The sequence below is a fragment of the Amblyomma americanum genome, chromosome 3, assembly GCF_052857255.1.
Source record: "Amblyomma americanum isolate KBUSLIRL-KWMA chromosome 3, ASM5285725v1, whole genome shotgun sequence".
NCBI lineage: Eukaryota > Metazoa > Arthropoda > Arachnida > Ixodida > Ixodidae > Amblyomma > Amblyomma americanum.
Window position 1 is genome coordinate 63,229,877 of NC_135499.1, and position 72,089 is coordinate 63,301,965.

Below are 72,089 nucleotides of genomic sequence, written 5' to 3' on the forward strand. Positions count from 1 at the left end.
CTTCAACGCGAAGCGTTCCAGGAACTTGAGTGCTGCTTGCAGTCTCCTCCAATTTTTGAACACTTCGACGAAAACACCGAAACCAAAATTGATACTGACGCGAGCAGGACCAATCCTGCCATCTCGCTGGATGGAAGTTACGAGTCCAACAGTTTGCCGTCATCATCATTTACATGTCCAGACGCACGTACTGTAACGCCGACCGCCTGTCACGAGCCCCTGCAGATGAACCGCTTTTAGGACGACGATGAGGATGCCTTTCCTGGGACCTATCAGCTCCAGCACTTTTGTACGGCAGCAACGCTCGGACCCCGACCACGAGCACCTCATTGAGTACTAGGAAACCAAGACTTTTTAGCTCCCAACCTCTTTCAAGCGGTGATTACCTTTCTTCTGCGTGCAGGTTGATGTTTTCGTGAAGAAGTACTTCGCATCGAACAAAACAGACAACCTTTTTGTTGTACCAGTAAGTCTGCGCGAAGAAATTGTTCAAGCTTCACACGACGAGCCGAAGGCTGGACACCTCGGATTTTCTCGCACCTTCCTCCGAATTCAAGACAAGTATTTCTGACCCCGACTCTGCCCATGTCGAACGGTATTTGAAAGCCTGCCGCGAATGTGAGCGACGAACTACCTCTCCCACCCGACCAGCAGGATTTCTGAACCCCATTGAACCCCCTGAATGCCCTTTCAGCAGGTCAGCATGGGCCCGCTTGGCCCTTTCCCAAAGTCAACATCTGAAAATAAGTGGACCATCATAGCAACCGAATACCTGACCCGCTACGCCGACTCAAAAGCCCTCCCGAGCGAAACAGCAGAGTCTCCAAAATTTTCATGGAGTGCATACTTCAGCGACAGGGCGCCCCCAATTTGCTCATCAAGGACAGAGGAACAGCGTTTACGACGGGACTGACGCAAACCATCCTTCGCTGCAGTCAAACAAGTCACCGGAATGTAACTGTTTACCATCACCAGAACAACGGCCTCCCTCAGCGCCTGAACACAACCACAGAAACCTACCTACAGCGCGCGGAAGAGGCACGGCGCCTGGCCCACCCGCGCATTAAAAACCTACAGCGCACCGATGCCTGACGCTACAACCCACGCCGATGCCACGCTGAATGCAAGTCGGGTGACCGTGTATGGATGCGGATGCCATTCACAGCCGCGGACTGAGTGAAAGGCTGTCGTGCCGCTCCTTCGGCCCCTACAATATCGTTCATCGACTTCGAAAGTCTGACTAGAAAGTAGGCTCCGACGGAGCGACAGCTTCTCAGCGGCGCCGTGCGCGCATACAAGTTATACACTTTTTCCGCCTAAGGACTTATTAAGCAGTCTGATGGTCACTGTGCTTGCATTGTAAGTGATTTTTTTGCGCTTTCAGTATATATTTTTGCCCAGGTTTTTTTTCCTTGTAAAGCATCGAATATGTGGTTATTTAAGGGGGGGGGGGGAGGCGGGTATTGGCACTGACACAAAGGTTTTCTATTCTTTAAAGCAGCCGGCATGCGAATTTATCACTTTGTAATGCATGACCTACTTTACGTCGATTTGTCGCACACAGACAAAGCGAATTTTACGCTGCTCCAGAATGTTGTGATTACTTTGCTCGCCGTATCTCGAACACCTTTGTCAGCTTTAAACTGAGCCCGGCCGAAAGCGGCGGGTATTTTGTTCGACGACCGCCGATCAAGCTTGTTGCTCTCGCCGCCGACGAGTCAATCATTTATTCCTGGGTACCATTCAGCAGAATAATGAGTGTTCAAAAAGTTTTTTCGCTCCCTTCCAGGCTGTCAGATTGACGGAATAATAAGCGCACAGGACAACACACACAAGAGCGGAGGAAGACACGGACTGGCGCTAACACGGACTGGCTGTGAGACTGCCGTAAACACTACGTGACAATAGGAAATGATGCACTGCAGATCTTGGGTTTATTGAGAACTGTTATTTGTTATATATACGAGTATATTGTACGTATAATGGTAGAAGAAACGGAACACAAGTAAATGCACAATTAACTCAAAACATTCAACAAGGCATATTTCTCTGTGTTTCATTTAAATAACCATTGCTAAAGAACCCGGCGGGGCTTGTTCAACGAATTAGGCGTTCGAAAGTTGATTCCAAGGTTGTGGGATCGATATCCAGCCATGGCGACCGTATCTCGAGGGAGCTGAAATGCAAAAGCCACCGCGTTCTGTACTCTGTCAGAGAACTTTGAAACACACTGTGTGGTCTAAATTAATCCATTGCGCTCCATTACGGCGTCGCTCATAGTCCATGAGGATAATAGGGACGTTAAAGCACTCAATTTCAAATTTTTTTTCGTAATGGGTTCTATACACTACAGTTAATAAAGTACTGCAACTCATCTGTTGACCATAGTTGTTGCGCACACAAGGAATATTCCAGTTTTTAATGTTGCGTAAGAAAATAGAATGCAAGCGCGTGGTCAGCAAGCTTACAGAGATAAAATGGCTGCAGCTGGCACAGGACCGGGTTAAGCGGAAAGATAAAGGAGAAGTCCTTGGCCGGCAGTGGCCGTGGTCTGGCCACTGCTGCTTCTGATGATGACTGCCGCATTGAGGTTTCTCCTCTAGTTAAGTGCTTGAATTTTTGGACACAGCATAATGTCACGTTACGAAATCTTAATACAAGCGGATTAAACAGGAAGTTAGCTGTCCTCTAGCACACTCCAGAACAGTGGGGTAGATTTCAATCGATAGAAATACGGAACACTTAGGGAAATGCAAAATGAAACAAACTCCTTCTTCAAAACATTGTGCTCTAGCAGTTACAAAGAATTTATCCAACATTTCAATCTCCCAGACTTCCTCACCTCAACGCCTCCAATGGCGCGTTTAAAAGCCTCATCCCATATAGTAGTTTGGTGGTAGCGTGCAGACGTCAATCAAAAATCGACACTTACCAATGTAAAGTAATTACGAAAGTTGATGATGATGATGATTCGGCTTTCTCAGCATCGAAAAAATGGATACTATGCGGACTAATCTCCTCCAGAAGATGCATTGCAAAGCCCAAATTAGTTCCCGCTGTCTGTGTCAAACGATGGCAAGGCGCACCGACTTTTGGCTGTTTCTATTCAGAATACCTGCATAACATTCTTTTTTTTTTACCGCGGGCCAATTCAGCAGTATTTGGCAACGACAAAGTATGACGGGGATGGCTCTACTCGGAAAAGTTCACCTGTACAGAAGTTATGCTCTCATCTAAACCATGGAACATTACACCAATGCCACTAACTTCTCGCTGTTGCAGAGCGAGACGCGTGCAGTCGAGGCCATCACGCCGCAACGATTACTGCGTAAATGAAAAAAAAAAAACAAGAAGCCCCTCGTCATGGCCGCCCGTGACAAAATCACGTTACGGAGAGAAAGAGAAAGCAGCTCGCCTCCTCCTTCACGAGGAACATGATGAGTTGCGTACGGTCAGCTGGCACGTATAAAAGCTGGACGCTGAATGGTAGGCACCGCATCGGCCGCTGCCCCTCCGCTGAGCAGACGTTTGCGGTTATACCTCTTGTGGATATGATATCCAAGATAAGAAATTAATTGGTCCTGTGCTGGCATTTGATCGTCCTCTGGTTAATGTTGCTGCTGTATAAAATTTATCTTTACACTATTTTAATTATAAAGCTGCGATAGCTAAATCTAGTTAGAAATGCTTGGAATAAGCCTTAGTAGATATGTGTTGGAACAACCAAAATTGCTTGGAGGCGCTTTTCAGCACCAATGTTATAATTTGGCGATATCAGTGCTTTTGAAGCCAGAGTAAGCATCGCTGGATATGTCATCGTTTTATGTTTCTATAGCCCTTTTATGATTGCATTTTAAAACGGACGGCTTGTTTAAAGACAACGTTAAAGTGTTCGCTCCTCGACACTTCAAGCACGACATTTCAAGGAGATTAGAAAACAAGGCATTCATACTTGTGCGCTGAAAAAAACATCTGTTATCGACGCTGTGATTCCTTGCTGTGACATCCTACACAATAAAGCTGGCAATTTGTCCACTAGAACGGCAATGCATGCTTCTTAAATGGTGGTCTATAAAAACACCATTCGGCGGACGACATTTGGCTGCAGGAGATATTTGCATCATGGGTAAAAATTCTGCTACCTTTTCGGTAGCGTAATGATCACTACTCTTTAGTTATTTTTATTTAAATTCTATTGTTTTATTCCTCTGAGCGCAAGGAGCATACAGACCTCTCGAAAATATTTTTCTGCTAAAGGGCATGCTGTTAATTAGTAGATCAATGCATTGTCTTTACAAACACAGTTTGTTTACAGGTCTTACTCTTCTCGCTAGATCTTTACGAACATTGTGGCGCTTATAACTAGAACTCTTTGCACGCGAAATACCAAGAGGTCCAGAGAGTCATTCGCCACATTTCCTTTGTTGTCACTCCTCCTCCTCCTACAGTCTGCCTTGCTCTTCTCACTGGTCGCAGTTGTGAGTGCGGGGAATGTGTTCGGCGGAGGAGGCCACCACTACGGATTCCGAGACTCAGGTTTCCAGGGCCCCATCTTTGCGTCGGCGGCTACTCCTGGCTTCTCCGCTGCTGGTGCCTCCTATGTGCGTAAACCCTAATCAAGAAACTGCAATTTGAATCTTTGTTACGATGCCACATTATTTTTCTTTAGATTTTTAGCAAACGAGTGAAGAACAACGACAATACTGGTAAAACCATATGTTCGGTTACAGTGTTCGATAAAGAAATTGAATATGATGTTGAGCTGGAGGCGCCGTTCTCTCCAACATCGCCAGATTGCCCGCCTTTCCTTATACGACTAGTCTATGTGATCTGCCAGCCTGAAGCCTGTGAAATAGAAATAGGCAAAGCCAAATACAAAGTATATACCGTCGGGCTAACTGGCAGAGATTCTGCTCACAACTGTCGGAGTGGTAGCAACACGAACACATATATCCCCAAATATTAACGAGGAATGCGGAATGATAAAAGCCCTTGTGCAGCTAATTTCCATAGTCTTAACCTTCAGGAATCACATGCGTTGTTATCTTGGCGCCGTTCCTGCATTTTTATTTGAACAGCAAAGTCACGCAGTTGCACGTACTGCCCGATCTGTACTCATACGTAAAAGACTCCGAGTATTTCGCAGAAGAATCTGAGAGAAAGCGCGCTACACCGGTGTAGTACTCTCGTCAGAAAGTTTGGTTTCTCGCTAAGTCTATCATGAATGTATGTAAATATATTCTGAACTCCTGACGCGACCTTCAACACGGAAGAACCAAGACCGGCAAAGTACTAGATCAGCGTGTTGGCCTCCCTGTGAACATTCTACAAGTGTTGTGGACGCGGACACTTGAGCATCCAGTGGTACACCTTGTTGGTTCTCCCCCCATAGCTTGATGAGACCGATTGCAATGGCGCGAGAAAAGCCCCATAATTTACGCTATTAAATAAATAACAATAATAATTGGTTTGGGGGGAAATGAAATGGCGCAGTATCTGTCTCATATATCATTGGACACCTGAACCGCGCCGTAAGGGAAGGGATAAAGGAGGGAATGAAAGAAGAAAGGAAGAGAGAGGGGCCGTAGTGGAGGGCTCCGGAATAATTTAGAGTACCTGGGGATTTTTAACGTGCACTGACATCGCACAGCACACGGGCGCCTCAGCGTTTTTCCTCCATAAAAACGCAGCCGCCGCGGTTGGGTTCGAACCCGGAACTCCGGATCAGTAGCCGAGCGCCCTAAGCACTGAGCCATCACGGTTGGGTTGTAATAAATATCGAACAAATATAGTGCGCGTTATGTTATGTCACAAGGTAGGAAGAGCGTGAGGTGCTAGTATATCTCAGCGCAGTCGCCATTGCCCAGAACTTGAATTTCATGTCCCTGCTTACTTGAACGAGCGGTCACGGTGAGTAAACGGCAGAAAAGTCTGTACACTCGGAGATCCCGATGCCGTTTTGCAGGTTCCTGAGGAGTGAGTGCGTTCACGCGCGCAGCAACCTATTGAATAAAACGTCTGTAGCGCTTCTGAAATGTGTTTAATGTGGCCATCTGAGCACTGTTTCTGGACAAGAGAAGGTACACCTATAGGTACACATATACCTATAAGTGTACCTATAAGGTACAGGTATAGGTACATATATCAGCTGTTCAGAGCAAAATATTTTTGAGATAATAGGAAGCGAGGATGCTGATCTATTTACACTCCTATTGCTGGCAAGATGTGGTCAACAGAACTTGGTAGGGAAGTTTTCGTTCACGCAGCTGCAAAATGTGTCAACTCCTCCTTCTCAAAACTGCAGGAAAACAAATTCAAAAGATCAGCCGCATCGCAGTTTATCCTTTATCTTCTTAACAATCAGGTCTGCTCACAGGGGTGGTAATCAGACAAGATTGGCTCCGTTGTCATGCGAAGTACCTAAATCACCCTTCCTCCCAAAGGGACTCTTTTCTGAGGGTATACCTGATCGGGCAAGTTGTCGGTTCATTATGAAGATTGCACCGCTTGGAAACAGGGACAACACGAAGGTGACGTGTGGCGTCTGCTTCGTGTTTTCCGTGTTTTCGAGCGCTCCGGTTTTCAGAATAGTCTCTTTGCGAATCCCGTACGAAGCCACAGCCTTACGAAAGTGAGCAGGGGACAAAAGGCTTCCAGTCAGTGGACAACCTTCGGAATTTCTAATGGCTAGAGAACGAAAAGGGAACTCCTATTTCGCAGCCCATTGAATTTTTTCGATTGACACTCTTGTCCCCGTGCTCTGATCTCTTGTTTTAAGAATTTTCTCTTTTCATTTCTACAGCCTCCCCAGCCGTACAGCTTCGGCTACGACACCACTGACGAGTTCGGGACGCGGCTGTTCCAGAAGGAGCAGGGAGACGCCAGCAACGCCAAGACCGGCTGGTACGGATACCGGGACGCCAACGGACTGTTCCGCACAGTGAGCTACGTGGCCGACGTCGGCGGATTCCGTGCCACAGTGGACACCAACGAGCCGGGCACCGCCGCGGGCACCAGTGCCGACGCAGTGTTCAACGCCAATCCCGTAGCTGCACCAGCCGTAGCCCCGGTTGCGGGCAGATACACAGCCGGTCGCTACGGGGGAGCCGGACCCTGGGCGTCCGCCTCAGGAACCACTGTGGGAAGATACGGAGCCGGTGGACTGTGGGCTGGATAGGAGAACTTGCTTTTGTACTGGGCTTCTCTCCTGTGCAGTGTTGTTTCCCAAAATCTATGCAAGACAACAGTAGTGCGCAAAAAAGGGGCTACTTCATGGTAATAAAACAAGTTTTGTTTTGTTTTCGGTACAAGAGAGTATTGCGCTTATGGAAAACATTCAGTTAGGGAATGAGCGTATAACCGATCTCGTATTACCATCTGGGTGAGGAGTCCTTGTACACCTGACTCATTTAGCGCTGCATACGCAGTGGAAAGCTAATGACCAGGCGAGCAATTAGCTACTGGTTGCTAATAGCATGCTCGTGCTTCCCGTTGTGTTCATCCCGAAGCACTGTAATCGCGCAGAACTGAAGAAAAAAGCTAACTACGTGGTTTGGCGCACCGGTCTTGACTATTCTGGCACATGATCTAATTCTACGGTTGGGCGAATTGCTTCGGTATCATCTTCCTATCGGGCTAGTCGCTGAAGCCAACTGCCAAGCAAACTTGGGTACCGAATTCGCTATTTCCTATTTGAATGAGGCATAGAAGCCAATAGCACACTCCATGATGTAATATTTGGCTTGAAACATCTAGTACATTAAGGTGGGCGATATTCACATATTCTCAGCTATTTGTGCGAATGCTCAGTCCTAATTGTTACGTTAAGTATTTCGCACTTTTTTCTGAACTTTTACTCTGAAGGAGACGCCGCGCTCGTCGACGGCGTCAAATTATCTATGCTGGAGCGCATAAAAGCCAATGTAAATAGACAGACGAGAAGCAGCCGCCAGTACCACTATCCCAAATATGAATAAGCTCTGATGAATGTGACCACCCTGTTTACCACAGTGGCTGGCGCCAACTGCCGGCTACATATATGATCTCAGTAAAGACGCCATATTTTAATGTTTCCATCAAATCTAAAATGCCTGCGACCAGCTATCTGCAGTCAAGAATAATCTCTCAATGCCGAACTCCATTGAAAATCACAAAATTCTTCTGAAGCACCTGCTTTATTGCGAAAGTCATTCCTGTCTCATGAGTGGGGTGTACAGGACCTGTCGGCAAAGTGCGTCGGCAGAGCGTGTCCACACGAAAATGACCATTCGAAAAAAGAAATTGGCCGGTATTGCGATTTGACTGCAGGCCGTCAGTGTACCAGGCGGGCACACAACGCATATGCCACGAAAGGTCCTTTTTTGTCAATATGGTATTTACTACGTGAGCTTACGTATGTAGTTAAAGGGGATATATATATATATATATATATATATATATATATATATATATATATATATATATATATATATATATATATATAATTTTTGCCAAGCACGCAGCTAGTGACTGCACTGCACTAGCTTCACAAAAAACAACTCAGCTTAAAAGGCGGGAAAGCTAGACACCGCCTCGAAAGCGCAAAACCAGTCCGGTAGAAAGTGTCTTTCGTCATAAGTGGCCCTAAGTGGGAGGTAATTCGAATGAAATGGTTTGTTCATGAAACAAGAGCTTCATGGTTGCGGTCTAACATGCGCGTTTTTCACAGGCTATGAAGTAAACTGAGGAAAAACATGTCATATTGTTCGCACTGAGGTTTAATAGCCACAAGGTAAAGAACACTGTTGGAATTTAAAACACATTCTTTCTTTAGCGTCCTCTGTAACACAACCCGAAAGAAAATGGCGTCCTTTTAGATAAGTTATGGTGCATTGCATATCCAGCAGTTAAAAGACTGGTAGTTGAATCAAGTGTGTCAGAGGGGCACGAAGTGAAAGCGTTGTGGTGTGTACGATGGTCAAGTGTGTTGGGGATGTGTACTGACATCATCTTCCTGAAAACTTGCTGACGTCATCTAAGGTTCACCGGATAAGTGTCCGTGACAACAATTACTTGCAAAAAAGTTGCGATGTCATCCAAAGATCATGTGACAATGATGACTTGCAAAAAAAGAAGTTGCTGACGTTAAAAGGCAAATGCATTTCTCCAATGCAGCAGACTGCAGTGCTCTCCAACATTTTTCTAAACCCAAGGCAAAAAGGGCTGCAGTGCAGAAGTCTCGTTTTAGCGTCCGAGAAAAGGGAATTTGGAGTAGAGCATTCCGAACGTTGGTAAATTCGTTCTTGGGGAAAGGAAATGGTGCAGTATCCGTCTCGCATATCGGCGGAGACCTGAGCCGCGCCGTAAGGAAAGGCATAAAAGAGGGAGTGAAAGAAGAAAGGAAGAAAGAAGTGCCGTAGTGGAGGGCCTCGGAATCATTTCGACCATCTGGGGATCTTTAACGTGCACTGACATTGCACAGCACACGGGCGTCTTAGCGTTTCGCCTCCGTCGAAACGCAGCCGCCGGCGAACATTTCCGGAAAATCAATTTTTATGTTTTTCACTATACGGCGGACAGCACTCACCAGAAACGCAAAGACAGTTAGCTCAGCACATGCTTTTGTCGGTGCCTTTGGGCACTGTGTTGGTGGCCTTCCCAGCGGACAGAAATCAGGCACTTATCAGTGCTCCATGAGTCGTGATAATGAAAAATTAAAAGACTGGCACATACAACTAGGACGCAGACATAGAAGAAGACAGGACGAGCGCTAAACATCACTGAGGTTTTATTGCTTCAGAAAGCTACATAAATGCACTTCAGTGGTGCGTGGGCACATGTATTCTTCCAGTTATGTGTCCTAATTATATTCGCTAGTCTTTTAATTATTGATAACACACCAACTGGCCCAGCTTTCCGCCTCGATCGTAATAATGAGAGTAGTTTATGTAGTTTCTGTAAAAATTTTAGCTCTAGTTACCCAAGGACGCTGTGCGCGACTTTTGCTTATGCGACTTTTGCGACTTTTGCTTATGTGGATATCTGATATTTACAAAGGAAGAAGAGGAATTAAACGGTGAAATCAGGAAGGCGAAGACAAAGAAAGCTGCAGAAAAACAATAGAGCCGCTACGAGAAAAAATAAGGCACAAAGGTAGGGTGCATTAACGAAAAAAACATACACCGTGCAGCAAGGATCACTGGTACCAAAACTTTGGCAGTGTTGTGGTGTGAATTGCGATATGTTCAAAACAGTAGTTCTCACTTCAGACAACGATCGGTAAACTTTTCAGCGCGTAGAACTGCACCAAAGTTTATTATTGGAGATATCCGGGGACATGTCACGCGCGTCTTAAGTAAAAGAATCCAAATACATACGAAATGGGCAAGCACTGAAGTATTGCCCTTGCCTTGCGCACCTTCGGGTGCCAATGTCATCATCCCCTGTCCTCGTTACTCTTTGCCGAAGGACGAAGCAAGTTGTATATGCCGGCACGGCAACCTTATGCGACAAAAACGAAGATCAGAAAAGCAGAGTCCGGGTGCTTAAGTGCACAGGAATGATTAAAAAACCTGGCAGCTGGTGTTAAGCGCGTACATGCGGCTACAGAATTTATACATGCTCAAGACGCCACGTGACTTCTTTAGAACATTGCATTACCCTGTTCTAGAGACGAGAGTGGGAACCAGAAAATGATATAGAACTATGACCAGGTTGGCGCTTTATCTACTGAATAAATTCTTCTGTCACCCTTATTGCAGAAGTTCTAAGTGCGCCGAACATGTTTCTTCAAACAAAAATGAAGGGCGCCTTTGCTCGCCAAAGCCAGAACACGAAAAGTCACCGTATTTGTTGCCACGTTATAGAACAGAGCCGCCTGAGACTTCTAGATGAAATAAAAGAAAAGTCCCGTATTTGACGAAGGAAATTTATATATTTTAAAAATTTTACACAAATCTGAAGAAAGCAGGAAGTGCACTGTTTTCTGCGCGCCAGGTACGCACCCATCAGTATGCTACAGCGTGCCGGCATCTCGCTTCACAGCTTCAAGATGTTCTATGTTTCTGTGGGGCTGCGCCGCTCATTTGGCTGAGTGACACGGAACTGTCTTTTCATTTCTGAAAATATTTCATGTTGTAAGACACGATTCTAGAATCTGTTTTCCAGCTCTTGCTTTCTGGTAAGCTTCCAAAAACAGAATCCCTATGGAGGCGACTATAATCCAGATACAGCTGCGTCGCCAACATGAAAGTGGTCCAGAAGGGTGCAGAACAGTCTGTACATGATTACACGCTATAAAACCAGCGGAAAGAAATATACGAGCGCATCATCATGGAACTTCATGAATACAACGACGATGTGCTTACGACCGAATGTGTTTCGCAGGCCTTAGCACATAAAAAGTTCAGCAATGCTTCTGCATATATATGCACTTTTAGGATGACGGAACATGATGGAACACAGTATACAGACGCCCATCACATCGTGAGAACCACTTTTGGACGACGTTCGTAATCGTTTAGAAATCGCAATTCTTTGTCCAGGAGGGTCACAGATGTGTGGCACTTATGTATGCGCCTCGCTCCTTCATAAGAAGGTGTGCCTCTAGGATTTCGCTGTGGTCCTTTGTTCTCCAAAGCCCAACGATGACGGTGTTGCTAAAGAGTGGAGTGCGCCCTCATGCCTTGCATTTCCAAGGCAAATGCACTCCGTCCTGTGAAGTGAGGTATGCACGATGCTTCCGCCGCCGGACGGAATACATCGAGCCGTCCACCCGGCTGAAACTTTTGAGCAGGATGGATGAATACAATGTACAATTACGCCACGTATGAGTGCAAACACGGGAACATTTGTCCGGCTTCACAGACAGCGCTGCCTAGCGTGCGCTCTGAGTGACGCCAAGTGTGGTGTTCGTGCTTCCATGACTGGCGAGCGGATGCTTCACAGCGAGCGCACGCACGCACGGCGATAAATGATAACAAAGATGCGGACACCGAAGGTATGGCCAGTCACTGTGACATGCATGTCCATAGCGATTGTCTGATAGCTCTTCTGAGCATCCAAGGCAGCCAGTTTTCATTTACGACCAGCGTTGGCGGGTTTTGAGGTGCGCACATTTGTCGCAGGCAGGAACGTCGATTTTTCTGCACGCCAAAGGGTTTAAGAACTCACATGTGACAAGAAACTAAAAAAAAAAACTCTTGCGAAAAGAAGTAGAGAAGAATTTTTTATTGGTTTAGAAGTGATAGCGGACCGTGTGTAATGGCAATGGAAGAGGTGCGGACGCGCAAATTGGCGAACTTTAAATTTTCAGACCATCAATTATTTCTCGCTTGTATAATGCACGATTCTTTGTGGCCACTGCTGCTTCGGTGTGCTCGCCATGCTCGGTACTTCGGTTTTTTGTAACCGGCACAAAGTGGTTCCGCCGAAGGCAGCGGCTTAGTGCGGATTTATCAGGCCTTCCGTTCGAAATAGCAGAACAAGTTGCAGGATTCTACGCTGCGATTGGGAAGTTTAAGCATGCCTTTACCCAGACTTTGCTTGTAGTCTATACATAGTAGTCTAGTCTATACAGTGTAGTTTAAGTCTATACCACCCAGAGGTGTGCAAGTGCCCAAGGCGGCCAGTCAAATGTTTGAGGCTAGACAACCAGCATAACGCGTGATGATCCGTGACGAGCGTGAAGTGGCGGCCGTAAAGGTAGGCGCGAAAGACATTCCTTGCTCAGTGATAGCGTTTGTTACGTTCCGCAGGTGTCATAGTGCGGCTGGCGAACGCAATAACGCTTTCGTGAGAAGTGCTATCGCGCTGCAGAAGTACAGCACGAAAGCTATGGCCGCTAGCGTCTGTGTGTAGAATAGTAGGAGCAGCATCGTCGAAGTGGCCAAGAACAGGGACGGAGGTGAGAGTTTGCTTCAAGGTTTGAAAAGCACTTCAGCATTGCTGAGTCCAAACGAAAGCACTGTGAGCAGTGATGAGCTGATGCAGTGGCGCGGCAATGGTAGCAAAATTTCGTATGAAGCGCTGAAAAATAAGACGACAGACCGAGGAAACTACGCAGTTCTGTACTTTGCTGGGGACAGCAAAGTTCAGGACAGCGGCAAGCTTGTCAGAGTCGGGTTGAATGACGTCCCGGCGGACGAGGTGGCCCAGAATCACGATTTCGTTCCTGGCGAAATGGCACTTTTTCGTATTGAGTTGAAGGGCAGCAGAAGCACGGCAAGAGAGCACTTCACCGAGACGGCGTAAGTGATCACAAAAAGTTGAAGAGAAAAAAAAAACAATGTCGTCCAGATAGCATAAGCAGGTTTTCCATTTCAGGCCACGAAGGACTGTATGAATCATGCGTTGAAAAGTAGTAGGAGCGTTACGCAGTCCAATTGGCATAAAATTACATTTTTAAAGGCCGTCAGGAGTAGCAAACGCAGTCTTTTTTTCTCTGTTTCATGCATGAGAATCTGCCAGTAACCAGAACGAAGATCTAGGCTTGAAAAGTATTCAGCTCTCGAGAGAGAGTCGAGGGACCCATCAATCCGCGACATGGAGTAATTTTGTTGAGTGCATGCTAATCAACCCAAAATCGAACCGACTCATCCTTCTTCACCAAAACCACCGGGGAAGACCAGGGACTGGCGCACGGGCGAATAATGTCTCGGCAGAGCGTATCACTCACATTGCCCTCGATGACTTTGCGTTCAGATAAAGAAACGCGGTACGGGCGGCGGCGAACAACGTAGGTACCTTCGGTAACGATCATGCGGTGCTCGGCAGCAGAAGTCTTGCCCAGGGTAGCGGAAGTATGATTAAAAGAGCCTTGGTGCTTGCGAAGCAGGTCCAGGAACGCTTGCCGTTGCGATATCGGGAGATCTGGATTGATGGTGGCTGAGAGGAGGAGAGAGAAACGTCCGCTGAAGGGGAGGAGGGAGGAGGGCGCTGTAAGCACGACGAGGAAAACCGGGCGCATGTCCAACGTGTACGAAAAAGAAGTGCCTTAGGGTAACACAATAGGTTCACGGGAAGTGGTCAAGGAAGCGACGACGCCAGATTCATTTTCAAACCGAACCAGGCAAGGCGGCAAGGCAGGGCCCCTGATCAGCTGTGGATCAGAAGGCGCGATGAGGACATCCCTTTGAACGATGGTATCAGCCTGACAAGATCTTGACTCCCAGCGGTCAAAACCAAATCTGCAGCGGCAATTAGACGATGACAGGGCTTGGGGACTTCAGATGATGGGTCGCTCTCGGTCATGTGCACGATGCGGTCGCGGCAAGAAAGAAAGCACTTGCGGAAGACAAGAAATCCCAACCAAAAATCATAAGGTAAGCGCAAGGAGAAAGCACAGCAAATTGTACATGGCGACGGACACCGTCAATAGAAACCCGGGCAGTGCACTTAGCGGATGGGCGAATGATTACGTCGTTAGCTCAAAGCAAGGGACGCCCATCGTACGGCGTTTTCACCTTCCGCAAGCGAGTACATAAGTCTGCTTGAATAACAGGAATTGCAGCGCCCGTGTAAATCAAAGCCTCTAGCTGTAAACCTTCAACCCACACTAAAACCATACTAGGCGGGTGCTCCGGAGGTATTTGTCGCTGTCCGAAGCATGCAACTTTCCCTCCAAAGACTGCACTACCTAGTTTTCCGAGCGAAGGTCAGGCTCCGGAGAAGCCGACCAGAGTGGAGAGGAAGAGCGGCGGTATGGCGAAGGGGATTGAGCTCTTGTGGGTCGATAATCATGAGGCTTAGCAGTGCTGTGGGAAGGTGAAGAAGAACGTCCGGAAGAGTCAGTGAAGAAACGGCGTTGATCAGAGGGACCATAGGAGTGTAGGCCGTTTCGAAGGCTTCATACCCGCGACATTTATCTTGAAGGCGCCAACAGCAGAAGCGAGAAACATGGCCTCGGAATCCGCAATAATAACAAATCGGGCGGCTGGGATGCCAGGGCGAGTAGAACGGCGGCGTTGAGGTTGGAGGTGCCAAAGCTGTGACATGGTCGCGTGGTGGCGCTGGTGGTGGAGGCAGACAAACGACAGGTGGCAGGGCAGCGACCTGAGCGTACGTGGGTGTAGGGCGAAGAGCAGGGGTGTCTGGTGCCTTAGAGCACGTGATCGCAGCCAACTCTTCTTTAATGACGCTGCGAAGGCCAGCACCAGCAGAAGATAGAGCAGGAGGCGCCGGTGCGGTAAGGCACAAATAACCGAGTGCAAGAAGCTCCTCACGAATGAGCGCAAGAATTAGGGCACGCCGGTCGGAGTCGGCGGGCAAAAGGGAGGCAGCCGGGTCAGGTTGCAAACGGATGGATTGCAGCTGATCGAGGCGTTGGCAGGTCGCGATGATGGCATCAACGGCCTTAGGGATTTGGAAGGCAACCGCATTGAACGCAAGAGCGCCGATACCCTTCAGGACGTGGCAAACACGGTCAGCCTCGGTCATGGTGGCATTGACACGCCGGCAGAGAGCAAGTACGTCCTCTGTATAAGAAGTATACGACTCGGCACGGCGCTGGATGCCGTCAGCGAGCTTCTTTTTGGCTACTTCAGACCGAACACCCGGAGAACCAAAAATCTGTCGCAACTGCTGCTTGAAACTTGTGCAGTCTGGAATATCCGTCTCAAGATTTAAGAACCATGTGCGTGCGACGTCAGTAAAATAGAAGGACACATTCAGGAGTTTGTCGCGAATTGGTAGCGCGTCCCCGACTTTCGAAGGCGAACGCTATCGCGTGCAGATTCGGACAAGAGAACAAAAAGATCAAAGAAAACGAAGCCGTATTTATAAATTAAAGGAAACGAGCCAATACGAAACGAAAACAAGAAAAGCACCCACTCAACACGTGTACAGCACTACACAAATAAAAGAAAGAGTTCACCAGTTACTGAGTGTCCCAGGTGAAGCGGGGATGCCTTGCAGACAGGACGGAACGTGGGTCGACGAACTGCGACGTGTCGCTGGCCTTGCGTCGACGGAAGCGGCGAAAGAGAGCCTGGCGGTATTAGGAGCAGAGAGGAACACAAAGAGACGCGGGGGTCTCCCGTCATCAGCCCGAAGAACTTGGCAGCAGCAGGAGAATCGTAGCCAGATCCCGTCTACGGCGGCCCAAAACGCCAGAGGTTTAAGCAGGCTACCAATGGTGACTTTAGGCAGCACAGACCCTCAGTCCATCGGCTGCCACCTCCACGCTTACAATGAACGCAACAGACTTACGTCGGAAATCTAAGGGAGGTCCACGGCAGCACGGACCGAACGTCCAACGGCTGCCACCTCCACGCTTGAATAACACGACCTCCGCTGCGCTGTCTTCCTTTACACCTCGGTTTTCTTACACGTCAGCTATCCGCCCCTCGTACTCGCCACGCGGCCTGTCGCCGTCGCCTCGCGCATACCCTTCACACCTGCACACGCGCAACGCTGGGCTGGCGCGCGCAGCGCTCATCTGTCCGACGCTCCACTGTCGACGCACCGCGTTCAAAAATCCTCCGAAGATTTTTTGTGCACCTCACACAGTTTAAGGGACTCGTCCCACTGGTTTAACGAACGCACGCGGTCGTAGTGGTCAAGCCAGTCATCGTCGTCGTCACCGCGGAGGCCAGCCAACATCTGAGGGTCTCGTTGACAGCTGCTCACGGTCCAATTTGCGATGGCAGCAGTGGGCGAGCGGGAGGAGCCCGGGCCGTCGGCGTTCTCCTCTTGGAACACAAACGGCAACCGGAACTCAGCTCTAGGGAGAAGCGGGGAAAGAGGATACAGGGGATCCAAGGCGCACCTCCACCACGTGTAAAGAAAGACTCAACGGGAGACATTTATTCTCACCCGTTGCTACAGATGTGCTCTCAGTGAACAGCCCCAATCGATGACGATGGGAATTTACAGGTGAAAGAGAATGAAGTCGCAGCCAGAGAGGCGACGACGATGAGGGCGCATAAGGTGCTCACAATCAGGTGCTCACAAGTGAAAGGAACACCAATGGGAGCATCCGTCTCTGTCGTCATGGCCAATTTAACCGTGGAACACATCGAACAAAGAGCCCTCAACTCATTTCACCAGACACCAAAGATTTTCCTCAGGTATGTCGACGACTGCTTCGCCGTCAACAAAAGATCTAAAGACTCAAAATTTCCTTCGTCATTTAAACTCCGTAGAACCTGACATTCAGATCACGCTAGAGGTGGAACAAGAAAACTCCCTGCAGTTTTTGGATGTCCTCGTGTCCCGAAACCACAATACCCTTCAATTCTCCGTATACCGCAAACCAACCCACTCAGGCCAGTATCTCCACTTCTCTTCGAACCACCCGACAGTCCATAAAGCACCAGGGTGAATATGCTTTTCAGAAGAGTTGAGACACACTGCAGCACAGAACTTGACAGAAGAAAAGAACAACGCGCGATATTCAAAGAACTCATCATAAACGGCTACCCAAAAGACTTTGTCCAAAAACCATTGGACGTCAAAATCAAAACATTCGTCACGAAACCAACGCAAAAAGACCAACGCCACCACCAAAATACGTCACTTTACCATATGTCGGAGGTGTCAGCGAGACCATCGCCCGAATCCTCAAAAAATCGGTTCTCCAGGTTGCGCACAAGCCCAAAAACACTGTTGCGCTTTGCCTACCCGTTCCCAAAGACCGGCCGCCGAGAGAAAGAGCCCAAGGCATTTTCTACAAAATTCCATTCGCCGACTGCGACGCAAGCTACATCGGCGAAACCAAAAATTTCAAATAAAGAATTCAGCAACATAAAAGCGACGTCCGCAAATTCGCAAGAGAACGCAATCCAGTAGCCGAACATTCCGAGGACTCCGACCATAGAATCAACTTCGAAGAAACACTCATCCTCGGAACTGAAACAAATTACCACAAATAGCTCCTTCTGGAATCCTGGCATATCCAAACCACCCCAAACAATATCAACCGCACAAAAGGCAACCTGCCCCTAGTATATTCCCAGGGACTTGGCTCTTCAACTTAACGAAAGAAAGTCGCCATTCACCACCTACCTGCCGTGTGCCAGCGTGACTAACAGCCTAAAACCCCTCCATCTCCCCCACCCCCCGCCTTTCGCGTCACAGCTGTCGTTCCTTTGACCCCTCTCCTCCCCTCCATACTTAAAGACGCTTAGCTACTGCCCTCCGTCACCCCAGATGAAGGAGCCGAGTCGGCTTCGAAACGTTGGGTTAAAGTTAAATTTTTTGGTTGGAGTTGTGCAGTTTATTATAAATATTTATAAAACAATGCATTTTGTGAGGGGAACAACAAAACAATGCAGCAGCGTTTACCACGACAGTTACAATAAGCGCTAAGCACAGAATAGACTCAGAACAAGGAAAGTTTGCAAGTCGTTTAATAAAAATTACCCCATCACATTGCGATAGCACTGAGTCTTCTGCGTTTCACTGCTTCTAATCTCCCTCCATTCCGTGCGGTTTGCTGCTTCCTCGCCTGATTACACTTCCACTGACAAGGATGGAAGATTATGGAGACCACGTTTTCAAGCTACAGCGTGGGAGACAGGCAGATCTTAAGGCGTGAACGCAAGTACGTTAAGGAGACGACGGGATTATAAGACAGCTTGAGAGCTTGGCAGTTCGTACTTTTATTTATTTATTACCTCAAAGACCCCAGATATGGGGCATTACATGAGGGATGGGCATGACAGACTACAAAATGATAGCCTCAAGCTTCTTCTTGAATTTGATGGGGTTAGTAAGATCCATGACTTCTGGCGGCAGATCGTTCCAGTCCCTAGATGTTAGACAAGAAAAGATCGGAAATGAGATGTAGTTCTTGCAAGCGGAGGTTACATGGTCTTGCTGCGGCGAATGCGGCTGCAGAGACGATGTGCTGCTGATATGATTGATGCTCCTAAAGATGAATGGCAAAACTTATGGAACAGGCAAAATCGAGATATTTTTCTTCTTGTTTCTAGACTAGACAATGAGGCTCACTAGTATAATATGAATAATCGCAGTAAATGAACCGGATAGCAGGATTTTGTATTTTTTCAAGCGTTAGTGAGAGGTTTGACTGATGGGGGTCCCATACTGCTGAAGCGAATTCTAATTTATATCGGATGACAGTTTGGCAAGCTACTATTTTGAGGGAAGGGGTAAAAAAACGAAGATTCCGACGTAGGAATCCAAGGAAGCCGTTAGCCTCATTAGCCATGTTCGTTATATGTAAAGATCATGTTAGGGTATGAGTTAAAGTAATGGCCAAATACTTACTGGTAAGAGCTCAACACACTTCAGAAACAAAAACAACATATTTAGAGGGAGTGCGGGCTTGCCTGCGATGAACAGAAATCATACATGTTTCAGCAATATTAAGAGACATTAGTCAATGCTTGCACCAAGTTTCAATTCGGGTTAGATTTTGTTGAAGTGTGTCGGCGTCAGTGATTGTAGAAATCGGGCGGTAAATTGAGCAATCATCGCTAAATAGTCGGATGTTAGAGGTAACGTTGGAAGGAAGATCGTTGGCATTTCGGCAGCAGTGCACCATCGCTTCACATGTGCTAACTCAACTGCTTTTGCAGCCCACTGTGCCGCCCACGTCGTTTTTTGGACGCTATTGCCTGGACGCCATTGCCTGGACGCCATATCACCAGGAGCAACACTCCGCCTGTAACCGCCACAGGGCTGCAAGCGTCATCCGCCTTGTTAAAAGCGCCTGCGGAGCCACCGACGACCGCATTTCGGCAGCAGTGCACCATCGCTTCACATGTGCTAACTGAACTGCTTTTGCAGGTAAGAAAATTTGAAACTGCGCTTTCCTCCTAAGAGCTGTGCACTGCTGCCGAACGGTACTGGCTATTGTTCTGGTTTTTTGCATCTTGTGATCTGTGAAACATTCGCCTGAATGCACGATGCCGGGAGAGGGGCGTGAAACTGCCAAAGCAATTGAAGACCTTCGACGGTAACTAAGGGCAGAACTTAGATGTATACAAGACGGCCTGAATGATGTGACGGAGCTGAAAGATAACATTTAGGAGCTGATAAAAGAAAATCGTGAGCTGAAAGTGAAAACGCAAAGCTGTCGCTTAAGATGCAAGTTAGAGCAGTACCAGCGCTCGAACAATATTGAAATCAAAGGTCTACCTTTTGATGGTGAGCCGATAACTTTGGTTAAGAAAATTGGTGAGATAATTGAAGAAGAGGTGACAGTTGCTGACATCGACATCTGCCACACGGTTCCCACTGCTCGGCAGAACGAACCCAACATAATCGTCCGGTTTGTACGTAGGGCGAAGAGGAAAGCCGTGCTAAGCAAGGTCAGAAAAGTTAGGATGAACGCTAAGCAACTTGGTTTCGAGGTGTCGGATACTGGCTATGTTAACGAGCGCCTTACTAGACACGGCAAACAACTACTTGGTGCGGCCATAGCAAAAAATAAAGGAAACCAATGGAAGTTTCTTTGGACAAATGGTGGCAAGATCTTCGCAAAACAAGAAGAGCAGTCAACGGTCCTCAATATCACTTACAAAGATGATCTCAACAAAATGACTGTCGCAGGAGATGGAATTGCTGAAACAAAGGCTAAAACCCAGATACCCTAAACGCGAAAATATTTGCTCACAAGGGATGCAACTGCCATGACACCTGCAGTTTTAACAAATTAGCTAAGTAGGCCCACAAGCAGTTCGCCATATTTCACACGAACGCGCGTAGTATACGAAACAAGCGAGATGATATAAAATACTTATTCGAATCATTGTAAATTAGGCTTCACATTCTGCTATTCATGGAAACATGGCTCTCAAAAGAAGATAATCATCCTTATTTTGAGAATTATGTGTGCAACGGGTTAGTGCAGTCTTGTGGCCGAGGAGGCGGTGTGGCTGTCTACGTTAAGCAGCCAGCAAAGTATGAAGTAATTCAGGAATTCTCCATAATAAATAGCCATTTCAAAAGTATAATGGTTTGTCTAGATGCAGTTTTTGTCATTGCTATTTATAGGCCTCCAACAGGTAACAAACTGGATTTCTTTGACTTCCTGGACGACATGCTCTCTTACCTAAGCAGTTCAGGTTCAGGTTTACCGTTTGTGGTAATGGGTAACGTCAACATCAACATGTTATCTGATGACGTTCCATACAAAAAACTTAATGAGCTCGTGGCTTCACTTGCATGTGGAAATGTGATAACGAAACCTAAAAGGTTAACAGCGCAAACTGCAACACTGCTTGATATTTGTGTCACGAATATGCCTGACAGTATCGCTGGACTGCTATCGCTAGAGATAAGCGATCGTCTTCCGGCTTTCTGCTTGATCCTACACACACACAGAAACCGTAAACCGCAAGCGAAACGTTGTTACCACGCTATCAGAGACCGAGCGCTACAGAAGTTTCGTTCCCTTGTTGAGGCCAGGGCCTGGAGTCCTGCACTTCACGAATGCAACCCAAACAGCGCGTACAACTTGTTTTTTTGATAAATTTATCCTATGTTATGATGAAGCATTTCCGCGACAGAAAATAGATCTGGGAACAAAAAAATTTGTAAAGCATGGATTACTTCTTCCCTGCTAAAAAAGATAACAAAAAAAACAATATGTATCACGCTTTTGTAAAATCTCGGGACTCTAGTATGTTCGCTGCTTTCAAGGAATACAGAAATGAAGTTAACAGCGAGGTTAGGAAAGCAAGACTAACCTATTATGGAAAACTGTTCGCAAGAGTAAGAAACGATCCCGGAAAGATTTGGGCTGAGGTTAAAACTTTAGTCGTGGAAATACAAGTCCAATTATAAGCGTTATAACGCCGTCAGGTTTGGTAAACGGGAAGGAAGCCGCATCTGCACTGAACGATTATTTTCTGAATAACTGTGAGAACATCAGCAGGAATGAAGATCACGCGGAGGAACTTGTGCTACTGGAGCCTGGTGTTGTAAATTCTATAAGCTTAATCCCAGCTACTCCAGTTGAAGTTGAACGATTGATAAGCAAGATAAAAAACGATGTTGCTGCTTGTTTCAAAGAAATAAAACCTGGACTTATAAAATATGTCTCAGATATAATATCTCCAATTTTATCCCATATTATCAACATAATGTTTCAAGTTTGAGTTTTTCCTGAATATTTAAACATAGCACGCGTTTGTTCGATTTTTAAAGGTGGAAATGAATAAGCAGTCAATAACTACAGACCTATATCTGTATCGCCCGAGATTTCCAAAGGGTTTGAAAGTGCTTTGAACAATAGGCTGTAAAACTTTTTCATTAAATATAATGTGATAAATGACATGCAATACGTGTTTCGAAAGAAACGATCGTCGTAACTAGCATTACTAGACATCAAACATGACAGTCAATAATTTCTAGCGTAGACTTTATACACTTAGCTTATTTCTTGACTTGAAGAAAGCATTCAATTCTGTGTCTCACATCATTATCTTATCTAAACTAAATACGTCTGGGGCGCGCAATCGCTCTAGATTTAATGCACAGCTACTTATCCAACCGGTATCAATACGTCAGCGTTAATCAAAAATCTTCTTCATATGCCAATGTAAAGAATGGCGTTCCCCAGCGGGTCCATTCTCAGACCACTGTTGTTTTTAATCTATGTAAATAATCTTTGCAACATACCAAACTCCCCGAAAATTATTATGTGCGCAGACGATACTAACATTTTTTCGTGAGTGATTCACTTATTCAACTTCAATATGATGTTAATTGATGCTTCAAACTCCTTTCGGGCTGACTTAACAAGAATAACTTGCAGCTGAATACAAGCAAGACAAAATATATTATATTCTCCCCCATATATAAACCAATCACTACTAATATTAAAATTATTTTTCATGGTGTCAGTCTTGAGCGGGTTAAGGTGTACAAAACTTTTTGGGTGTGTGGTTTCAGGACACCTTGTCATGGAATATTCACGCGTCGAAACTGGCGGCCGAGTTGTGTACAGCAGTAGGTTGTCTTTAAAAACTAGCCAATTTGTGCCACAGTAGCTTAGAACCTCGCTATATCTTGCGCTTTTCTACTCCATAATGTCTTATTGCTCGCCGGGCAATTTTCATAAGCTGATTACTCTACAGAAACGAGTCCTGCGCATATTTGAAAACTACCACGCGCAACCACAATATTTACCGACAGATCAATTATTCAGAAAGTATTCCCTGATAAAGGCTAACCAATTATACTGTTTTATGCTCTTGCAACATGTTCAGAACCAGAAACTTTACAGCGCAGATAACCCCGCTGCAGAGTACTGCTTCCGCACACCTAGCAGAAAAATGCATATAGTCAGGACAAACTACGGTAGGCAACACGTACAGTTCCGAATACCGTCTCCACTAAATCGCACTGAAAAACTACTTGATTTCAGCAAACCAATTCCCGAAAAGTTCTTAAAGAATGTAATATTGCAAGAAAACATTCACTTCATCTCCGGCTTCTGTAAATCAGGATGAAACATAAAAACTGAAAAAAGGAAGGGTCCTAGCGCTGTGCCTTGGTTAACACCTGAAGTAACCAAATAACAAGGGGATGACGATTTGTTAGCGTAGACGAATTGCTCTCTGTTAGTAAAAAAATTTTGAAGCCAATTCATCACTAAATAATTAAGCTTTAGACGCGAGAGTTTTAGTAGTAATCTAATACAGGCAGTAATAAAGGCAGGATGTTAAGATTTCTCCCAACTGACTGTTCATTCGAAGGAAGTCTATGAACCGACATACTTTAAACCGGAGTGGCAGTCCCTCTTGGTGGTACGCTCAGCCTTACCTCGCGTCCATGGCTCTGTTGTTCTGTCTTTTTGCGATGTGTTTCTCGCATTTCCTAAATGCTTTTTAAATAATTTAGTTACTGTAAATACAACATATTTTCAATGTAATAAATACCATACTTAGAACAGAAAAGTTTAGGCGATGGCGTAGTGGTCTGAAGCAGCTGCCAGCGGAGCTGATTTTTTAGCGCCCCCGCTGGGTTCGGATCCTGCTTCCCCACCTATGAAGATTTTTATTTATTGTGTGTCTTCCCGCAGTGCGATACCGGCTATCTGCTGCAGTTAGGTTCTTATGCTGTCGCTTAAAATAAAACATTATTCGGGTCATTTCAAAATAAAAGTGGTTGCCAAAATGTAGCATTTTGGCTGAATAATGGTAATCACTAACTCCCTGAATCTGGAGTGATCGATTCGTGTGGTTGCCATTTTAGTGCCCTAGCGCTTCCACTCAACCGAAAAGCGGTTGTCTGTCTGTCCGAAGCTTGCTTCTAGCACGTGGGCCACCTTGGTCGCGTGACGTTGTGGCGTCATTGCAAGCTGCCCACGCGATTGTGAGCAAACTGCCCACCCTGGCAGTTCAATTAATGATTAGTGGCGAGAGATTTCTCAGGAACTATATGGGTCTCACAAGCCCCACCGATGGCAGCAGTTGCCATCTCAGGGCACTGGCGCGTGGCTTAACCACTGCACCTCTACGCCAGGAGCGAAAACAGGACTTTCAGAGATCTGTGAATGTACACATTAATTATTCCTACACAGTACGAGTCTGAAATGTAATATCACGAAAGCTTACATCATATAATATACCAACCAAAGTAAGTCAGTTGAAGCCAAGCAAATTAATAGAAAGTCAAAATAAACCATGCAAAGCAATGCTAATGGTGCTAGAGCACGATAATTTGCAGTTAACCCCAAGCTAAACCATCCGTGATCTTTTTGCTTCCACCTCTACGCATTACCCAAACACAGTGTCAGTTCCCTACCATGCCTGCAAGAAATTTGGTTCATAGAACAATGCTAGTTATTACGTGGCCTACGGTCTCATCAGGGACAGAAATAAACCCAGTGATATTCCTGCTATTTGGAGAGCACTACGACTTTATTTTTTTTTTATCACATCGTACTGCAAGGCAGAGCGAGCGATGATTCATATAAATGTGGTGTAAGCTTCTGCCTTATTTCAATGAAAAGACTACAGTGGTTGGTAGCGTGCACCACACTGCGGCACCTCTTTCCTATATTGCAATTCCAGCAGGAAGAGAAAATATAAAGAATATACGACTATATTGTACTACTTACAGTATGAATTAAAAAAAAACTCCACACCAACGCCGCCAACAGGCTTTAATTTGACAGTGTAATTTCGTAGAAGCATCTTTTGCGCCGCAGCCTGTTCTTTGAAACCTCACTGAGCTGAAATCGGACTTCCTTCCGGGAACAAAGTTTAGAAGTTAAGAATTCAACAGCGTTACTGGGTATAATTTCTACATGTTTCACGGTACACTCTGAACCTGTGACAGACCACCGGCTGTTAATGAAAATGTTGACTGTGGTGCTGCGGTTTCCGTTAGACCGGCGGCCACCCGCACAACCCGGCTAGTGCCCCCTCGTCAGCGCGCTATACAGGGTGTTTCACCTAGGACTTTACTTAATATTTAAAAATAGGCTTTTTAGTTAGAATAGCGCTTTTTTCGGCTCAGCATTGTCAGCGGTTTAGTACATCACGACGACAGAGAAGGCGTGCGGCTCCCCGCCTATCTCATTCACCTCGTTCTCCTTCAGAAACAATGTCTTCCCCGGGAACCTTCACCTTAAGAACTAGCACTTCAAGATGGGAATTCATAACACTCTGCACAAACAAAAAACGTTAGCATTGAGTACGATTCAGGCCTCCACCATCACCCTCACACAATGCATCTCGTCCTTCCTCACCTCATCATATCTTCCTTCCCTCGCCCTCACCTCATCATGTCCTCTTTCCTTCGGCCTCAGCTCACCATGTCTTCTCTCCCCTACGCTCGCCCTAACGCTCACCTTCCCTAACAGTCGTTTTAAAACTAGTTGTTTTTTGTAGTCAGAAACTTTTGCCGATGTCACGGAGTAGTAGACATATAAGACAAGCAGTCAAGGCAGAATTGGACGAGAAACTAGATGCTTATATTGTTCTGTGTGCGTGTACGTGTGTGTGTGCGTTGTTTAAGCTAATACATGAGACAAAAAATGGGACAGCTACGAGTTGAGCTCCAAAAATTCGACTCTGCCTTTATCTCTAGTAGGCACTGCATGCACACATGTACCCTGCACTTCCAAAATTTCATTGTTATCTACATGCACTGCTAAAATGAGTAAGCGCGCTGTTGTGTCTGTGTACAAAAACTAATGTACTCTAAGAACATTTTCAAAACAATGCAGTAGCGTTCACCACGACAGTTACAATAAGTTCTAAACCCACAATAGACTCAGAAAAAGGAAAATTTGTATGTCGCTTAAATATCATTACCTGATGCCATTGCGATAGCACTGCGTCTCCTGAATTTCACTGCTTCTAATCTACCGTCATTTCCTGTGGTTTGCTGCATGAAAGTCTGATGATGTTTCCATCCACGCGCGCGGATGGAAGATAATGAAGACCACGCTTTCAAACTGCAGCGTGAGAGGCTTCATACGAGCAGGATTTTAATATTTCTCCCAACTGATTGTTCATCTGAAGGAAATGTATGAACCGACCGAATTTATATCTTAGTGGCGCTCCCTGTTGGTGATGTGCTCAGCCTTACCTCGCGTCTAGTGCTCTGTTGCTGTCTTTTTCCGATGTGTTTCGTGGCGTTTCCCAAACGCTTTTGTAACGGATTTAGTTAATGTAAATGGAATATACTTTAATGCAGTAAATATCATGCGTAAAAAAGAAAAGCTATGGCGATGGCGTAGTCGTCAGAAGCAGCGGCCAGCGGAACTGATTTTTTAGCGCCGCCGCTGGGTTCGGATCCTACCTCCCCAGCTATGAAGATTTTTTTTTATTAATTTAGTGTCTTCCCCCGTGCGACGCTGCTATCTGCTGCAGTTAGGTTCTTATGCTGTAGCTTAAAATAAAACATTATTCAGGCCGTTTTAAAATAAATCTGGTTGCTATAAAATAGTATTTGAACTTAATAATGGTAATCATTAACTCCACGAGTCTGTAGTGAACGATTCTTGTGGTTGCCATTTTAGTGCCCTAGCGCTTCCACTCCGCCAAAAATCGGTTGTCTGTCTGTCCGAAGCCTGCTTCTAGCACGTGGGCCACCTTGGTCACGTGACGTTTTGACGTCCCTACAAGCCGCCCACCGGTTTGTGAGTAAACTGCCTACCGTGGCCGTTGAATTAATGATTACTGGCGAGAGATTTCCCAGGAACAATATGGGTCTCACTAACCCCTCCGATGGCAACAGTTGCCATCTCAGGGCACTGGCGCGTAGCTTAACCGCTGAACCTCTACACCAGGAGCGAAATCAGGATTTTCAGAGATCTGTGAATGTAGAGATTAATTATTCCAACCACCGTACAAGTCTGAATTGATGCAATATCACGCAAACTTACATCATGTGATATACCAAACAAAGTAAGCCTGTTCAGGCCAAGCAAATAATAGAAAGTCAAGATAAACCAGGCAAAACCAGGGTTATTGGTGCTGGAGCACGATAATTCTTGGTTAACCCCAAGCTAAGGCGCTCGTGATCTATTTGCTTCCACGTCTACGCATTATACAAACACAGTGTTAATTACATACAATGCTTGGGAGAAATATGGGTCATAAAATAAGGCGCGCGATTGCATGGCCACAGGTCTTACCAGTGAGAGAAATAAACCAAGAGGTGTTCCTGTTATTTGGGGAGCAGTAAAATTTCTTTTTTAGCACATCGCACAATGCAAGGCGGAGCGAGCGATGATTAAGGCCAAGATGGTTAAGCTGCTGCTTTATTTCCGTGGTAAGACTACAATGGTTGGCCTTAATTACCACATTGCAGCATCGCGTTCCCATACCTGAATTACAACAAAAAAAGAAAGGTATGACTGCGATGTACTTACTCCTCACAATATAAATGAATAAAATTCCACACCAACCCGACAACAGGCTTTAATCTTGCAAAGAAATTGCCTAGTATTTTTGGCGCCACAGCCAATTCTTTGCAACCTCACTGAGGTGAAATCGGACTTTGTTCCCGGAAGCAAGACTTATAACTTAGGAATTCAACAGCGTTACTAGGTATAACTTCTACATGCTTAACTCGACCCTCTGATGATCTGACAGACTTGGGGCTGATAATTAAAATACTGACTGTGGTACCGCGGTTCTCGTTGGACCAGTGGCCACCCACACGGCCCATCTAGTACATCCTTGTTAGCACACTATACAGCGTTTTTCACATAAAACCTTACACTATTTTCAAAATTAGGCTTTCCAGCTGGAATAGCGTTTTTTCGGCATAGAAAGAATCAAATCTTACATCGACGCAGGTAACTTTACTGGTGCATTATTTAGTGGCCTTTCCAAAGCTTTTCATTTCTCTCAACCATGTTATTATATTCAATAAGCTTGACGCTGTCGGCATAACTGGGCCTGCACTTTCGCTAATCAGAAGCTATTTATTCAATAGAAAACAAGCGGTGTACATCTCAGAAACGTACTCAAAGTTCAAGACTACTAACGTTGGAGTTCCGCAAGGTTCCCTTCTAGGCCATCTTCTATTTTTATTATATATCAATGACCTCACTATGTGTCTTTATAATTCCAACTGTTTTCTTTATGCTGACGACACAACAATCTTAACCTCAGATTCACATATAAATAAAGTGGTCGATAAACTTAACATTAATGCACAGAATGCATTCTATCGGTGCAGAAATAATTTGCTGTTCATTAATGCATCCAAATCGAGCTTTGTAGTAAAATCTTTGCGAAAACCCGTCTGTTATCGTAAGCTCGAACTCAATCCTTTCAGCTGATCACGTATCCTTTCTAGGCATAGTACTGGACAAACATCTTAAATTTCAGACCCCTCATCTCATCCATTTCCCGAAAAATGGCGTATGGTATTAGAGTATTAATTAAAGTTCGCCCATATTCCCATGTTCCCATTCTCATTTCCGTCTATTACTCGTTCATCCACTCCCATATTCAGTATTGCATTTCATCTTCTTGGGGAAACACGTATCATTCGCATTTATCTTCTCTGCAAACTATTCAAAATCAAGCAATTCAAATTATCATTTATAGTCACTACTCTGCAAATGCCCCTCGTCTACTCCTGTCATAAAATATTTTATCGGTGCCCAAAATAATCGACTACAAATTATGTACCCTTATGTACAAATCTGTTAGAAATCTACTTCCTTTTTCGTTAACTAGCAGTGACCAAATCCGCGTCGCAACGACACGCTTTTTTCTAATAACAGTAACTTTTTACTCCCTAAACCTAACACTAATTATGGAAAACAAACAGTTCGTTTCACTGCCACTACATTATCGAACTCATTACCAGTTAGCATTAAGCAATCATCTAATATCTGTGCCTTCTAATCTGCTCTCCGTCAGTTTTTACAGTCCCCCTAATAGTATTTTACTTGGTATATGGTACTAGTTTTGTCATTCATAACATTCAATGATTTGTGTTTAGTATGCTGTATGTATGCTATTAGGTGTGTAATCACTTTTCATTCAAATAAGGGTTTGCATTATTTCTCCTATTTCACTCACTGCTCATTTATGATGCCACAAACTTTACTTTTTTTGCATCTGCGGCCTGTAATTCTTATTTACAATTGTTCTTACAGAAGGCCCCGTCCACAGTCTCTGACTCTGGGCCTCCTCCTGTATTGCAGTATTTTTCTAACCTTGTACCATAAACATGTAATAAACGAACCTTGAACCTTAAGAGGTGTAGTATATCATGGTGACGGAGAAGGCGTCGGCTCCCCACCTTTCGGGTTCGCCTCGTGTACCTCCAGAGTGCAGAAACTACGCCTTCCCCGGGAACCTTCACCCTAACAACTGGCGCTTTAAAACGGGAATTCACAACGGACTGCACAGGAAAAATCGTTAGCTTGCAGTACGGTTCCGGTCATCAAACTCACCCTCCGACAGTGCATCTTGCCCTCCCTCGCCCTCACTTCACCATTTCTTCCCTCCCTCGCCCTCACCTCATCGTGTCTTTACTCCCTCAGGCCCATCCTCACGGATTTTCATGCGCAAATCCTTCCTCACCGTCACCTCCCCGAATGAATTCCTCATAAGGTGAGGGTGAAGACGCCCTCATGAGGGCTCGCCCCCGTGAGGATGACCATCTCTGAGCCAGACCAACAGGCATCGACAGGACGAACGCAGAAACATAGGAGCGCTTCTGTGAGTCGTTTCCTGGAGCAGTTTTTAAGTTTGAAATCAGGCCGTACTAAGTAGCTCTTCATCACTCGGTCCTTGCTTACCAACAAAATGCGATGCTTACCAACAAAAGTGCCAAATGAGCGCGTCAGTGCCGTGCCAATAGCTGAAGAAACAAAGCTAGATGTTATAAAACTGCCTCCTTATGGCGCATCTCGAACTGTGGTGAGGAAGATGAGAATCTAAATTACATCCCCATTGGGCCATCCCATCGCTTGTGGTAAAACAAGAAATCTCCGTTTGCAATGTCGTCATAATGCGGCCAGGTTAGGCGCTCTACGTTAGGGTTGTAGGTGTATACTTGTAACAGCACAAATAGTGCTAATGAGTTTTAAACCTTTGGGTACTTCAAATGACAATAAAACTGAAATTAGGTCCCAAAGAAGAAGAAGCTATATGTATAGAGAAAGTGGAAATGTCGAATGAAAGGAAGATCGGTTGACAAAAAAGTGCGAAGCTGAGAAGTAAGCATGCTTGAAGAAGTGTAGAGTGCAGTAACTAGTCCAGAAAAAATTAGCACTGTCTATCACTCTGGCTCAACTCAGATTGAAGTCATTCACTGAAATTACAAAGAGCACTACCAGCAAAACTGACCCATGAGGAACATCAGCTTTTAGCGTCAACTTGCATCCGCAAACGCCCTAATCTTCGGTAGCTACCACTTCAAATCTACCACTTGAATAATAAAAATATTATTACCTTCATTGCTGCTATAGTTATTTACAATATTCATCAGACCCTTCTAGCTATCTGCGGCAAGTGGGACTACTTGGCCCGGCAAGTTGGCGCGACAACACAAATTTTTTCTTGTTTTCAGAATACAGTAAACTAAAACAAATTGCAACAAAAAGGTCACCTGTTCCAGGCAGGTGAAGTGACAACCGTGGCACACGTCAGTGAAATCACTCAATGAAATATTCAAATCAAATGAAGCAGATTCTTCAGCACAGTAATAGAAGGAGCAGAAAAAATTTCATCCGGCTAGTTATTGAAAACCATTAGGCAAATACAGCACCGCCTTGCCTCGCCGTATCTGGTGTTTTATCGACGGAACAAGAAACGGAATGAAGCGTGCGTTGAGGAACATATTCAGTTTTGAAATGGGAGAACCAGAAACGTTGTAGTGTCGGTGTGTGGGTTCGAACACACCGTTGGAAAATTGCAGGATGCACTCTTAAGGATACTTTCCAAGACCGAAATAACATGGTTACGCATAAGACGTGGACAAATAGCAAATATTGTAACCCCATAATGCAGTATACCACTAGCAAGTGCATGGAAAACGATTTTCTTCCGAGGAAAGGGAACTGTGCCTTTACAAAGACAAAGCGACCAAGCAACACTTCAACGCCGATTACAAACTTGAACGAATTGCGTTTTCCAAAACATACTCGATTCAAACAACACTCAAAAGGGGGGGGGGGGTTAAAAAACAATGTGAAGAATGATTGTTCTGGAGAAAAATTGCGGATTCAATCACTGTTCTCTTCGGAGGATTTCGCAAGCAAATCAGTTAAATTTTTGAAGGATATATTTTGAGTGAATTCATTGTAACGCACTTCATTGCTTTTTATACATCATTTGCAGCATGAAGATTGCTGTAATACAACGTAATTTATTATAAAGCAGTACAACGTCGTCCCCGTACTGGACCACCATTAAAATAAATAAAGGAGAAGCAAGGTAATTAACGAAAGTGCTGAAAAGCAACGCCGACAAAACTGAACTGCGATGAACACAAGTGTATACAGACAATCTGGTACTAGAGTATTCCTAGTGTAAAGCCACTATTGTGATATAACCAGAAAGAGAGTTTCTTAGCAGATCACAAACTGAAACACGAATTCCTAAACAATATATTTTATTTAATAGAATATCATGGCTAACGGTGTCAACTGGTTTACTAGGGTCAAGAAACAAAGCTACGCTGACCAGGTTATTTTATAACGCAGTATACAAAACATCTCCAAATCATAATGACTAGGAAACAGAATGATAACTTGTTTCTGCAAGGAACCTCTGATTATTTTAGATTACGGCAGAATTGAAATTAACCTGCAGTTCTGCATTAGATCCGTCTGTCCTGCCTCGTGTGCTGTGTGCTGTGTCAGCTGACAGAACTCGCTTTGATTATCAAACCACGCCTAATAAAACTGAAACAGGCTGGTGCTGATTCAAATAAGAGTGATGGTTTTCACCACGGCCTACGTCCCCCGAAGAAGCCATCAATGAGAGAGGCAAATGATTGGAAAACTAAATAAATCTTGACAAAATGCGGCACCCGCGATCCGAAAGCTGACGTCATAAGACTGGCCAAGGCATGTAGAGGAAAGCCGATCTATTATTTGTAGTTTTATGGAGCAAAATGGCCAGATAGAAAGCCAAAGCTCTTGCGACTCGTGTTGATGGAAGTGATGCACGTCAATGTCAAGGAAGTAATGCAGGAGCGAATTTAAAGGGCAACAGGGGAAAAGAATTTTAGACCGAAGGAGCAACAGTTGAGTCAGAGCGAGGGGACAGAGATGCCTTGCACGCGCAGACTGAGATACAATTTAGCCCTGCTGGCTGATCTATTCGAAGTTCTCGTTGTAACGAAGGCGGTCAGGTGGTTTTGTCGCGCTCATGGGCCGCCGTGGCAGCTGGGGAAACGGGGTGGTCGCTATGCTAGGAAGAACTGAGTCCCCCGCGTCGTTGGGAATGTCGCTGTCTCCGAAAAATGCTACTTTGTCGACGCCATATTCTAATTTTGCTAGACTGAATGTCAGACCTCCAGCCTCAGCCGCTGTTAGTGGCCACCACCGACGTTTATTGTGCATTTCTGTGGTCATGCGTCGAACGAGAGAGAACGCCACGCACGCACACGCGTACCCCTGGCTTATAGTAGGACACATCAATGAGTGCGTTTTCAAATACCTCGTTGGCGTATGCTATCCCGTAAGTAATCCGGAGTTGCAGTACCAGCCGAATGGCGTTGCGAGCGTGCAATTTTTCGAGGAATGCCCATCAAGCGAGATCTGATGGAAGCGCCATGTGCTTTTAGACGAATGAACTTCCCGCCGGCTAACTCCACACCTTAGCAGCGCATTTGGTAGCGCTCTCTTCAGGTTGTTAATTTTTACGGGATCCAGTCAAATCTTTATTTTGCCGTCTTTGCTACGAGAAGTGACTTAGGGCTTATGTAGTCGGTCGGGTCGCTGACTTTCCAGATGATTCCTTCCCGCCCCATTGATTACAGTTCGACGCGCAAAGGCTCCTGCAAGGCAATGGGCGTCCTCGACCAGCTTGACAGATTGGCACGTCATCTCTGCGAAGGCACAGCCTTTACCCGTGTTGCAAGCGCCCAGACTCCTGAAAGAGGCGAGCATTTCCTTAGCCACACCTTATTAAGTGGCCCCCTGATGATATCCACTGTGCACCGGAGTAGGGCGAAGTTGCTCGCTGGCTTGCAGCCCCAAGATGCTCTGGTGGTTTTTCTTGACCACGAAAAAATTCTCTGCCAACACTGCCTCAGTGTTCGCCTTAAGACCTTTAGCTACGGGAGCTTCAAGTGTTTACATCGGTGTGCTCGGCAAACACGGAGACGACCAAATCCAAACATCCGCGGACGTTTCCTTTACGGAAACATTCCTTTAAAACACAAGCAGCCCTATCTACCTGATTGATTTTCTATTACGGTAGCGATTTACAGCCAACTTCGATGTATACGGTATATTTCCTCGTCTTGTCAGTAGATAAATTTTATAAACGCGTGCACCACAACACGACGAATTGTTTCCCACTATCCGGAACCTCCTGCGACAAACGGTTCGGCCGTAATGGCCTCCTGAAGGTCCTCAGAAGGCACGGTTTGAGGGAGGAAAGGCACACATATTTTGGGCTTCATCTCAATTATTAATTTTATCCTCATGAACATGCGAAGTCATTTTGCACCACTTCGGACATTCTGCGTCAAACAGGTGGCCCCCAAATTTTATGCAAATAGTGGTCCCCGGGGGTGGGAAGGGGGGCACTTCGATGGCCGCTGTAGTGGATTAAATATAACGAATCGAAAGGGTAGATATGAATTCAGACTCTACGCACCCACTGTTTCTATGGGATGAAGCATGGTCGCGTGGTAACTCTTTTGGTAAATTCGACCTTCCTTACAGACAGACGCGTTCTTGACAAACATTAGTAAGAGATACCGCTCTTAAAATTCAGTGAAAATTGTTCCGCTGGCCTACTTGCATCAGCACTGAACATGTGCCACAGTGTTTGATGATACGAGATCAGTAAGACAGCAGAACGGCACCGCTGGGCTTCAGTGCGCCTGCGTTTAACTTTCGAAAGAGCGACATAGGTATAAGATTCGCCTAGGTGACGTGTCGACCTTGAATGTCACCTTCATCCCGCCTACTTTGCCCTTCACGCTGCTGCTGATGGCTACGTCTAGTGTACAGCGGTGAGCAGATCTGTCTAGAGCACGTCGACGGTGCTCTGCGGAGCAAGTCAGTGCCATCTAACGTTAGGCTCTGGGTTTGAGTTATGCGTCCCGTGCGCATGCGCGCCAAAAACAGAGGGATGCCTGCTCATCGCTTCCTTGTCCAGCCCGCACCTTGCGAGTCCGTTTTGTGCCGCCAGGGACTCGCTGCCTGCATTAGTGACGCTGTGACAGTGGCCAGGGCGTGGCCATGCCGCCGTGTTCCACGAGTGTAACGAGACGGCCACGAAAACAAGCGCGAGTGATAGCGGATGGTCGCTAGTTTCTGCGTCCAAGTCCCTAGATCTGTACGGATGCCAAATGCAGTAACACCGCGCAAAGACACGCAATCAAACAACACACCTGCAACGCATGGTCCGTGGTGGTAACGCGCTAACCTTGTACGGACAAAACAAAAACGGACAGCAAACAAGTAAGCCCCATTCTCGCACTGTTAGCCTGGTGCGTGTTTGAAATGCGCTATCATCCGCTCCCACTTGCTTTTGAAACGCGCATCACAAGATATCCCTTGCACTTGCTTGCCTAGGCCGCCTTGCTATTCACGCGAAACGCGTTGGTTTTCCGGCCGCTATTACATAATATTGGTAGTGGTGACGGCAGTCGAAGCAGCGATGAAGACGGACGAAAGGGTCTTCTAAAAGAAAACTGTTTATTGGGCTGACTTGCACCCAAAATGGACTGAATCACTCGGCGGTGGCGAAGCGACAAGCGTGCTCGGCGGTCGTCGAAGAGAATGCCCGCCGCTATCGGCCGTGCTCAATTTAAAGCTGATAGTGAACTTTCGAGATAAAGAGCGCAAAGTTACTAGAATATTCCGGAACAACGTAGAATCAGCTCTGCCTGGCTGCGATGAATCTAGATAAATCTAGTCGCGTCTTGCGTCGCAAACAAAGCAATGAAGTGGTGTGGCGGCAGATTTGAAAAACGAACAAACACTGCAAATATTCGCAGCATTACTCCCCTCTCAAAAAAGCATCGACCCGATGCATTAAAACAAATAATGCGACTAGTCAGGGAAAAAATACGCATCTTGCGAAAATAAAGCATGGAAATGCAGCGGCCTTTAGCGCGCATAATACGGCTTCAGACGGACTAAATGGAAAACTTTTGGTCGTACGCGGCGTCGCTGGGATGCAGTCATTGCGTCAGGGATGACTTCATAATCCAGTTCACCCAGCCGACGAAGAACCTTGTACGGGCCGAAATAGCGGCGCAAAAGCTTTTCACTCAATCCACAGCGCCGAATGGGCGTCCACACCCAGACCTGGTCTGGGTGTGGGTTGTATTCCGCGTTGGGTCTTCGTAGGTTGTAGCGCCTTGCGTCGGACCGCTGCTGATCCTTGATCCGTAATCGGGCAAGCCTTCGAGCTTCTTCTGCGCGTTGAAGGTAGGCGGCAACGTCGACGTTCTCTTCTGTAACGTTGGGCAGCATGGCGTCTAGCGTGGTCGTGGCCTCCCTGCCATGGACGAGCCTAAAAGGCGTCATCTGGGTGGTCTCCTGCACTGCGGTGTTGTATGCGAAGATGACGTAAGGCAGGATGACATCCCAGGTTTTGTGTTCGGCATCGACATACATAGCGAGCGTATCGGCGATGGTTTTGTTCAGGCGTTCGGTCAGTCCGTTGGTCTGCGGATGGTATGCAGTTGTCCTACGGTGGCTGGTTTGGCTGTAGCGCAGGATGGCTTGCATTAGTTCCGCCGTGAATGCTGTTCATCTGTCCGTGATGAGCACATAGGGGGCGCCGTGTCGAAGAAGAATGCACTCCATGAAAAATTTGGCGACTTCTGCTGCTGTTCCGTTCGGTAGGGCATTCGCCTCGGCGTAGTGGGTCAGGTAGTCGGTCGCTAAGATGATCCACTTATTTCCAGATGTTGACGTTGGAAAAGGGTCAAGCAAGTCCATGCCAATCTGCTGAAAAGGCCTTGAGGGAGGTTCAATGGGGCTCACAAGTCCTGCTGGCCGTGTGGGAGGAATCTTTCGTCGCTGACAGTCTCGGCAGGTTTTCACATAGTGTGCGACATCGGCAGAGAGTCGGGGCCAGTAATACTTGTCTTGAATGCGGCGGAGGGTGCGAGTAAACCCGAGATGTCCAGCTGTCGGATCCTCGTGTGAATCCGGTAGAACTTCGCGGAGACAAGTAGGTACAACTAGGAGGTAGGCTGTGTTGTTCGCTTTAAAGTTCTTCTTCACAAGGACCTCATTGTGCCCACAGAAAGAAGACAGTCCCCGCTTGAATGAAGCGGGGGGTAAAGAAACCTTGCCTTCCAGGTACTCGATGAGGCCTTTTAGGTCGGGGTCCGAGCGTTGCTGCTAAGCAAAACAGCTGGGGCTGATGGGTCCCAGGAAGGCGTCCTCATCGTCGTCCGGCGGCGGTGAATAAGCAGGGGCTCGTGAGAGGCAATCGGCGTCAGAGTGCTTGCGTCCGGACTGGGCAAACGACGGTGACGTCAAACTCCTGGAGACGCAGACTCCATCGAGCGAGTCGGCCAGAGGGGTCCTTCAAATTGGCAAGCCAGCAGAGCTCCTGGTGGTCGCTGACCACTTTGAACGGCCGTCCGTAGAGGTAGGTGCGGAATTTCGACGTAGCCCAGATGATGGCAAGGCACTCCTTCTCACTTGTCGAATAGTTAGCCTCGGCCTTGGAAAAGAAACGGCTAGCGTATGCGTTGACTTTCTCCAGCCTGTCGCTTTTTTGAACGAGGACGGCGCCTAGTCCCTCGCTGCTTGCGTCGGTATGAACTTCAGTATCGGCGTTTTCAGCAAAATGCGCAAGGATCGGTGGGGACTGTAAACGACGCTGAAGTTACTTGAGGGCTTCTGCTTGCGGCGCTTCCCATTAAAACGGCACGTCTGCCTTCGTCAGTGGGTCAGGGGCTCGGCGATGCGCGAAAAGTTTTCCACAAATCGTCGGTATTATGCGCACAGTCCGAAAAATCTGCGCACTGCTTTCTTATCGGCCGGCTGTGGAAACTGTTCAATAGCAGCTGTTTTCTGCGGGTTTGGGCGTACTCCTTCCTTGCTAACGATGTGGCCTAGAAACAGCAGCTCTTCGCAGGCAATGTGGCATTTCTCTGCTTTCAAGGTTAGGCCAGACGACTTCATTGCGTCTAGTACTGTTCGAAGTCTTTTGAGGTGCTCTTCAAAGCTCGAGGCGAAGACAACGACGTCATCTAAATATACCAGACAAATTTGCCACTTCAGGCCTGCCAGAACTGTATCCATTACTCGCTGAAACGTCGCTGGTGTGGAACAGAGACCAAATGGCATCACCTTGCACTCAAACAGCCCATCCGGAGTTATGAATGCTGTCTTCTCGCGATCTCTTTCGTCGACCTCAATTTGCCAGTAGCCGCTCTTGAGGTCCATCGATGTGAAATATTTGGCGTTGCAGAGGTGGTCCAGTGTGTCATCGATGCGCGGGAGGGGGTAGACGTCCTTCTTTGTTATGTTGTTCGAGCAGCGGTAATCCACGCAGAATCGAAGTGCGCCGTCTTTTGTTCTTACTAGAACAACCGGTGCCTCCCATGGGCTGTTTGAAGGCTGGATGACGTTGTCGCGAAGCATTTCTTCGACTTGGTCCCGGATGGCTTGCCGTTCTCGCGGTGACACACGGTAGGGGCTTTGACGGAGAGGTCGGACGTGTTGATCCGTTATAATGCGATGCTTGGAATTGGCGTCTGTCGCACCTTCGGCGATGTCGAAAAACACTCACTGTAGCTTTGAAGCAGATTGCGGATCTGGTCTTGTCTGTTCCGGTGCAGGGCTGGGTTGATGTCGAAAGTGGGCGAGTTCTCTTGGTCAGGCGAATCTTCTGCGGAGGAGTCGGAGAGGGCTAAGCAGTCTACGTCAGATATTTCGTCGAAGAAAGCAATTGTCGTTCCTCTGTGAATGTGCCGGTATTCTTCACTGAAGTTAGTCAGCAGTACTTCGGCCTGGCCATTGCGGAAATTTGCGATGCCTCTTGCGATGCTGATTCCTCGGCCTAGAAACAACTGCAGGTTCCCCTCGATGATGGCTTCAGCGTTAATGGCTTTCGTGGCGCCTACGGTCACGATAACGCTTGATCGGGGTGGGACGCTGACTTCTTCCTCCAGGACACTCAGGGCAACGTGATTTTCTCCAGTTCTCATCGAAGCGATGGCTTTGTCCGTCGAAAGCGTGATCTGCTTGGACCGGAGGTCGATGTTCGCCTGTTGCTCATTAAGGAAACTCATACCCAAGATCACTTCGCGGGAGCATTGCGGTAGCACAACAAAGGTGGCAGGATAGATATGTCCTTTGACAGTCACTCGCGCTGTGCATCGTCCTGATGGCGTAATGAGGTGGTAATTCAGTTGCGCAGATATTTCGTAGTGTGATGGCTAATGAGAAAAGAAGGGTGAGGGGAGAGTGATGTGTTGTGATGTTCTTTAGAGAGTTCTGTTTTTAGGATGAAGTAGTTGGTGCATAGAATGATTATCGCAACATTGATTTCTAGGGAAGAAAGAACGAAGTCAGCGGTGATTTACATGGCGGCTTCTAAATCTGAATTTAGGAGGAAAGCTGTAGAGCGCTAGGTGTTAGCCTTGATTTACAAGCATCCTACGAATGAAAAGTGGGAACTCTAATGCCATTGCAAACTTGCTGCCATTCCTTAGGCACAACCAAAGCTAATACACTCATGTTTAGAGCGGCAGGCATACACGAGTAGAATTCATCAAGGCATAAGAGACTAATATAGCTTTAATGTATATCATGGTGGGATGAGGAATGCTCTTAAAACTAGTCAGTTGTGAGTTTATATTCGTAACACGAAATTTCAAGTCTACTGGCTAGTTTTAAGTTTTAATGACCTGACGTCTACGTGCATAACACGATCAAACTCCCTATCTTAATAGGGTGGAACTTTGGGCTTGTTGGTGCATCACTTTAGAGTAAGACATAGCGCATGAAGACAGGACAGTGCTGTCGTCCTGTGTTGTCTTTGCACTGTCCTGTCTTCATGCGCTGTGTCTTACTCAAACTCCCTATCGCAACGACAGCGCTCACTGGAAACCCCACATCAGCTCTTCCTACCTCGATCAACCGCAATGCAGGTCGATTTCTCTTGGAAGTCCACACCGACCGAAAAATGCAGGACTTCTGCTTCTGGCATACAGAGCAGGGGACGCATTTGCCTGAGAAATTCTCCAATTGAGAAGTTACGCTATTATGGGAACCAGGGATATTACCGGAATACCACTAAGTCTGCCCCTAAGTTCTCAGTGTCAGATTGCGAGAAGCCTGGCTCGCAGTGGAGGCCATCACGGCGATACAGTAACATCGTAACTGGCACAAAAGCAAGAAGCACCTCGTCACGATTGCCTCCCCTATCACGAGGAGCACTAAGCGTTGCATACGGTCAGGTAATGTGCATTAAAGCTTGACGGTGGCTTGGTCGGCGCCACGTGTGCCGCCGCGCGTACCGAGCACAGCGGTTTGTGGCGTTATTTCTTATGGATATACCTAACCGAGCTGACCGCCTCACTCTGGTGTTGATTCCCCATCTTGGGCTAGTTAGAACCAGTTAAGGTTTGCGCCATTGAAAGATACATTGAAACGAAGATTCTTTTTTTATACTTAAACAGAAGCATGTTGGAATGCTGTAGATATTATTGGGATCAAATTCTGTGGGTTGCAGCGTCGTTTTGCAGTACAGTATTTGTTGGAGGAAAGTTAAAACAAATATGGTCATATCTCTCGTTTTTTTAAGCATTCTTAAACACTTATGATCCTCCATTTCTTTATTATAAGGTATAGAGATGAAGTACAATGGAAACTCCGCTCACAACAAAGGCCACTTCTCCCATTCTTAGTACGTCGAGTGGCTCTAAAATGGAGTCAAGATCACTGCTGTAGACTGAGATAAGTACTTGTTTTTATATGGATGTAGTGGTTCAAGATCTTAGGCTTTAACGCCCACGCTAGCAAACTATGCGAAGTAGAATGTCACAATCTTTGTTTTGTTGTTTGAAGTGCAACAAGGTGACAAATGCTTTCAGCATTGCCTACCGTTTTGTGGGATGTTGTGATGAGTTTCGCTTATTGGTTTAATTTGTTCCCTAGTATGTTGGTGCATGGTTTTGTCCTGGCCTGTTATAACCAAACACGAGAAACAAGGTTGCTTATGCACTACCTATAGGACTGATTTTCTGGCAGGCGTCCTCCATATTGAAAATGTTCTCTGAAACCCAATGCTGAATTCTTTTCATCCCACATAAAAAGCAACAAGTTTGTAAAACGGTTCGCATGAATGACTCATTGCCAGATATTAAGCCACTGTTTTTAACAGTAAAATGCAATTTGATTGCAGCGCTCAGAATTCTCGCCATACGCCCATTTTTTCAAAGCGTTTCAAAGCGCCATATCTTGACGGATTATCTGGACTTTAATTTTAAAAATGGCTATCTAAGCTCTATATCCGGCAGCTCCAAAAATGCTGTTTAAGTGTTTTAGAGTAGGTGTTTTTCGTGACTTTGAAGGGGCTTTTCCCGAAATTGAAGTTTTTTCTAGAAATTACAGTAACTTAAGGAAAGTTAACATCAAAAGGAATGCTGACTGTTATCGACTGGCATGCCCTCCCCACCAATATCGCTGCCATCACGAACCCATGCGTATTTTCAGAAGCTGTAAGCCCTTATATTTCAAAGCAATTACTTGTACTGGTTGATGGATATATTAACTCACCACTTACGTAATACACCCTGAAGGGGGCCTTTAAGGTGAACACCAAAATGAAGGGAAGAATTTTGCAGCAACTTTTCTTATTTATAATGGCGCGCATATCTTTGCTATACCTACACAGCCATTCCTACACAGCCAGATGTGGGATACGATTCTGTCGAAGGACGAATTGCAACATAAAACGTAACAGCTGTTTATTATCGACGGCAGCAGACGAACATACCCACGCTACGCTCGTCCGGGTAGCGGAACGAAAACAGCCGCTCTTCCCAGCCGGGCAGCCTGTTTTTGTAGCCGCCGTTGGTGACGCGTGCCTCGGGTGACGCCGCGATGGCGCTTTGCTTTATCGCTAACGCGATCCAGCGTGTGGCCTTGTTACGATTGGCTGGATGATAACAAAGTGGAGGCTGCGCGGAAATGTGCGCAGAGTGTGTCGCCAAACCTAAACCGCCTCGCGCTGTTCGCCTGTGCGCTGTAGTTCAAAATTTATTCGCTCTTCGCAGGCCTAGGTAGTCGCCTCAATCAACAAAGTGCTTGCTATGACATCAAAACTTAGCCTAGTTGTTGTCAGGTATGAAATAAACTGAAACATAAACGCTTGTTCTTAGTTTTAATTCACTGCAACACTGAAGCTAGCCAGCTCCACGAACCGGAATGATGTTTATGAGGCAGCTGAAACATCACTGTTCTTGCATTCCTCACATGACCTAGGCTATATTCTGACGTCATACCAATGATTCGACTGGCGATAAAAAATTATTCAAGATGAATGAACGAATTAATTTATTCACTATTCACAGTACACAGGTGAATTCACCGTGACAGTTACTATGTTTTATCACGGCCGGTCTCGAGGGGAGCGCGCGCTTCTCTTACGGCCTTCGCAATGGGGTCTGCTTCCGCCTCCCGCCGGACCTCGGCGGGGTCGCCACTGCCCCACCGCTCCGCCGCTGCGACTGCCGTTCACGCAGCAAGAGAATAACGCGCGCTCGCTCCCACCTCGGCCTGCGTCAGTGGTAACCGTCAAGACTTTATATTTTACCTATTTACGCAAAGGCCGCGCAGTCAGCCCCTTTGCCATGGGAGAAATTTGAAACAACGGATTAACGATTGCGCGCTCTCTCCTTTAGCCCGACTGTGTATGGTCGAACGTATTGCTTCGAGCACAGACGTCAACACGTTGTACCCTTAAATTTGGCTAAAAAGCAAGGCTATCAGCTTACATAGTTCGTCTTCCGGCAGGTTCTTTATGAGTGTGTAGAATGATATGCGGCATGTAATACTTGGATGGCAAGTTTCAAAGAGTAAAAGATTCTACAGCGTACATATAGCTCCTGAAATTTCAAGCGCAGCTGCTTTAATTTTGCACAACAGCGGCATTAGCAAGAATTCATGTGCTCCCCAGGAAAACGCATCATGTCATTCGCGAAAGGAACAGGTATACACGGAGCCCAACCCTGCAGCCGCAGGAGCAGAGCACGCTGCACGCACGCGACGTCCAAGATCTCCTCTTGGAACAGCATTTTGAAGTTTGGCGCAAAAGTTAAGTCAGTAGTTGACAGTAACTGCAAGCATGAACTAACTGCCAGCAAAGCAAAATTAGTTCAGAACTGCGTTCTGTCAACAAAATCGGCCTTTACGAGCGAACAGACTTATCTGAGAGGCGATGAATATAAAAGCTTTGCATATTCTCCGGCATTTCTGTAGCCTCGTCATCGCTTTCGATAAAACTCCCGAGGGCACGAACTTACCTCACGTCACTCAGGAAACAAAGTAGCACCCGAAAAAGAAGATTTCAGCTACCTAACGGAGCTCCACTAAAACATACAGCAATGCGCGTTATACCAGCTGGCTTAGCTTACAATACAAGGAAATAAAAATTAACATTTGCGACCCTTACATCTTAATAAAAGTCCCCGAATTTAAGAGAATAAAGCGCACTGGGAATTCAACTGCATAATCTGAGATCTTTCGCAAAGATATTTAAACCAATTTTTTTTAAGCAGCTTCAGGACACGCCGCAGGTTGATTATACGTGGACAACAAAAAACGGCGCTCTTTATGGTAGCTGAAGTCAATCACTGAACATACATACTCTCTGAAATTGCAATACTCAGTACGCGTCAATATCTGTGGCAGCATACGCAGCTTGTACTGGTTGCTTCTGTTACGTTCTGGTAGCGTTAGTCAGGCCAGAATGACGACAAAGAAGCTTGTGTCGAAGTCGAAAATTGTTTAATGGGCGAACTCGTGTCCTCAAACAGGCGGCGCAGCGACAAAACAGAATTTAAAGGTAACAAGGCACTTGAAACATTAGACGGCTAATACGCTTATAACAATTTTGAACATGAAGAGAGACTTGTGCGCGGCTACAGTCATTCCAGAGAAATCTGGTGGCCTCTCGTTTCAAAATAAAAGCCGAAAGGCCGCGTGCCATTGGCTTCGAGCAGAGAAAAATGCATTACAGTTTTTCTTGACACATGCTCGCACATTAGTAATTAGCATTGTTTTGCACTATCGATACAGGCCTATCGTTCAAGGAAGTTGTGATCTATATGAGGGTGAAAATAAGTAGATTCAGGACGTGCGAAAAGCAATATCGGCGAAATCGAGTACTATATACATCTCCCAGCAATCAGTTTTTTTGACAGTTCAACGTTGGTGTACATGAGTCTGACTTTCAACTTTACAAGTATCGTCTCAAGCCACCAGCTACGGCGCTCTCGGATTAACGGCTCACGCGTCGTAGAGAATATTTTCCTCGATATAGTACATTTTTATGGGATGAGTGCGACACTTTCGTTCTCCAAGATTTCATTCTTTTCCTCTTAGCATTAACTTGTCATTTAATCACAGACCATGAGACATACGCGAGGAAGTGATCAGAGTATTTCCTTCTGTATTTAAATCCACAAATGCTCGACATAGTTCTGAGAAATGTGAGAGTGATTGCTTATTTTAAATGTTTTCATCGAGCATAGTTTGTGACGAAGAATCTGTGCACAAGTGGATTGTGTTTAAGATACGCAGTTTAAGCATCTGCATTTTGCTTTCTTTGATTTTGGTGCTGCGCTCACCATGAACCAACGGGCTACAGCGCGAAACCAGGCAAAAGCCATTCGCCGCCGCAGATGCAGGCGTGGAGCCAGCGGTAGGGCCGTCGCGCCTCTAGCAGCGGCAGGCGGTGTAACTCTCGGAGAAAAAGTCGTATTGCTTCCGCGGCGAATGCTAAGGCCGTATGAAAGAGCGCGCACGCCTACCTCGAGACCGGCCGTGGTTTTATTGCCTAGATCGTCTTACGGTGAGTGTACTCACAACGAAATTCTCTTGAGGATTCTCTTTTAACGGAGCCAAGCACTTCTTTGTATGATTGCTGATAGGTGTGAAATCATAAACACCGAGAACTAATCGTGATATTATCTCTGTTCCTCCTCCTCCTTCAGGTTGTCTTCCTTATCTCCTTAGTCACCTTTGTGAGCGCGTGAGCGCGAGTAATGTGTTCGGCGGTGGCCACCACCACGGTTTCCGAGGCGCAGGTTTCTGGGGCCCAATCTTTGTGGCGGCGGCTACACCTGGCTTCTCCGTTGCTGGCTCCTCCTATGTACGTACGCGTGTTCATGTTCGTATTCCGTTGTGTCCCGTGTGTAGCTTTTCTTGGTGCGCCGTCTTTTGGCTGGGGATTCATAATTTACGCTCAGCAACTCGCCAAGTACAGGCCGACAAAGCAAAGGCCAAGTAAAGGCCTTTGTGGTACTTCTTGCTCTCAGCGCCAGGGCTGTAAAAGGGGTTCCGTTGAGTGGGCATCTTGTTGTGCATTAATTTTTTGACTAATGGGGCGTAAAGTGATGAGCACATATTATCGAATAAACAAATAGACATTTTAGGCTCCCTGAAGCTGAAAGGTAGCGCCTCATGCAACCCTAATCTTACTCGACACGGATCTCAAAAAAGTACTTTGGAAAGTAAATTTTCACCCCACCTTATGTAAAAAATGCAGTCCCGCCTCCCCTATTTCACAACATCGAGACGATTATAGTACCTCTTCACATCAAGGTCTGCACCTTAACTTTATTCATTTCAAAATACATACAAAATAGCTAATCATACTAATGACTTTCGTTATTCTCCAGGAATATTCATATTTCTAAGTTCATCAAAACACCCATATTTTTGGCAGAACCTAAAGCGTAAGCAAATCGTCGCGTGCAGTGACATTTAGCTTATTGTGGAACCCAGAGAAGTTTTGGGGAATTAAAGAGAAAACCAATTGCGACGTTTTCACAGCCTGTCGACATTCTTCAATGATGCTGTCGTCAGCATGCATTGATCACAGCTGTTAAGAATTATCCCCTTGAATTCCTCCAGCCTCCCCAGCCGTACAGCTTCGGCTACGACACCACTGACGAGTTCGAGACGCGGCTGTTCCACAAGGAACAGGGAGATGCCAGCAACGCTAATAACGGCTCGTACGGCTACCGGGACGCCAACGGACTGTTGCGGACCGTGAGCTACGTCGCGGATGCCAATGGCTTCCGTGCTAAGGCGGACACCCACGAGCCGGGCACCAGACCCGGCGCCAGCGCTGATGCCGTGTTAAACGCGAACCCGTCGCGGCGCCGGCCGTGGGTCCGGGTGCGGGTAGATACGCACCCGGCCGATACGGGGGGTGGGACCCTGCGCCTCCACTCCCGGCGTCACTGCAGGCGGGTACAGAGCCTATGGTGCCTGGGAGGAATAGGCGAACTTCTCATCATGCAGAGCGGACATTCAGTCCGGGTGCGTAATGAAGGACTGTAGTGAGGAGAATGGGTGAAAATTCGTAATAATAAAAACAATGTATTTAAATGGCCATCACAAGCATTTTCTTGGTAAATGTCCAACATGCTGTATGTCCTGAAAGGATTTATTGTAAACCTTACTGTAACACTTTTACAGCTCTCTCTCCGTAAATATTAAATTGAGTATACAGGGTGTTTCACAGACTTACGCTTATGGATTGCTAAAAAAAAGAAAAATAGCAGTGTTGGTGCCGGATGTGCGCTCTTACGCAAAATAAGCTTGGTCATTCTAAGCCAGCATCTGCTTGAAGAAGCTACCACAGGGGTCACTTGCATTTTAATAAAATTTTCCGACGGTCTCCGCTAAGTTGCCTGCTGAGGAGTGGCGAAATTTCCTAAGGTCTTTTCTCAATTCTCACTTTCTTTTCACAATTTCTGAAATTTCTCACCCGCTCGTTGGGCCAAAATACAAGTGGAGAATCGTGTCGGCTGAGGCGGAAAATTGTTGGCTCAATACTGACTTATATTAAGGGCGTCGCCATTCTCGGCGGCCAGAGCTCATAACAAGCTCTTTCATCAGATTACATCGTAAATGGCTATTTACAAGGCAATGAGAATAGAGCTATGGGAGCTCCATTGTCTTATTGCTTCGGCGGCCACCATGCTGGCCCGACAACACGTTTTCCTGCTGCGGAAAGGTAATTGTACATGTTTGCAAGTACATCTTTATTGTGCTGCTAACAATGTGCAAAAAATTCTGGTGCATGGAGGTTACGTTTTAAACGAATACTTTATGTGAAAGAAAAAAACATTCTGTAAACACAGTACTGCCCGTGCACTGAGGTGCCTGAAACATCACATTGTGTGCCTTGTGACGAATAGTCTCGTGAATTGACACTTCCCTAAAGTTGAGCGTTCGCGAGTATTCTAGCTGACTTCAATTGCTAAATGAATGGAGTCGAATACACTAAACCTCAGAAGTCATGGCGATGCTGTCAGCACGAAACTATGATTTCATGGCACCTTTTGAGCGGAGCCCGCGTATTTCATGGCACCTTTTGAGCGGAGCCCGCGTTTTATTTTTTCATTGCAATGCCTTATCTGCACTTCACCCTCCAACCACCTCGCCGTACACTAGATTCCAAACGCCCTCTGGTCTGGCGGCAACTGCAGCAAATGACTATATCTCACTTTCTCTCCTTCATCCTAACCACCCTACTACCCTCCCATTTTGCTCAACATGTTGGGCGGCCATGGCCACCTTTATCAGTACCAAGGAAATGCCCGCACCCAACCAATCCTCCTGCTCATGGGAGCACGCTCTGCAAGGTGCTCAGCCAGATGGCCAAACTAGTGGACAGAGCTAGTGGAGGGCCAGGCCCGTGAACGCTTGGACAAGTAAGAGCCCACTATTAAGGACATTTTTTTACTTCACTAAATTTGTTCCTACTCCTGCAGGAATAAGAAACAGTGGCAGCTGTGCCTTTCTGGCCAATTTTAGCTTTTTTTTTACGCAGACGTTATTTCTGCAGAAGTACTTGCTGCTGGGCTAGTTGGTTCATCATAAAAAAAATTGTTATTTCTGTGCTGCTGTAAGGTTACAAGTCTTGTGTCCTAAAAACTTTTTGGTGGCTCAAAATTGATTCTTAGCCTCGGTGTAAGAAAAAAAAGGCCTCCTGCACTGTCTGAAAAAAAATTATGGAAATAAATATTTGAGTGTAATTCGTGTAAATTATGGCAATTAAGTGTATTGTTAGAAAGCAATTCCTTATGTTTAGAGTGGTATACCGCCAACCTAGAACAAACAGCCACGGCTTCGTCTTTTTTATAAGAGGATACTTTGGCTGGGCAAAGGATCATGCATTCGAACTTGTGCTAGGTAGCGGCTTGAATTTAGCAGAACTCAAATGCAAAATTTTTAACCAGAGTTATGCATTACACTGCAGGCTAACGCAATAATAGGCGTCATAAAATTGCTTAACGCATCACGGCAAAAATATCAACCCCGCTAAAAATCTTTAATAGTAACGCATGTGCGAAATCGCACACATCCTATGTGTTAGAAGCTGAACCGGGTGATCACCTGCAGTTTACTTAAATCAATCGCTCAGTCGCCCATGCAAAACCCGCGAGTATTTTGTTTCTGTGCATATTGAAAACGAAAGCCAAAGCAAATTACCATAATTTTTTGACACACTGCCGCAAGTTGACTGGTGCTCTGTCTAACAGACAACTGATGCCGACGAAACTTGAGTACGTTTATTACACGCATTATTTCGACGCTTGACCCATGGCGAAAGCATCAAAGGAGCTTAAACCAAGCATATAAAGGGGAATACTAAATGCGATATGAACAAAAAAGTTTTAAGTGCTTTATGTAAAGCAAGGAATGCATCAATTTTAATAAACTTAACGCTGGAAAAATATAGCACAATATTATGAAGCGGCAAGCAAAATGAAGTCATACGGGTAGCTTATTCATATAAGTCATCTGAAAGGCGATGAAAAAAGGCCATAGGCGGACGTAGCGTTTTTCATAGTCGCCCATAGGCAGCTTCTGTGAGGCGGCAGAAATGACTGCAACTGCAGACAGCACAACATTGCGCAGTTTTCAATCAGCTGATGCATTTAATAACTTCGTATACGCTGCGGAAGGTCACCCTCCAGTCAACATAAAAGCAGTATTGGTGAAAACGTTTGTGAGACTGCCTTTATCTCCCCTGTTAGAACCGGTGAAGATGGGCCGGAGCGAGAGTTTTGAAAGATTGTAAAAACAAAAACATTGACAATTCACAAATGACTCGCGCAATGTTCATATCGTACATACCTGCCTCATTATAAGAATACACGATAAACCAAAGCTTCTCAACTGCAACATTAGCGAAAAGATTACACACTGGCAGTGTGCCACGGATACCCGGGGAACGCTCGGGCCGAAAGAATGGACTAGGCCGCCGACGTGCCCACACAGACTCACATTAATTACACCCTACGCGACACGAACGCTAGCAAACTGAACTATCAAAACTAACACAAAACACAGACTATCAATAAACCGACACGGAAACACTGCTACTAGCGTCTACTACTAGCGTTCTACTATTAGTGGTCGGCATTCGTGCTCACGGTTCGGTGCTGATGCAGCGTTGCGTGGGTCCTCTTCTTCTTCTCCACTAATCATCTCTTCCTACCTCACCGAATAATTCTTCATCTTCTTTATTCTTCGGTTAATACACGCCAGGCTTATCGTCATCCTCGTCGTCTTCTTCAAACCTCCTTCGTTCATACTTCTATTTCAAACTGACTATTATATGTGACAAGGGCCCCTGTCTCAAGAGTTTTTCCATGAAAAACTGCTCACATCATACTCATATTTGAACCTTCCAGCCAACCGACTATCTTCTGCTGCGATTCTAGACCGAGCACACAACCCACCGTAGATGTCAAGCACACACCAAAAACACACCACTGATTCAGCACACCAAATTGTACTTGCGGAACATTAACACAGCACTGCCGTTGTTCGTACGGTGTCCTTAATATACAAGTTAACATCGACAACACATTCCCTTGTATAAGCACCCAACATCAAGAACAACAACAAAAAAATGCAACCCAGAGATAGCTAAAGCCGTTTATTGGACTCTGTCTGTATATAAATTTGATTTTCTACATTTGACCTCCGTTTTGCCTGGTCCATCCGAAAACACATCCCCCTTGATTTGGAGTAGAGCTGTGATCGTCTGCCTTCATTGAAATTTGGGTTTATTAGTTCCTTATTCCATCCTACACTTTTCTTCCCATTGCACGTAGTCACCTCGACATCATCATCTGTATCCTCTACCACTACCGAGCATGCCACCGTGGGAGCGTACCGCCGTAAGGGACTTATTTTTCATAATTTTTCAACATATTTACATGGAAACCTTCTTTGTGTCATCTATCGATATCTCATAATTCGAGTCATTTTTCTTCCGTGTCACAAGGTAAGAGCCCATCCATTGCAATAGTAGCTTATTATGATCCGTGGGTAGCAATATGAGAACCCTGTCGCCAGGGTTTAGATTTCTGTGAGTGGCTTTCCTGTCATAGTAGCCCTTATTGCGTTCGTGCGCCCTTTCCAGGCCTTGATGTGCAAGCCTGCATGTTTCCTCCAACTTGTCCCGCAACTCAAGAACGTATGTGTATGTAGTCTTGAGGTCTGACGCAATCTCTATATTAGCCCACAGCTCCTTAAGTATTGTAAGTGGACGTCTAACTGTTCTCCCATACATCATCTCGAAGGGCGAGAAACCAAGACTTATTTGCGGTACTTCGCGGTAAGCGAACAAAAGAGCTGGGAGATATCTATCCCAATCAGTAGGTCTCTCCTGGTACATTTTCTTGATCATATTTTTAGGGTACAGTTGAAGCGCTCTACAAGCCTAGTACGCATGGGATGGTATGGCGTTGTTAGTAAGTGCCTTACTGACAAAAGTCGGTTAACCTCCTTCATTAGTTGCGACGTAAAGTTCGAGCCCCGGTCCCTCAAAATTTCTCTCTGGAACCCATAACGCAAGAAAGTGGCCACAAGACCCTCCACCTCTTGAATACTGTCAATAGCCTTCAATGAAATAGTGTCAGGATTCTCTTACCAGAATAAGCACATATTTATTGCCTCTCGCGGATACTGGAGAGATTGGCCCACAATGTCAATAGCCACTCTTTGAAACGGCAGGCCGGTGGTTAGCATCTTGCCCAGAAGTACGGGACAAACTCTTCCCTTTGGAACTGTGCTCTGGCACACGTCACACGAAAGAACAAAGCGTTCAATGTCACTCTGGACACCTGGCCAGAAGAATTCCTCGGTGATTCTAGACACCATTTTTTGAACACCGTGGTGTCCGACCACGATGGCGCCATGTCCTAAGCGTAACATTGTCTCTCTCATACCTTTCGGTAAAAGCAGCTGTTGGATTCGCCTTCCTGAGCTAAATATGCATTCCCTGTTCAGAAGACCGTTTACCAATTGATAATCGAATGACCTACGACTCTTCTTTCTTTGCACCTTTTCCCCAACTCTTTCGAAGCAGGCTTTCAAGTTCGGATCTCCTTTTTGCCTAATTGCAATTTCGCCTGGTGTTACGCTCAGACACATCGTAACGGGAGTAGAGAGCGGACGGTACGTTGCTCGGGCTGTCCCTTGAGCTCTTTTCACAAGTGCCGACGAGAAACTGACTGCTCCATCAGCCGCCTGAGCTATCGTTGCCTTTCCTCCTTTGGGCGTTCTTCAACGTCGAGCATCCTCCAAAATCTGAACATTATCATTTCGCTGTAGCTTCGATCAGCTTCATATTGTGATCATCAGCCTGTCAAAGCCCACCGCAGGCCAAAGGCCTCTCCCATATCTCTCCAACTGACCCTGTCGTGTGCCAGCTGCTACCACCCTATTCCCGCAAACTTCATAATCTGCCGCCCCATGATACACTTGCTGTCTCTTGTAATCCACTTCGTTACCCTTAAGTTCCATCTGTTATCTTGCCTTCGCGTTACATGTCCTGCCGAATCCCTTTTCTGCGTTGGTTCTGTGACCCACTGAGTCCTCTTTTGGTCTCTTAGCATTACACCTATCATTTTCTTTTGCGAAACTCGCAGCGCGATTAGCTTATCGCAGAATATATATTTAGAGCACTGCCAGCATCTGGGTGTATTTACCTATTCTTCATCGCACAGATACCAAATTCGTTCAGGTATGCGAGAAGCTGCATTCTCGGGCCTGCACTCTTTATTCTCTACAGTAAGCGGTTTGAACATTGACAAATTGCGCTAAATTTTTCATGTATGCCGATGACGTGGTGGTATCTCTAATGGCTCAGAAAATGACAGAATTTCCCCTGAAAGCCAATTAAGAGTTGCTTACAACAGTGGTACGTAGAAGAGCACCCTCGTTTCAAAATTAGCGCTATACAAATTGAAGCAAATTTTCCAGACCAAGCAATGAGCCTCTGCTCCCCCACCGATCCTTAAGCTTCGTTCAACGTGCATCAATATAACTTTATCACTAAAATTGCTTGATGCGACTTTCCAATCTACCATTTGCTGGAATCGCATGTCAATAATCTTAAGAAATTTGCCAAATGCACAGGTATGTTGTAAGATACATTTTTTGTTAACACTTAATACCTCACTTTTATTTCTGAGCGTAATGTTTCTGTGAAACCTTTCCTATTCTGAAAATAGGTTACAAAAAACACACTCTAAACATGCGAATCCCGAATTGCATGAATGCTATCGACGACGATGAAGATAGAGAATTCTCTGCTACAGTATTCTCGCCGCAGATTGGAATTGAATACAGCGATGTGCAATGCACTGCGCGAGAGTGTGTTACAGTTCAACACGTGGGCAACCAGGTAAGACCCATACAACATCCGAACAACATCCGGGTAAGACCCATGGACCCGAATATACACCATGAAAGACGACAAGCCTGAGTCCGAGCACTCAGGTGGGAATTCAGCGACAATTCCAGCGTAGTCTACACGGACGGAGCAAAGTACCGATACCAACGCAAAACAATCGCCTTTGTAAAAGACGAAGAAGGGAAAGAAATAACCAGCGCATCGATAAACCAAAGCATAGAGGGAGCTGAAGAATTAAGCCGGCATTGCTCTGGAAATATTGCACGGCAACGCAACAGGAGAAAACCTCACTATAGTGACGCCCTCCAAACAATCATGCAGGAACTACACAAGAGGCAGGATCAACTACATCGCCAATCATATTCCCCACACGACGAGAAGACACATAAATAATAAGTATAGTATAGTATGGGTTCCGGGACATGAGGGGATGAGGGGCAACAAGGCAGCAGATGAGTTAGCAGGAGGGCACGTCAACCGAGCAGACTCAACACTCTGCACCACGGGCACATTTGATCCTGTTACCCGCCCGTACACAGACATACTCGATTATTACAGGGGTCAGCGGAAACGCTACCCAGCCCCGCACGCAAGACTTACCAAAGAGGGGTCGGTAGACTGCCGCAGACTACAAACCGGTACCTACCTGCACCGTCACAAACTAAACAAGATTTTTCCTACACAATGCGTAGAAGAATGCCCGTGCTGACTGCGTAAACCTAAACTAGAGCATGTCGCATGGACCTGCCCGAAGGCAGACTTAGAGCCTAGAAGAGACCACTCGAGTGTGACGCAGTGGGAGCAGTTACTGGATAGCCAGGACGATGAAGCTTAACGATTTCTCGTACGCCAAGCCACGATGGCAGCTGTCAAGTGCGGCATCCCGGACCAAGGATCTACCACGGAATCAAGTGACCCGTAAGGGTCAAGAGCACTTTTAATTTGTGCCAAATAAAGTTGTTTCCATCCGTCCACCCATCAACACAAGGAGTGTCATTGTTTCACAACTGTTTCACAGTACAAGGCACCCAGGCCCATCCCCCACGGTGGGTATGTGCCACTCCAACACAACACAACAACGAGGCGGGTTTTGTTGCGGCGATAGCAAAGTTCTCTCGAGCACCGGCCAGCGAAGCTGATCTGTTGGCGCCATCGCAAACATCGCAAAAGCCCACAAACATCGCAAAGACCTTGCTCGGGGTTTACACATCGGAATAGTACTTTCGCACAAATCCGCCACCCGTAGGATTTCAAATGTTCGGTTTTTTGTTCCAACGCGCTATCTTCTGTCAGCCATGAAAATAACACCAATAATTGAACTCTGTATTCCACTGCTAAATAGGAGTGAAGAAAGAAGCAGAAGAAGTCATGGCTACGTTTCCGGCGACTTCGCTATGAATTTGCATAGCGAGTCTACATGGCCTGGCTACGAACTTGATTGGCTCAATACCTCCTAGGAAGATTTTTTCCTCCAAATGTGTGTTCATGTACTCTTGTTATATCTTGTTACTTCAACGTTTCTAATGTTTTCTTTCAAAAAGATTCTGCGCGAGTATCATGCTGTGTATACCAGGTAACTTTTTTTTCTCTTCAGCTTTTTCTACTGGGTATGGGGTGCACTACTTTATGGAGCCAGTCTTGTGGTTTTTGGTTACACTCCTAACATCACACATGAGGTTGATATAAAGCTGTCTAAATTTGTAAATAAAGGCTGGCGGCCGCACTTGAATACCAGCTTTCCAAATTGTTGATCACAAATATTTATGAGACTCCGTGGTAGCTTATGCACAGTATGTAGCTCCTGGACTAGGCGGGTATAAGCGCAATTATCAAGCTTATTAAGGCGAAAACCTTTGTAAGCTCATGACTCGAGAGTGGTGGTGTTTGCAGGAAAGTGTCTCTCTATACTTGTCAATTAAACGTGGTTGAGGTGTCCACCTATATTTCGAGATCTGTGAGGTTCTGCTTCCTTTCCTCAGAAACCTTTCCTTTCCTCAAACACATGCTTTCGCATTCCCTCATGCAAGCAGACGTGTCCGCACAGTTAAATAGTAATTAATAATTAAGCTATCATTCATTAGTGTGTCAATAAGTATCAATTAGTTTTTATTATTAATTAATTAGTTATATAGTTAATTATTATTTAGTACTTGCTGATTGGTTAATTAAGCGGCTAGTTGTGTAGTCTTTAATCAACATCATGACTACACATCAGCGACACAAGCAGCAGCGCCGCGTTAAAGGTTTTTGCCTTACCGCACTTTAGGTAACTAAGTGCCGCCCTGAATTTTACGGGGAAGGGGTGAAATAAGTTCCCATTTCCCTTCTAATCGAGGGAATTCATCGTCCCACTAATAGTCAGTGCAGAGGTTTTCAATCACCGGGATCGTTTTCCTTGAAGCATGGAGAAAGTTTTGCATACTGTTCGAAGTGCCAGTGCAAAGAAGCAAATGCAGTATTTGTTGCTTTGGTACATTGTATGCGCCAGTGAACAGGCTGACATTACCGCTAAGAATGAGATTAAAGAGACCTTTATTCGATGCTGAAAGGTGCATAAATAAATAGAAAACAATGCGAAAAAAACATGCACGATGGGTGAATTTCTGGCCATCCAGTTTGGCTGGCGCCAATTAGAAAAACAGAAATGTGTTGGTTCCGCACTTAACTACCTGAGTAGTGTTTTTTTTAAGAAACTACTCTAGGGGCATATATATCTAGGAGCTTTGGTCCGCGCTTCGTGAGGCGGTGCTTTAAACTCTTTAGTGATGACAGCTTCGCTGTAGGGCATAGGGTTGCACAAACTACTGTAACTGCGACAGCTCCGAGTAAAACGCCTAACCAAAATGTTTTCTATGAGGATGGCGACAAGACCACCGGGCACAGAAGGACTACGCGAAAGGAAAAGTGCGGAGTTTTTTGCGGAAGGCAAGAGAATAACCAGCTGCGCTCCAAGGAGAGGAGATGCGCCGTGGAGACGAGCGCGAAGGGCGGGAGCGAAAGTGCAGTGCTGGAAAGCTGGATTCTCGGAGAGAAAACGCAGAGCAACTGAAAGCAGTACGAGATGAAAAACGAGGTGGTTCTCCATTTTGCATGCAGCATCGTCTGTTCATTTAGATTAAAAATTTGGAGCTGCACCTAAAAGCAGCTTCGCCGGTGGCTGCGCGAAAGCCATTCTCTTGAATACTGGCTGCATATGCTAGCTGAATACGAAAGCATGCACAAGGAAAGAGCAGAGCAGGCGACTTAGTCACGCGCAAGCTCATTGTGGTGTGCCTCCGTCGTTCATCATGGCGGAGCCTAGACCGGGAAAGCGGAGCGGAGGGAGGGCGACCGGAAACGCAGGCGGGGTACTCGAGAGGGGCGCGCTTAAGCGATTGCTGCAACTGCATTGCCACGGGGGTAAACGTCCGGGGAATTTCTTGATTCCGCACACGTGTTTACAGGCGTTCTAGGTAGGCGCAAGCGAGTTTTGGCATCGAGAAGCTACACGAAATTCATGGCATGAAAGTTAAGAGAGAACCACAGTCGTGTTTGCCGGGAGGGATTTTTTTAGCGCATTTGGATCGACGTACAAGCAGGGCACGGGCACGGAGCATTGCATATCTTCCGAGGAATCTGTCCGAGGCTGTATGCAGCTCTTGCTACTGGATGCTTGCCCTGCGGTTCTTGCACTCCATGGCCGCTTTTTACCCGCCCACATTTATGAGACTTATGAAATGGCTGCATGCCAGAGACAATTGCTTCCCGCCGATACTTTGACTGGAAAATGTGGCTATGCTCTAAAGACAGTCGTCTTCTTTATGCAAACGCTCGCATACAAGAGATGGTGGATACAATACAATCCTTATTTCCATCAATATATAGAGATGGAGGTGGTAAGAATAAATTCGAAGGGCGCTTGAATAAATTATTACCCGTTTTGCAGGAGAAAGTGGCCGGGTAGAGAAATTTTTTCACATTTAGAACACGGAGCCAAATAAGAAGAGGGAAAGCAAGAGATAATTTAAAAATTTGGGAGGATGCTTAAGGCCCGCCTTTAAGGGCATGAGGAGATAGAGTTAATGGCTCCCGACAGCGGCTCGTCTTCCTGTGCTGACGGGGGCTCTGTTTCCATGTGATGTGAAAGATCACGTGATTTATATATGAAGCCCCTCTTTGACAAAGATGTACGGACGCGCCTTCGGGGAAAAGGAGATCCGTATATGACTCGCAAACCAAGGGGTTTCATTTTTGATTAATTACCACGATTTTCTTTTGGGCGCAATTCATCTATTATATATACTTGCATGTTCTAACGGCGTGTGAGTCATCTTGGGACCTCCGAATGACCAGTTTTGTAATGTTTTAATCTCATTTCATTTCAGAGCTCCACGTGTGACGTCCCGATCATCTCGACTCACCCGGCTTTTCGACACCCACCAGCGACGACACCAACTAGGCCGGGCTCTCTGGCGTGGAAAACTTATCGCTCTCCTCATAAAACAACAGTCAGATGCGAATTGCACGACAAAGTAAAGCGATATCGAAGGCATTGCTCTTTTTTAATTAGATTTTATAGCACTGCATGTTTTATGGACGCTGAGAAAACTTCGCTCACGGTGTGTGGTCCTACAGTATATTATTTAGCTTATTCGAGAGATTGCGCACATACGGAATCGCTACAGATCGAGTTGTTTTAAATTTTCGAGGTTCTTAACTCTTGCCAGAAGGAATCATATTAAGCATTTTTTTTCCGCAATACACAGAATCATTAGTTCCCAATATTGGCTTCGACGCGCTCTTTTAGTTGGTAATTTTAAAGTTTAACTTCTTACTCAAATAAAGAATGCGTTAGAGAAGAATTTGTGATGATTTATTATCTTATTATCATTACACTCAAATGTGAGATGTACAAATCGTGCAAGGAAAAAATTATTATTAAGGAGCGAGACGCGGCATTAAAATCTGGTAAAGCAAGCGATCGCGAAAGCTTCCCTGTCGCAATGCTTGAACAAGCGCTCTGAACACAACGATAGCGAAATTTGAAGTTGGCAAAATCAAGCACCGAAATTAAGCTAGCGCCCGGGACAAAAGATGGCTGAATGGGGCGGGGGCTTTTGGCAAAAGTGAACTGCCTGAAAAAATTACCTACGCGCTAACTTCGAGAAGGCAGTGGCCTCCGTACCGTGGCCCGCGCTCCGCCTTTAGGATATGACGCGTTAGCTATTGGTTCAGTGCCCATATAGGTATAATTAAGCTTTCTCTACTTAACACTCATAGATCCCTGGGAGTCCTAATATTACTCTTGGCGCAGTGAAGTAGCGGTTAAGCGATGCGCCACTGCCGTGGGATGGCAGGTGCTGCCACCGGCGGGACTTGTGCGATCGATGCTGTCTCAACGAACCTCACGCGACCAATCATTAATTTAACCGCAACCTGCCAGCTTTCATGAAAACGCCATCTTTTAAGGGTGCCGCCAAGTGTTCTCATGCACACACACGCACACAAGCGCGCGCACACGCATACATACGCACTAAGACGTGTTTTCGCTCAGTGGCGCAAGTAAGTCTTACGCCTTAAAAATACACGTTCATACTCAGGGCCCTTTGCCTTTTCGGCTACACTTCCGCGTTTGCAGACGAATAAAAGAAAAACAAGTGAGACAACTCCCAATACACAATAGCTTTCGATGCTACTGAAGCATTACAGTAGTTCAATATATGCAGAGTAAAATGATCAGATACATAAAATAAAATCCTTTGCTTACGATGGCGTTGCAAACTGGTCCCCATGGTAAAGTTTTTTAGCGACAGAACAGACATCTAGGCCAGCTTGTGCAGTTTAATTCTATGATAATTAAAGCGAAAGACGGAAACATGAAGTAGACACGACAAGCGCTGCCTCGCAACTGATGTTTACTCAAGCAAACAGATATTATATATCCGCGCCAAGCAACATTCCAAATCACGCAATCATCAATAAGCATAAATACAATGAAAATTCATCAACTACCCTGCACACCGTCCCAATCAAGACAGCTGACTGCTCTTCAGCACGATGGACAGCTCGCTGGCACCGCAAAACAAATTTACCTAAAAAAATCACCTGCCCTTACATTTACAAGTCCTTGCCAAAGGCGTTGCAGCAGCTTAAGTAATACTTCCTTGGCCGTAAGCATTGTTATAAACCGGAAGGTTAAGACGTAAGTTCAAAGTATTTCTTCTTCGATGAGAGCTCGAAAAGGAAGGCGACGGTGGTGCAGAGCACGTTTAGAAATAGGGAAGCTAATCTAAAATAACCTGCGCCTAAGAATGCAGAATGTTTAAGCGGAGGAAAAGATTAACGGATGTATCAGTAGGTTTACTTCTTATTAGGATGCCACGTCTACCTGTCACAGATCCCAGTGTACACTCGGGCCGACAAAATGGACTGGGCAACAATTGTACCCACACAGATGCACATTTAATACAACCTACGTGACACAAACTCTAGCAAACAAAAATAACAAACCTAACACAAAACACAAGGACTACCGATACACACTTCCCGGGAACACCCAGTCTACTTGCGTTCGGCATTCGTGCTCACGGTTCGATGCTGATGGAAGCGTTGCATGGGCCCAGTCAGTGGCAGCATCCAGGTAGCTGGCGTCGAGATCGGATTCGAAGTGCTCAGGCTGGCGTAGCTGGCGGCATCGTTGGCGGCGTCGTACAAGCTCCCGGTTCAACTTCCCGTGGAGGTTCAAATTACCGTGAAGGGCAGCGGAGAAACTTCTTAGACAGCTTAGGAATAGGTTTGAGGCGAGCGAAAGAAGGCAAAAAATAAGAAAAAGCCGGCTGTGGTCCCGTATGCACACTGCTTGTCACATGGGTTGAAAAAATTTGTAGGTAGATACGACATAGATGTCGTCTTTGCTGCGCCTAGAAAACTTAGCCCGATGTGCAAACAGGTCAGCCAAGGCACGACGGCAAGAGGAATGCTTGTCAGGTGCGTCATGTGTCACCGTCTATACCGTACGAGGGGGGGGGGGGGGGGAGAAATTCTCTGCCATGTACATTGGCCAGACTGGCAGGTGTGTCAACAAACGTCTAATGGAGCATGAGAACACAAGAAAAAAATGATCCCGTTTCCCACACCGGCGCCCACTGGAGGAAATGCCAATGCAAGCATGAGAAAGATTACGCAGAAAGGAGAGCAAAAGGTGGCCCCGTTGCCCAGTCGACTTTTCGATGCAAGGAGTGCAAATGCGTTCCATATTACAAGAAAATGCGCATCCTCTTCCGACACAGCGATAAACTAACACGCGAGGTAAAGGAGGTGTTCTACGTTCACCACAAGGTTACGATGTGTATCAGCAGCTCTTCCACTGCATTATCCGAGAGAAAATTGAGTTAACTCACCTCCTGCGTGCCTTCCACATAACTTTTTTTTCTTGATAAGTCTTTCATTGTCTTTATATATACGCCTTCCGTTGTTCAATAAAAAAATAGTTGATAGTCAGCGCTTGCTTGTGTTAGTCTTTCATATCGTGTCCCGTTCTTGTTGCGCTGTGAGCAAAAATGATCGATATAGAGTGTTATCAAGTTTGACGCATTAGAGTAGGCCATAAAAAGAGGTACGGAAAAACTTTTCAACTAACCTCTAAATAAATAAAAGTCAGTTTTAATAAAAACGTTCGTGTGGTGTTCAATATTAGGACCCGTTAAGAGCCCTAATGGTCTAAATAATTCCTCAGCCATCCCCTACGTCGCCCTTTATAGCTTGAGCCGCTATAGGAAAACAAACGGCAAAAATCTCTGATCGAAATAGTGCCTAGACACGGACGAGAAAAAAGGTGCACCGACCGGGAAGTGACTTACAATTGATTGCATTCAGACTTTGTCACTGCTTAAGTAATGTGGCAAGCCGTCTAAAGTAAAAACGTACAAAAATTACAAGGACGAAAAAATGTTTCCCGTGGCAACAGTAACACATTACAGAGTGTGTTAACTTTTTTAACCATTTGTTAGAAAACGAAGTTCTTTGTCTAACAGTAATATCGGGGCAGTGCTTACACATTTTTATCGGTGTTAGTTAATTTTTTGGGTTTCGTTATTCTATCTGGTCGTTTTGATTCGTCTTACTCTCGTAATCTCGCACTGGCGTGTTTCCCCTGTCTTTCCTCCGTCTTTCCCCCGGTCTATTCCCCTCTCTGTGTATCTAGAACTATTTTGATGCCTCTGTCTTCCTTCAGTTCCAGTAATGTTGAACCAGCTTCCCCAAGCAGCTTTTAAATCTTCGGTAATAAATTTTCTCAAACTCTGTTAAGCCGTGGAACTAGGTCTGCTTTTGCAAAACCCATTCTGATTGTATACAAGGACTTGTATTTGTTCAAATGGCCGCTACAACTTTAGCTACTAATCTCTTCAATACTGTACTCAAGACCCAAGAATCGGGTGGTGATTCAGCATTGCACTTTTACTACCAGCCTGGATTGTGGGGATACGAACTATTTAGAGAATATCTGCATCCTTTACTGTAGTCCCATAAATAATATTAATGACTAATCTCTTCTATGTACTACACATAAATTGTGCCAAATCTTAGGTGAATCACATTGTATATCAAATTAGGAATGATTAAAACCTTCCTTAAGGTCTTTCGTAGTTTTAATAGGTGGAATAATGTATTAAAAGTGTTTAGTCTTTTCGCCTTGTTTCATTAAAAAATTCCCAATTTGCGTATATTCTTTCCATGCATGTGGATAATTCGTAACTGTTGTTGGTAAAACACGGTTTGGTGTTTGGTTCGTTTCAATGAAGTTACGTATGAAACAAAAACAAGCATAAATGAAATAGATCGGACGATATCTATACATTCCGAGACACAAAATTCAGAAAAAGTAGTTGTGTGTGTCTATATATATATAAATTGCTTATTTATTGAGTAAAATTACATCGGCAAACCGCATGGTCTACCATATTAGTGGCATCATTAAGCCTACATTATCGGAGCTGGTCAGTCCGTAATATTTAGTGATATCAGTATTATGCAATATGAATAACAATGGTCCCGAAACTGATGCTCCGAGAGCATCTTGTTGTGTAACCACGGTAGTAAATAAGGAATAAGTCGCAAAAACTCATGCCTTTTTATTCGATAATGTTTTATAAAGTCCAAAGGCGTACTCCGAAGTCCATATTCAGTAAATTTATGGTACCGTATATCAAGGTGTACTAATTCAATGGCATTCTCAATATGAAATAATAAACCGAAGATATTGTTATGAAGACGAAGAAGAGTGCAGTGGCGCGGGACGGAGTGCTCGCGCTAGGCCCTGGAGCCATTAAATCATATCTTCATCTGTCATCATGTCGTGCTTTCCTTGGCTTGCCACCACGTAACATTTGGTGTGAGGTGCTGGGTACTCATCGTCATCCTAGTCCCCGGAGCATCGCCGCCTTCTGCTCGCCTTCGTCGTCGGCCGAGGGGACCTGGGCTCCGCCGCCCGGCTCAACCCCAGCTCGAAATGACCAGAACCGACCAGCCGCTTTCCCCCGCCCCGTCCCCAGCCCCGAACACAAGACACGACGACCAGGACCTGACGTACGATGACCCGACTACGACCCGAACCAAGACGGCACCCCCGCCCAGGCTGTGCGGGATCCCTCAACCCTTGACCTTCGGCAGTGGGTGACCGACCGCTGGACCTGAAGCTCCGGGGGCAACCGTCCACCAGATCATCTCCTTCATCTTTGTGGCAAGCCTTTCATCTTCTTCTATCCTTCCTGATCGTCCTCATCGTCACCTCACCATTCGTAATTCAAGCAATCGATCGGGACGATCGCTCTGAGGACCGGGACCATGTTATGAAGACGAAGAAGAGTGCAGTGGCGCGGGACGGAGTGCTCGCGCTAGGCCCTTGAGCCATTAAAATCATATCTTCATTCTGTCATCATGTCGTGCTTTCCTTGGCTTGCCACCACGTAACAATATATTTCAGAGATTTAATGTTTTCAGTTATTTTTTGCTCAGTGGTTAACAACTCTTGTTCTGTAGACCATTCGCCATAAATCCATATTGCGGGGTGGCCATATTACTATGATTGTTAAAGACGTTTTCCAACATAATGTTGGTCACTCCCTCAAACACTTTAAGTAATTGGAAATATAGACATTTAACAATAATTACGCATTTGCTCTCTTTATATACTCGATTCGCACGAGCTATATTTAACTGGTTTAGGAACGCACCTGTTGTAAGCATGATGTTTACTATGTACACGTGGACGTCTTATATGGACGTCAATACATGTTTCCCTAGACAATCTGTTGTATCATAATGTTGTGCTCATGCTTATATTTCAATGCTTTAATTAAAGCAGAGATTTCAGTGGTTGTTGCGCGAGAGGTTGTAAAAGATTTTTGCAGTTGTATTACTAAGTTGCTGCAATCTGCAGTGCCAACATGAACATAGAACTCATTATTTGCTGTAGCTATATCAGAGCCAATGAGTTTACCATTCGATGTAGCGATTTATGATGCGTCTGATAGCGTTTTCGCATTAAATAAATTGTTCATTTACCACCACACATTCTTGGTCGTTACGTGTCCGCGAAAAGCCCTCAACACAGTAACTAGATTTGGCATTCATCTGTTCAATTCTTAGCTTGTTCCTATACATTTTTGTCATTAAAATGATGAGAATGAATTGTTTCAATAAATGTATATGACATATTTTATTTCTTCTTAATTTTCCGTACAGCGTTTGGGTTATTTAGTTTTCAGAATTTTTTACTTTTCATGTTACTCTCAATGCGAAAAACTTCGCACGCTCATTTCCATCGCCCATATGATAAAAAGGATGCCAGAGAGCATCGTCAATCAGGGATTTGAATTCATTCAAAGACCCTTCGTCTGTATCTCTACCCTTACATCCTGCAAAGAAAAATTTACACTCATGTACTCAAAAAAGTCTAATAGAAAGGAAACAAAAACAGGCAAATAACTGTTGAGGTAATTTGTCAGCACGCCAGACAGCTCTATAAACTAAGGCATTTGTGAAGCAAATATCTGTTTTAAAAAAATAGGGGGTTACCAGTATGTGTTAAATTACGTTAGAAGAATCATACCTATCAACAACAGTATTTAGTTCCCGTGGTATAGTATCATCTTAAGCTAGTTTTGCGTTGACATCACCTATAAGAACAGACCGAGGCTTGGTATAAGTTAGAAATTCAATTTAATTTTCTAAGAACCGCACTAAGTGTAACGTTTTGTTTAACCTGTAAGTGTAAGTGTAACCTGCTACCGGCAGAGGTTCTGCGCATTGTAGCAACCGTTATATGCTGCAATGCTATGACTGAACAATCCTCATTTGTGGTTATAATCGAAAAAATTATTGATTACACAGCGTGCATAGAAACTTTACAAAGCTTTAAGGCCAGCGCCCCTAAATGTCACTCTATGTTGACCATTGCAAATATATTAAGAAAAAAAAATATCATCATCCTAGTAGATATCGACGCCTCTTTAAACAAAACTGCATGAAATTTTACGGAAGAAACGATTCCGCGACATCGGACAGGACTTAGGGCAGAGAAGTGGACAGTACGACTTGTTTTCGTCACTTCTCTGCCCTAAGTCCTCTCATGAGTCGTGGTACTGTATCTTCTCCAACCTGTCGGAATCGGAATCACTGGTGAAAAAATTTCACTTGTTCACGGTAATTTTGCGGGAATTTGCTTTTAAAGATACACACAAGTGGAAGCAATTACCCGCATTTTCATTCCCTTCTAAGCGGTTGCTGCGCTGAGTGGCGATGTGTGCTATCCAAATATAAGCTTTCTGTATCGTGCCCGGGGTAGCAGTGCGTATTGCGCCCATGAAGAGACTGCAACTGCCCGTGTGCTCGCCACCCGCTAATACTTTAGAGGGTAGGGGAACAACGATGCTACGTATGCTACAACGCATAGTGCCATGGAAAACAGAGACTGCATTCATTTCTTGTTCTTCTCTAGTCCTTCAAAATGCGTTACTGGAAATGCATCAATGTAGCGCTGTGAGATGAATGAGGGCTGAAATAGAAAAAAAAGCTCCACGTTGTACATAACTTAAAATATTCATGCCTGTTGCAACATCCGAAAACAGGAAGGGAACAGGTTCTTTTGTCTGAGCAACAGCCGTTGGCAGGAAATTGTCTGCGCCTACGCATTCTCGCATCCGAAAGCTGCCAATCGACGCACCTTAGTGCTTAAGAAAAAATAATTTTTCCTTAACAGTTCTGAGTGAGGAAAACAAGCGGCGGTTTAGTGATCCTGGAATGTCTGTACCAAGACGAGGACCTCGTAGAGCATGAATTTTTCTCGTATAAATATTATGACTGCATTGGCGTCATTCAGGATAGGGTACGCCTTTCATTTGTTAATCAAGAAGCGAAGTTAAGGTGGTTTCTTTTTAATAAAGTATATTTAAACAATAGGTTACGCACTTTCGAGAGGCAGCAAACAGAAAACGACTGTAACTCAATGCTCGGATTTCACTTGCTTCAAATTCCGACATTCCTGGACCATGGGTAACAAGAAACGACGAAGTGGCGAAACAATGAAGTTGGGCCGCTCTGTTCTCGATGTCAGCGTGGGAGGTATTTGCTAACGAGGCCATCACGCGGCTGGCCTGACGGCGTAAACGCCGCAAGAATGAAGACGCTGCTCATCACGACACCGCCTCTGACGCTCGCTGTCCGTGACCAAATTACGCGAGAGAGCGGGGGCTTCCTCCAATCCCTTGTTCCGAGGAGAGCGGTGGTGGCGTAGCGTCAGGTCAGGTGTATAAAAGCTGGACGCGGTACCCTTGCTGTCTACAAGCATCCCATCCCGCCCTAAACACCGTCAGTGTGAAGACGCGCTCTTTGGATATGATATCAAAGGTAAGAGGTAATTAGGTGATAATACCTTGCAGCGTAGAAAATTTCCCATGAACGAACTATCATAGCCCGGATGAGGAGTAATGTTGTGTGGTTTGTCTTGTCATCTTACAGCCCATAATGCTCAATCAAAGCCTTCAATATTTTCCCTTGTTAGCGATGCTGGAGAACTGAAGATTTTTTGTGGGCTGTGTTCATTAGAAAATTTACGGTATCGCAGTGTGCGGCCAATAGAGGTTGTAGGGTTCGTTTAAGGCACGAAAAAGTAACTGACTTGCTCTTGGATAAGTGGATAAAGCGTCGTGTTCTTCAATGGAGAGAAAAAGTAAAGTTGGTTAGGATGAGGACAGTTAGGACTCTGCATCAAGGTCAGCAATTCCGTGATAATACGTTTGATAAATTCATGATTGCGCACGCGCAAGCCAACTCTTGGGATATATAAGGCTTCTTTCACCGATGAACGCTAAACACGCTTTATCAACTTTATCGGGCTTCGAGATGTTTTTGGACTATCAAAGAAATTAAAATGCAAATTATCCCCTTTCAATGTAAGCTTTCAATTTCAATCTTTGAATGTACGGGTCTTGTTCTGACCAGCGTTTAATTTGAATCGTCGGAAGCTTACTGAGTGTGAACGGTTCCTCGCCAAATAATGAGAAAGATAGGAGTAAAGTTCTCAGCCATAGTCTGCATTCGCGGTGCATCACGGAAAAGTGCTGCCATTTTTTACTGGAAACATTTAGTTGTCGTTGCCAACAGGTTACCAATGAACTTATTGATAGGAAGAACTAAAGCTCCATTTCACGAGAGGGGAAGTTTAGCTTCCAGCGATCAATCTACTAACCAGCTAGTTCTCTGTTACCTTTCTAATTTAGATGCACATGTACACTAACAAGGCATCTCACACATTTCCTTACCAAGTAAACGAAGGCGCTCAGGCTCATGTGATGAAATCGCTTCGGACGTTCGGGTATATATTGTTAACGTATTCCTCATACCCACGTGCAGCTTGATTAGCTTGGAGTGCATTTTGGGCGGTTTGGATGGCAGCATTCACTGATAGAGTAACTGGGGAATTTTGAAATGTGTTCGTTGCTTTACCATTGGCTTCTCTGACGGCTTTCAAGGCGACAATATTTTCACTTCCACCGCAGTAGCTCAGTGCTTATGGCACTCTGCTGCTGACACGAAAGACGCGGGTTCGATCCCGGCCGCGGCAGTCGCATTTCGATGGGGGCAAAATCATAGAGGCCCGTTTACTGTGCGATATCAGTGCACGTTAAAGAACCCCAGGTGGTCGAAATTGTCCGGAGCCTTTCACTACGGTGTCTCTATCACCTGAGTCGATTGGTACGTTAAACCCAGAAAACCTAATATTTTCTCTCCGCACGCTGATTTTGAAGCGCCATCTTTTGAAAGGACGTCCCTTTGTTTTTAACACGATCGCTACTTAATATGCCAAAATTTGTTACCGGGAGCTGGTTTCAAAATTTAGAGAACTTTCAATATTCTCTGTGGAAAAGTAGGACTCTGATTTTAAACAGTCGATAAAGCAGCAGTGGCTAAATAGGATGTGAGAGCTCTGATGACTACAGAAGAGTCGTCTGTGTAAGATCGGAAGCACCACTTCCTGCATTAGATGCAGCAATATTCTCTTTTTAACGTCACTTTTAATTGAGATGAGCGATCGCTTAAGTCGCTAACGCAAGTTTTCATGCTACGCTTTGAAGAAAAGCAAAAGCGCGCCTTCGCTATTCATGTGCCACGTCCATATTACCAGAAATAGAAGAACCTTTCTCACAAGTGGTCACAAATGAAAAGTTGGCCAGGACGAAACTATTTTCTCGCTTACCTGTTCGCCAGGCAATCCTCCTGCTTTCCTGCACTGCTTTCGTGAGTGCGGGGAACGTGTTTGGCGGAGGCCTTCACCATGGATTCCAAGGCGCAGGGTTCCGGGGCCCCACCTTTGCGGCAGGAGCTGCTCCTGGCTTCTCCGGTGTAGGTGCCTCCTACGTGTGTATTCTTTACTACAGGGAGTGTCCCAAACTGTATACATGCCATTACACTAAATAGCACCACGTAATAATGAATTTTTTCTGGCCTGCTTAAAGCGATAACTGCACTAGACGCTTCATGGCGCTAAGCGAATAAAGAATTAGGACGCAAGGATTTATGTTGGAAAAGTACTGCGCAGTGAGAGGTATGCAACCTCGTTACATTAATGCTAACTCAAGCTGGGCACAAGCTCCCGCGGAGCAGATGCTCCGCAGTACTGTAATGGGAGTAAGTACATCAAAAGGAGGAAAAGTCTTAAGCCGCAGCCTCCGCTTAAGTACAGCTATTAGAGGGCTGTATTGAGGGGAAGTGAACATATTTGAGATGAAGATGAGCATTGTGAACTAAAACGCGGAAGGAATGCCGCTCGCACTAGTAAAAGAAGTAGCACATTGAGCCTCACCTCTTCATAGTTTCCGTGGCGCATATCGCTGGACGAATCTATAGAAGTTGAAGCATTTCGAGGAGATCAAACGCAGACACTTTGTAGAAATTCCTTCAAAATGCCGTGCAGGATGTTTGGTCGAATCAAACTCAGTGAACCGTAAGCTTTTTTCCACATGAACAGCAGTATTCGCATGCGTCTATCTGGCAGCATAAAATATATCGTATTCGTTTCTACCTTCTTGAACTAAGTATTTCGGTGTTTCAAGAAGCATTACAGCTTAACGAGTGTAAAATGTTCACTCCTAGAAAAGCCAAAAGCAATCCATGCACACCTCAGTCCTCCATATTTTCATCGCCAAAATGAGTTAATACATAGCGGAAGTAATCTTGATGTGAAAGAGATATTCAGATCCACAACTGAGTGCTATGTGACAAATAAATTAATATAGCGCGCCCTGACGCACCGATAAACCTGGTATAAAAATCTGCCATAAAGCATGCCTATTCAGAAAAGGCGTTCGCCTAAATATCCTGGGTAGGCGGCAGCCTGTTATTACATTTTCTAAGCGCAAACTTTCAAACCTTAAAGAATAAAAAAAGTTACAAAACTTTCAACCCGGCCCGCCTTAATCTATCTGAGTGCGAATATTTCCGCATATGAAATATGAAATCTAATAAATTGCCCGCAGAACGCCGGTCTTAAAAGTTTTCCTGTCCCCTCAAGCATAAATTTTTTCCAGTGACTTCAAATTAACTAATACCAGAAGCAAATATGACGTGCACCTTGATATAGTTTGGTCGCAGTTTAAATCATTACGCAAAATAACGAGATGAAGACGGCAAGAAATTCTTGGAGATGTGCCGGTCACTTACACAACGTTCTAGAGCACAATATGACAGGTATTTGGGGCATCATTCGCATGCTTGCTACGTTTTGCAGTTTGTATACGCCACTTACCCTTTGAAAGCCGATTGAATAAAACTTACAAGCTTACTTGCACGAAGTACCTTGAGGTAGATTCAAGTGCTGCACATTGTGCGAACAGAAACCCGTGGAACTTTTTTTGTTGGAGCAAAAGCAACCAAGCCCGGATTGTTAGTTTTTCAATAACCTAGTTTCTAATCAGCATTCGTGGCTTCCATGAAGCCTTCTGTGTGTCTTGTACTTTAAAACCTTCAATGAAAGCCTTACAATAACGATGCAAGGTACATTTTGTTTATATCAAACTCACCGCAATTTTCATTCCTTCACTGCCTTCGGTAGCCTCCCCAGCCCTACAGCTTTGGATACGACAACACAGACGAGTTCGGAACGCGGCTGTTCCACAAGGAGCAGGGAGACGCCAGCAACGCCAAGACCGGCTCGTACGGCTACCGGGACGCCAACGGACTGTTCCGGACCGTGAGCTACGTGGCCGACGCCGGCGGCTTCCGTGCCACGGTGGACACCAATGAGCCGGGCACCGCCCCTGGCGCCAGCGCCGACGCTGTGTTCAACGCCAATCCCGTTGCGGCTCCTGCCGTAGCCCCGGGTGCGGGCAGATATGCAGGCGGCCGCTACGGGGGGGCCGGTCCCTGGGCCTCCACGTCTGGTGCTGCTGCTGGCGGGTACGGAGCCGGTGGCCCCTGGGCGGGATAGCCCGGTTTCTCTTCAGGCAGACTGCGCATTGCGTGACGTTCTTGTCACTTCAGAGTGTCGAATGACAGTACTGCAGGAAAAAAAGGCTGTAATGATGTAGTACGGAATAAACATTCTCTTCTCGAAAAGCGCAGTCCATGCTTTCATTCCGGAAGCAGTGAAACTTCGTGCGTGTAACGATTAAACAAGGTTCATGTGTACCAAGGAGCAATGGCGTCTTGACTACTATGGTGGTTGTTTTGTTTACACTTCGAAAGGAAAGCATATTTGAGCGCCGAAGCCTTGCCTTGAGGAAGCTATAACAAGGGCTAAAAATTCTGAGGAAACCTTTGTACCATGTGGAAATAACGATATGCTGCTTAATTTTGGTGTATTATTTACAGACAAGGTGAAGAGTCATACTTGTTGGAAAAGATCGCTTTTCAGAGGAATGGAAATAAACTTCATGTAAGCCCTGATGCAGTATGCTGAGTGGTCACACATTCTTCAAATGGTGCTTTTAGGCTTGTTCGGTTAGATGGACTTTTATGTTCCTAATTCCCAAATGAAGCACATAAATTAATCCCATAGGCAGAGTTTTCTATTTTTTTTCTGATGGGCGGAGGATTGTTCATGTGATCTACTGGTCTAGGACATCCTACATGAACAAGATAGAAAATGCTCAATGTTAAAAATATATTTTAGCCGATAATAATAATAATAATAATTGGTTTTTTGGGGAAAGGAAATGGCGCAGTATCTGTCTCATATATCGTTGGACACCTGAACCGCGCCGTATGCGAAGGGATAAAGGAGGGAGTGAAAGAAGAAAGAAAGAAGTGCCCGTAGTGGAGGGCTCCGGAATAATTTCGACCACCTGGGGATCTTTAACGTGCACTGACATCGCACAGCACACGGGCGCCTTAGCGTTTTTCCTCCATAAAAACGCAGCCGCCGCGGTCGGGTTCGAACCCGGGAACTCCGGATCAGTAGTCGAGCGCCCTAACCACTGAGCCACCGCGGCGGGTTAGCCGATAGGCACATATTGCATGATTTACAAAAAATGGGAGCATGTTGCTAGCGAGAATGCATTTAAGGAGGTAAATACCTAAAATTGAAGTTTGTGGTGGAGTCAAATATTCTCCAGGCATACGCACAAGAAGTTAAATGAATGGCGGTAATGTAAAGGTAACGCGCAGAAGCCCGAAGGATATTTTAGTGCCACTGGCATTGGTGCGAGGGTCCGCTGTCTCAACTTTTACTTTGACCGTTCGTCAGTGTAAGCTCGACACTCTAAAAAACTGTGCTGGAAATTTCGATCTGAAGCTCAGATGTCAGAATTCGCACAGATGGTTAGTCCCCATAGGCATAGATTGTTGTTTGTAAAGCCAGTTAGGCGTCGGAGCCTTCGGTCGAGTTTCCATTCTCGTGTGCTAAGTTAGCACAGAACTCGGAGATTGCTCTATAGGGCAAAAAAATGCCCAGAAAGGCATAAAGTCCTCTAGCGTATTAAAATGAATGCTTTTAATGGCTCATCGTTGTCCGTCCGCCCGTCTGTCCGTCCGCTAAATTTGTCACACTGTAGCTGTCAATCAAAGGCGGTTGGAGTGTCCACCTTGATATGTGAGATATGGGTCAATTTCTTTCCTTAAAACCAATTTTCATTTCATTTTTCTTCCCTTACGCGCGGCTCGGGTGTCAACCGGGATATGTGAGACAGGCTTCACTTCCTTTCATTTAAAGAAATTTTCATTTCATTTTACTTCCCTTACGGTGCGGTTCGGGTGCCCACCGAGATATGCGAGACAGGCGTCACTTCCTTTCATTTTGATAAACTGTCCAAGAAGCGAGCGTCGCACCGAACGGGCGATGGCATTCCGTGGACTCCTTGGCACCGCTGGAACACGCTGTCACGTCCTAATGTTAAAGACGAAGCTGAAGCGCCCTCTAATGCGGAACCAATTGCGCGCAGCCGTGATCACAAGAGATAAGCCTAGTGGCATCGCAAAGAAAATGGTAAAGCCGTGTGGCTGATGAGCGTGTGACATCATTTAGTGGCACCACCATCGCTCGAGAGGAGCGCTCTCCAGGCAATTTTGCCAGACGCCTCCTGAACGCCCATCTGGAAGGATGCGGCCTAAACATTACACTTTGTATTCTTTAATCACCATCCTCACCACACATCTGTGACAAAAGCAGCAACACTGTGCTAAAGGCTTTCAGCTAACCGCACTTTAGGTGAACAAAGCGCACCCCTGATTTTTTACCTGCAGGAAGTTTTACCTGCAGACAGTCATAGAATGTTACAAATCTGTGAAGAATAAATAGCATATTACACAATGTGAATAGCTTGCAGCAGCATCCTGGTGCAGATAGATAAAGAGGAGGAGGGAAAGGCAGGGATGTTTCTAAGCTATTCAAGTTTGCTGCCTAAATAGACACATCCACATGCAGTTCTAAAATCTGTATAAGGAAGGGAGCCTTTGACATTGAAAAAGAATACTTGAAAATTAATGATTGGCACATCGCTTCCTTGCACACTGCATTGCTAAAAATTACAAAAAAAAACTCTTTTGGACGAAAGTGCGGCCCCGCCGCGGTGGCTCAGTGGTTAGCGCGCTCGACTACTGATCCGGAGCTCCCGGGTTCGAGCC

General features: G+C 45.7%; 2 protein-coding genes across 3 annotated transcripts; both read left to right on the top strand.

The window, feature by feature from the left end:
- The first annotated feature begins 12,645 nt into the window (after positions 1–12,645).
- LOC144123781 (uncharacterized) lies at positions 12,646–46,120 on the top strand. Its single transcript, XM_077656536.1, has 4 exons — positions 12,646–12,681; positions 15,289–15,443; positions 44,780–44,915; positions 45,680–46,120. The coding sequence occupies exons 1-4, from the start codon at positions 12,646–12,648 to the stop codon at positions 46,109–46,111; spliced, it is 759 nt and encodes a 252-aa protein (XP_077512662.1). The 3' UTR covers positions 46,112–46,120.
- A 19,143-nt stretch (positions 46,121–65,263) lies between these two features.
- On the top strand, positions 65,264–69,811 carry LOC144123003 (uncharacterized). 2 transcript variants are annotated; one of them, XM_077655931.1, is made up of 3 exons: positions 65,264–65,378; positions 67,239–67,388; positions 69,082–69,811. In XM_077655931.1, exons 1-3 carry the CDS (start codon positions 65,367–65,369, stop codon positions 69,454–69,456), a joined length of 537 nt encoding a protein of 178 aa, XP_077512057.1. In that variant the 5' UTR covers positions 65,264–65,366; the 3' UTR covers positions 69,457–69,811. The 2 variants fall into 2 exon arrangements, with proteins under 2 accessions (XP_077512057.1, XP_077512058.1); XM_077655932.1 differs by having other exon boundaries at positions 65,265–65,378; positions 67,239–67,373; positions 69,082–69,786.
- The last annotated feature ends 2,278 nt before the right edge of the window (positions 69,812–72,089 follow it).

Excerpts from the sequence above, each read along its gene's own strand:
- LOC144123781 (XM_077656536.1), top strand. The coding sequence starts at position 12,646 with ATGATCCGTGACGAGCGTGAAGTGGCGGCCGTAAAG. Across the intron at positions 12,682-15,288 it reads GTGAAGTGGCGGCCGTAAAG|CTGATCGAGGCGTTGGCAGG; the intron begins GTAGGCGCGAAA and ends GATGGATTGCAG. Across the intron at positions 15,444-44,779 it reads GACACGCCGGCAGAGAGCAA|TCACCTTTGTGAGCGCGTGA; the intron begins GTACGTCCTCTG and ends TTATCTCCTTAG.
- LOC144123003 (XM_077655931.1), top strand. Across the intron at positions 67,389-69,081 it reads CCGGTGTAGGTGCCTCCTAC|CCTCCCCAGCCCTACAGCTT; the intron begins GTGTGTATTCTT and ends TGCCTTCGGTAG.